This window comes from Cebus imitator, unplaced genomic scaffold, assembly GCF_001604975.1.
Source record: "Cebus imitator isolate Cc_AM_T3 unplaced genomic scaffold, Cebus_imitator-1.0 Scaffold69, whole genome shotgun sequence".
Lineage (NCBI taxonomy): Eukaryota > Metazoa > Chordata > Mammalia > Primates > Cebidae > Cebus > Cebus imitator.
In genome coordinates, this window is record NW_016107384.1 from 924,753 (window position 1) to 986,154 (window position 61,402).

General features: G+C 37.8%; 1 protein-coding gene across 1 annotated transcript; it reads left to right on the plus strand.

Moving 5' to 3' along the window:
- Positions 1 to 28,879: 28,879 nt before the first annotated feature.
- Positions 28,880 to 58,173, plus strand: HDAC2 (histone deacetylase 2). The gene is made up of 14 exons (XM_017530802.1): positions 28,880 to 29,302; positions 39,080 to 39,192; positions 40,505 to 40,622; positions 42,592 to 42,666; positions 43,114 to 43,252; positions 45,651 to 45,792; positions 49,491 to 49,583; positions 49,664 to 49,772; positions 52,607 to 52,747; positions 53,303 to 53,411; positions 54,386 to 54,516; positions 55,283 to 55,438; positions 57,049 to 57,106; positions 57,799 to 58,173. Exons 1-14 carry the CDS (start codon positions 29,251 to 29,253, stop codon positions 57,827 to 57,829), a joined length of 1,467 nt encoding a protein of 488 aa, XP_017386291.1. The 5' UTR covers positions 28,880 to 29,250; the 3' UTR covers positions 57,830 to 58,173.
- Positions 58,174 to 61,402: the final 3,229 nt, after the last annotated feature.

Sequence of the window (61,402 nt, forward strand, 5' to 3'; positions counted from 1 at the left end):
AAAAAAAAAAAGGAAAGGAAAGGAAAAAGAAAGAAAAAAAGAAGATATCAATACTATCTCCCAGCCCGCTTGGTGTCTAGGCTGCTCTGGAAGAATGAGCAGCCTGTCTTCCAGAAGCTTGAGAGGAACTGTACTCCTTGGGGAGAGGCAGGAAATGAAATTTAATGCAAGAAGTTTGAGGATGTAAGGAAATTGATTAGGTATCAGTTAGGGTAATGCTAGACAAATGCTAACGAATAAGCCCCCACATTTCAGTGGCTGCGTCACACCCAGGTTAAGAGTCCAATGCAGGTGTTCTTCATCCGCTACAGCTTTTCCCCATGGACTAGTTCAGAGATCCAAGCTCCTTCCACCTTGTGGCTCTGTCATCCCCTAAAGCTACAGAATCCTTTCTATTCAGACAGGATAAGAGAGTAGGGGAAACAATGAAGCTTTTTAAAAATCCCATCTGGGAGGTGACATAAATCTCTTTCTCATTTCATTGATGAAAACTAGTCACATGGTATCATCTGGATGCAGGAAAGGCTGGAAGATGTGGTCCCTGGCTGGGCAGCCAAATTGAACTGACATCGCTACACTGTGAAAGGGGGTGTTGAATTTTAGGGGACAGCTGGCCATCTCTACCATGCAAAATTTTGATAAGGCATAGTGGACAGGACTGAGAAGGAAACCAGTAGAAGAACACACAGAATATTATGGAAACTGGATGAGACAGTTAACTAAAAGGAATTGCATTTGTCTAGTGGCCTGACATAACAAAGATGAGATACATGATTGAAGTAATTATCTTTGAAATTTGGGGGTAAGGCAGTCTAAGAATTCAGGCATGATGAGATTAGGAGGCTTTGCTCAGTGTTCAAATGGGATATAATTAACAACTAGGCTGGGTGTGGTGGCTCATGCCTGTAATCCCAGCACTACAGAAGGCTGAGGTGCGCAGATCACTTGAAGTCAGGAGTTCAAGGTCAGCCTGGCCAACATGGCAGAACCCCATCCCTACTAAAAATACAAAAATTAGCTGGGTGTGGTAGTGCACACCTGTAGTCCTAGCTACTTGGGAGGCTGAGGGATTAGAATCCTTTTGAGACCAGGTTCCGGGACTTGGAGGAGGCTCAGCTCCCCTGCTTGGATGTGTTCTTCCAGGTTCTTGGTCCATCACTCACCCAAGAATGAGAGAGAGGACCCTGCTGGGTGTGGTGCTCTCGTAAGTAAATATTGGACCCCAAAGAGTTTTGCAGAAAGTGATTTATTTAGGCAGAGAGAGAAAAAGAAGAAAGAAATACATAGAGAGCAGCTCCCACGAGGCTGTGGAAGGGGGTCCAGTAATGGAGTCTTCCCGCATGTGGGAGAAGGGGACTTTTAACCTGGGAGTAATGCCTGCGCCATTCAATTTTTCTGTCCAATGAAAGGAGTTCCTTTAAACTTCTGCTAGAGTGATTGATCTCTGATTTCTTCCCGGGGGTGTGAAAGTTAAACAAAGACCCCTAAGATCCTGGATGGAGACGTGGGTGGAGGTATGGCGCTGGGAAGTTCTTGCCCCTGAAACTACGCCCCCTTGTGGACCTGGGAAGAGAATACATTCCCTCACTTTGAACCTGGGAAGCGGAGGTTGCAGTGTGCCAAGATCACACCACTGCACTCCAGCCTGGGCAACAGAGCAAGACACTGTCTAAAAAAAAAAAAAAAAAAAAGAACCAACTCCAGGGTCTCCAAAAATTTTTTTTCCAGGCTTTTGGAGGACAAAGTGAGATGTTTTCTAGTTGTTTATGTCCCAAAGAAATTTACTGTTTCTGTAGCTGGAACACTTGGACTTTTGCTGGTAGAACAAAAAGTAACTTTAGAGGAGAGGTGTCCACTATGTCTGCAATGAGGGAAATGCTCTATATCTTTACTGTATCTATATCAGTACAGTAGCTGCTAGCCACATGTGGCTACTGAGCACTTGAGAGGAGGGTAATGTGTCTAAGGAAATTTTAAAGAATTTACGTTTACAATTATATAACTACATGTGGCCAGTGCCTACCATTTTAGACAGCTCAACTCTAGAGGGATGTAATGGACATGTCTTGTGTCGTCTGCCCAGGCCTCCTCTTTCTCTGTAAACCTGACCCCTTCCTCTGCAAGCTTACTCCGGTGGCTCTGCACAGCCAGGCTGATAACGTTTTTCCTTTTCACCAGCATGGTTGCTTAATCCTCGGGTGATCACTATACCAACATTTTAGCCAGTCAGTCTCTTCACAGATGCTGGGGGAATAACAGAGTAGTCAATCTCCCTGCAGGTGGATTCAGAAGCTGTTGGTAGCCATGTTTTCTGCATGGGGATTCAAGAAGCAGAGGATGCCAATCTGCAGAGAGATGAACGAAGCAGGCATGAAGAGAACAATGAGATGAGAGAGAAAGCCAGCATCCTGGCTGCTGTTCTAGCCTCTGATTCTAAACTATTTCTAAAACAGGGCTGCAGCTGGCCCTCAGGGAATGATGGCATGTCCCTATAGCCCCAACTACTTGGGAGGCTAAAGTGGGAGGATCTCTTGCGCCCAGGAGTTTGAGGCTGCAGTGAGCCATGATCATACCATTGCTCTCTGGTGTGGGTGACAGAGTGAGATCCTCTCTAAAATTAAAGCAACAAAAACAAAAAAAATCATTAACTCAGTTTGGAATGTCTGACTGCCCTCTCTACTTATTAAAATCCTACCAATATTTCAAGGCCCATTTCAAAGGCCCTCTCCTCCCCTATCCTCTTTTTTCTTCTATTTTACTTTTTGACTACTTTGAGCACATGGCCTTCATTGTTTTATAATTGCTTATAGATGGTTTGTAGGTGCAATACTCCAAAACCTTCTCCAGAATTTTTTATTAATGAAGTCTAAAATGGCATTCAATTTTCCAGTAGCTACTTCACATTTTCATCTCATATTGAGTTTTGTGGCCAATTAAGACCCTCAATGTCATAATTATTGAGCAGTGAGGCCAAAGCATGCTAGGACCTCATTGGCAGCCTGATGAGGAAGTAGAGGGAGGGAGAAGAGGAGCACAGCACAGGGAACTTGGTATTAATCTGGAAGTACTAACATGGGATTGACATCCGCTAATGATCTGTGAAATATTTAACACTTTATGTAGTGGTATTCTATTCTTTTTTTTCTGAGATGAAATCTTGCTCTGTCACCCAGGCTAGAGTGCAGTGGCATGATCTCGACTTACTGCAACCTCCACCTCCCAGGTTCAAGTGATTCTCCTGCCTCAGCCTCCTGAGTAGCTGGGACTACAGGCATGCACCACTATGCCTGGCTAATTTTTGTATTTTTAGTAGAGATGGGGTTTCACTATATTGGCCAGGCTGGTCTTGAACTCCTGACCTCATGATCTGCCCACCTTGGCCTCCCAAAGTGTTGGGATTACAGACGTGAGCCACCACATCTGGCCAGTAGTGGTATTCTTTACACCTTGATTAATTTTTCATGATGTATATATTTCTAACAATGCATAATTACAGAATCACTTTTTTTTTTTTTAGTTTAAAATAACAAAGACAAACACTGGATTGATTTAAGTGAGTGGGAAACAGCAGCAGATAATTCTGGACAGCCACAACATCTGGAGTCACTTGGCTAACCATTCTATGGACCAAGGTCCATTAGAGTTGGACAAAAATCTAGCCAATAGACAATGGGGCTTGGGGAAAAGCTCCAGGCCTGGACACCTGAGAAAGGTGGTTAAAGATGGGATGGGCCCTTTGGGGCTCAGCATACAGGTAAGTTAGGAAGGAGAATCATTAGCTGCAGGGACAGACAGACTAAGACTTTTGTCTTGGGCGGGACTTGGAAGAAGTCACTTCACTTCTCTAAGCCTGTTGTCCTATCTGTAAAATTAGGAAAAAATGTCTTTTGTGGGATTGTGGTGAGATTACTTGAAGGGGAAAATATATATCTGCTCCAGAGTAGACACTGAATATATAACAGTTAAGGACTTGGTGAGCTGTATGTTTTGAGCTAGGCTGGATTTCAGGCAGAACCATGCTCAGTAGAGGAATCAGAGATCAGATAGATAGATAGATAGATAGATAGATAGATAGATAGATGAACATGTACAGATCGTGCAGGTTTATTACATAGGTATCCACATGCCATGGTGGTGGTTTGCTGCATCCATCACCCTGTCATCTACATTAGGTATTTCTCCTAATGCTATCCCTCCCCAATCCCCCCACCCCCTGCTATTCCTCCCCTAACCCCTCACACCCCAGGACCCGGTGTGTGATGTTTGCCTCCCTGTGTCCATGTGTTCTCATTGTGTAACACCCACTTATGAGTGAGAACATGTGGTGTTTGGTTTTCTGTTCTTGTGTCAGTTTACTGAGAATGATGGTTTCCATTTTCATCCATGTCCCTGCAAAGGACATGAACTCATCCTTTTTTATGGCTGTGTAGTATTCCATGGTGTATATGTGCCACATTTTCTTTATCCAGTCTATCATTGATGGGCATTTGGGTTGATTCCAAGCCTCTATTATTGTGAACAGTGCCACAGTAAACACACGTGGGCATGTGTCTTTATAATAGAACGATTCATAATCCTTTGGGTATATATCCAGTAATGGGATTGCAGGGTCAAATGGTATTTCTGCTGAAGCAGAACCCACAACCACCCCTTTTCCCAGGTGCTCTGTTCCCAGAAAGTTGAGGCTTTGTAAGTCCCTGATGGGCTGCTGTCTTTTTTTTTCTGAGATGCCCTGCGGAGCAAGAAGGGAATCTACTTGACAGGCTGCCCGCAGAGGCCTTGCTGAGCTGCAGTGCTGGGCTCCGCCCAGCTGCTGTGTAAGCTTTGGCATTGTTTACACAGACATTGTTGAAGCCCCCTACTGGAGCCTCAGCAATGACAGGCGCCCCTTCCCCCACCAAGCTGGGCCATCCCAGGTCGAGCTCAGACTGCTGTGCTGGCTGCAAGAATTTCAAGCCAGTGTATTTTAGCTTGCCGGTCTTCATGGGGGTGGGAACTGCCAAGCCAGCTCCCTTGATTCCCTGGCTTCAGCCCCCTTTTTCAGGGGAATGGGCAGTTCTGTCTTGCTGGTCTTCAAGGTGCCACTTGGCTAAAACAGTCACCCGGTTTTGTGCTGGAAATCCTGGGCGCTGGCACGGTAAGCGGCAGAGGGAATCTCCTGGTCTATGGGTTGTGTAGACCATGGGAAACGTGCAGTATCTGAGCCGGAGTGTTGGAAAAAGTCCCTAATGTCTTCCCATGACTAGGAGTGAGAGTCTGGCCCCTTGCACCTCCTGGGTGAGGCAGTGTGCCACCCTGCTTCAGGTTTTCCACCTTGGGCTGTTCGCTGTCTAACCAGTCCCAATGAGATGAACCTGGTACCTCAGTTGGAAATGTGGTGATCACTTGTCTTCTCGCTAGGAACTGCAGACGGGAGCTATTACTATTTGCCATCTTGGTAAAAGTTTTACTGTTCTTTTTTGAAAAAATTTTTTTTATTTTACTTTTTCTGGGTACATGTGTAGAATATGCAGCTTTGTTACATAGGTATACATGTGCCATGGTGATTTGCTGCACCTGTCAACCCGTCGTCTAGGTTTAGTATTTCTCCTAATGCTCTCCCTCCCTTATCCCCTAGCCCCCGACAGGGCCCAGTTTGTGATGTTCCCCTCCCTGTGTCCATGTGTTCTCATTGTTCAACACCCACTCGTAATATGAGTGAGAACATATTTGGTTTTCTGTTCCTGTGTTAGTTTGCTGAGAATTATGGCTTCCAGCTTCATCCATGTCCCTGCAAAGGACATGACCTCATGATTTTTTATAACTGCATAGTAGTCCATGGTATGTATGTGCCACATTTTCTTCACCCAGTTTAACATTGATGGGCATTTGGGTTGGTTCCAAGTCTTTGCTATTGTATATAGTGCTGCAGTAAACATACATGTGCATTTGTCTTCATAGTAGAATGATTTATAATCCTTTGGGTATATACCCAGTAATGAGATTGCTGGGTCAAATGGTATTTCTGGTTCTAGATCCTCACGGAATTGCCACACTGTCTTCCACAATAATCAAACTAATTTACAATCCCACCAACAGTGTAAAAGCATTCCTATTTCTTCACGTCCTCACCAGCATCTTTTCTTTCCTGACTTTTTAATGACCAACATTCTAACTGATGTGAGATGGTATCTCACTGTGGTTTTGATTTGCATTTCTCTAATGACTAGTGATAATGAGCTTTTTTCTATGCTTGTTGACTGCATAAATGTCTTCTTTTGAGAAGTGTCTGTTCATAAGCTTTGCCCACCTTTTTACGGGGTTGGTTTTTTTTCCTGTAAATTTAAGTTCCTCGTAGATTCTGGATATAGATCTTTGTCAGATGGATAGATTGCAAATTTTTTCTCCCATTCTGTAAGTTGCCTGTTCACTCTGAAGCTTGTATCTTTTGCTGTGAAGAAGCTCTTTGGTTTATTTAGATCTCATTTGTCAATTTTGGCTTTTGTTGCAATTGCTTTGGGTGTTTTAGTCATGAAGTCTTTGCCCATGCCTATTTCCTGAATGGTACTGCCTAGGTTTTCTTCTAGGGTTTTTATGATTTAGGTTTTATGTTTAAGTCTTTTATCCATCTTGAGTTAATTTTTGTATAAGGCATAAAAAAGGGGTCCAGTTTCTGTTTTCTATGTATGGCTAGTCAGTTTCTCCCACACCATTTATTAAATAGGGAATCCTTTCTCTATTGCTTTTGTAAGCTTTGTTGAAGATCAAATGGTTGTAGGTGTGTGGTGTAATTTCTGAGGCCTCTATTCTGTTCCAATTGTCTATATCTCTGTTTTGGTACCAGTATCATGCTGTTTTGATTACTGTAGCCTTGCAGTATAAAGTCAGGTAGCATGATGCCTGCAGCTTTATTCTTTTTGCTTAGGATTGTCTTGACTATGCAGGCTCTTTTCTGGTTCCATATGAAATTTAAAGTACTTTTTTTCTAATTCTGTGAAGAAGTCACTGGTAGCTTGATGAGAATAACATTGAATCTGTAAATTACTTTGGGAAGTATGGCCATTTTCACCATATTGATTCTTCCTATCTGTGAGCATGGAATTTTTTTCCATTTGTTTGTACTGGTCCTGTAATAGGGAATAAGTCCCATGAGATCTGATGGTTTTATAAAGGGCAATTCCCCTGCACACACTCCCTTCCCTGCCACCATGTAAGAGGTGCCTTTGCTCCTCCTTCACCTTCCACCATGATTGTGAGGACTTTCCAGCCATGTGGAACTGCAAGTCCATTAAACCTCTTTTTCTTTATAAATTACCCAGTCTCAGGTATGTCTTTATTAGCAGCGTGAGAACAGACTAATACACTGTTGAATCATAAATACTGATCCAACCAACAATTTTCAGCACTTCTGATATGTGATCACTCTGCTGCAGCTGACACCAGCTATATCTCCATGGATATAGCTTGTGTGCCTCCATTGACACCATGCTTCCACATGGCCTCCTCCTACTCTAATGCTCCCACAGTCTCCTCTCCAGCAGGAGGTTCTTCACCTCCTCTTATAAATACTGCTGTTCCTTGCAGTTCTGTTCTGGGCCTCTTGTCTTCTGATTTCACACATTCTTTCCCAGTGATCTCATCCACATACCTTTGATTGATTTTCCACTATTTGCTACTGACTCCCAGATCTTATATCCTGTTAATTACTCATAACTCAAAACCCCTCAAAGTTCTCTTGGAATCTTTGCATTGTGGTGTTATTTCTGAGGCCTCTATTCTGTTCCATTGGCCTAAATATCTGTTATGCCTTTAATCTTCGGCCTGCCACCTCCTTGTTTTTCCCGAACTAGAGCTCTGCCTCAAAAATAACAACTGCTATGGTTTGAAGTTTCTCCCTTAACCCTACTAATTCATATGTTAACCCCTAAGATGATGGTATCAGGAGGTGGGGCCATTGGGAGGTGATTAGGTTATGAGAGTGAAGCCCTCATTAATGGGATCAGTACTCTTATAAAGGGGATGCCAGAGAGCTCCCTCTCCTTTTGACTATGTGAGGACACAGAAGATGGCTGTCTATGAACTAAGAACAGGCCCTCACCAGTGTCTGGTGCCTTCATCTTGGACTGCCCAAGCCTCCAAAACTGTGAGAAAAAATGTCTGTTCTTAATAAGCTATTTAGTTTATGGTATTTTGTCATAGCAGCCCAAACGGACTAAAACAACCACTGAGCAGCTAAGTCATCACCATAATCAATGTAATCAATCCTATTATATCCCAGTGTTTTAAAAACTATTTATCATGACCCAGTACTAGTCCTAGAATTAATTTTGTGGGCCATAATCAACTTTTTAAAGAATAGAACAAATAATAAAATGGAATGGAATAGAAATAGCAGAATGCTTTCCACCCTAGTAAGTATTGTTTTAAGATTTTTTAGTGTGTGTGCATTAGGTTATAATAAAAATTGTATTTTTTAATTGTGGCTCATAGACAAAAGTTTAGTACCCACTGGATTAGACCACTGTGTCTTTCAGAGCACCCTGAATCAAATTATAAGAAAAACAATTTGGGAACTAAATTTTCCAGGCTCAGTCACAGGGTCCTGGTGCTTACTTGCTGTGTTTTCTTAGGCAAATGACTTAACCTCTTTATTTCTCAATTTTCTCATCTGGAAAATGGATTTAAAAATTGTATCTCCTCATGGACCCATAGCGAAGATTAAATGAATTAATATAGTTCTTGCCTGACATGGATGAGTGCTTTCTAAGTATCATCTACTCTGAAACAATAAAATATCTAAATACTTTATTAAAGATATTAAAGTCATGAAAGTACATGAGAGATATTGAAACATAAACATACTGTATGTAATAGGAAAATAGAAAAATTCATCAGATTGCTTTACCTAAAACAATCACACTTTGAAAGACTTTGTATTCATTCAGTGTCCTTTCTTGGCTTGGGAATCTTCTTCACCATTTTAAAGATTTTTTAATCACTTCTTTTGAGGAAATTTTGACTTAATTTTTATAGGTCTAATAAATGATTATCAGCTTTGGATTTTATTTATATCCTGTAGGCATGGAGGTTATTTACATATCATCCATGCCTCCTTCTTCCTTCTTACCCTGATATTAGTATAAAATATGCTTCCTGATATTAGTAAGAGATATGCTTCTGTTCTACACATCCCCATGCTTCTGGAAAGGGACTGTATTCCTCACCTAAGGCAATGCTTCCAGCTTTGTTTGTGAGTGACAAAAAACAAAAACAAACAAGAACAACAACAAAACAGTGCTTTTATAGCAGTATACGATAAAAGGAAGTGACCACTCTGCTTGGAGATGACTGGCCAGATGTTACAGTGGCTTTGGGGCAAGAGCAAACGGCAGCCCTAAGGCCTGAAGGGATCAATATCTCTACACGTGTAACCCATTCTCAGCATAAGGTGGAAACCTCTGGACTCTAAACCAAGAAGTGTATGTCTTTCCAACTGCCACAATTACCAGTTCAGCATGGGCTTGTGATCAAGGCTGGCCACGGAAACTGACAAGAAGAACTTAGACCCCATCATATCTTCCTCTGTCTTACTAGATGAGAAGGAGGACGACCATTGCCCTAATGGATGCCAACTTTAGGATGACACTACCTCTGTGGATGGTAGAAAAAGTCATCTAAGAAACCTGGCTCTGACAAAGCTGCAGAGCTGCATCAGCCAACCCTGAAGACTCCCCTATTCCGGATTCCCTATTAAGGAGATAATAAATGTCTTTATTGTTTAAGCCATTTTGAATTATGATTTCAGTTACATTCAGCCCAAAGCATTTTAGCTGATTCAATGGCTTGTTCTATTTTATAGATTTTTCAACACTATAATTCACAGAATTATACTGTACTATGAAATATAAAGTATTACACACAACTTTGATAATTGGTGTTATGGACCACAGAGCACAGATAATCACAAGTGTTTAAATTTGGGGTTTTAGTTTCTTCTCAGACCCCCATTAACCCTTCCTTGGAAAAGGTTACTGCTAAGTAGCGGTTTTTTGCTCCATCCACATCTCATTTAGATTCTTCAGCTTTTTGGTGGAATCAAAAAGCACTTCCCTAAGTCTGGGTAATTTCAGCATGTAAGCTGCTGGAAGCCACAATGACACCTATCTGAGTAACTGCTTTTTTTGGTAGTCCATAGGACACTCTAGCTCAGCAATTTCATATTTACTATAAAAAGATTTAAGTTCATGAAATCAATAACTGTGGGCATGTGTATTAGTCCATTTTCATACTGCTATAAGAACTGCCTGAGATTGGGTAATGTGTAAAGGAAATGTTTAGTTGATCTATAATTCAGCATGGCTGGGAAGCCTCAGGAAACTTACAACCATGGTAGAAGATGAAGAGGATGCAAGCACCTTCTTCACAAGGCAGCAGGAAGGAGAAGTGCTGAGCTAAGTGGGGAAGAGACTCGTGAGAACTCACTCTGTCACAAGAATGGCATGGGGGAACCACCCCCATGATTTGATTACCTCAACCTGGTCCCTCCCTTGACAAGTGGGGATTATAGGGATTATAATTCAAGATGAGATCTGGGTGGGGACACAAAGCCTAACCATATCAACATGTAAGCCCTTTGCCCTCAAAATGGCCCATGATCGATTGTGCTGGCTCTCATGTTGTGGCCATCTTGAATGTGTCAAAACTCTACAACTGCCACAACTAGGAAAATGCCAGGGCAAGCACCATGGGAGCTTTTTTGTATATCGGCCATTGCTCTCCCAGCTCTTCTTCAGGCTGCTACCTGGCGTCATCCTCCAAATGTACTGGCAGACATAGATGCACCCATGGAGCAGACAGCCTGGGAACTCACAAAAACCTCCCATATGGACACCATTTCAAAGCCCCCCCCCCCGCTTCATTGACAGAGAATGGGCAATGGGTTCCAGCTCCTGCTTGTGTCTCAGCAGGTGAGCGTATGCCAAAGGAGAGGAGGGGACTTAGCTTCCACAGCCCTAAACAGTGGTTGGGACAGTAACAAAGCAGCTCTGAAGATCCCAACCACACAGCTGCCCCTACATTTTCAGGCAGCTTTGGATGACAAGTGGTAGCAAACTCATATCTTTGGCTTTGCAATCGCTGTAGAGGAACTTCCTCCTTCTCTGCCACTGAAATTCATCTAGAAGATGCACATCTAGATATGAGTAGTGGTCACTTGAATTGGCTAGCTTATTCTTAAAAACTCCCTGACTGCTTTTTGTTTGTGTGCCTAATATTAGAAATATTAAGGAGCTGAAGAGCCTTAGCTGCTCTGACCCCTAAACTTCTCTTATGCATTAGGATAGCCTCCACTCCTAACTTGGCTGTTTGAATTTAGCATCCAAAGAGCACCTACCCCTGGAGAAGGATGACTGAGATGGGACAGGTTTTGGGGGTCCCTTCATGAGAACGTCTGTATTCCCATCACTTGAAGATACAGAGGCCAGTCCTCGACCGACCCAAGGCCAGTTCCAAGTTCTTGTCCCCAGGGTATGTGATGCTTCTTTGAGGAAAACTTAATATACATATTTGTTTTAACCAGGGAATGCCCTTTTGCACAGTTAATGGCAGTTTTAGCAGTTGGACTTGACGACCTTCATTTTTAAAAAGTGTTATGAAATTATTTATAAAAGTAAAGTAAGTAACCATCCATTGTCCTCAGAGATTAGTTTGAGGTCACTTAAATCTATGACAGATGCTACAGCCTAGGATTTTAAAGATTTTGGAGAGCAATAAACATCGATTAAATGTAGATTTAGACCCTTCCCTGATAAAACAAACAAACAAAACAGAAGAAAAGATTTTCAATAGAGGAAAACTTAGGTGGTAGCCCTCTTATAAAATTATTTATTATTGAAGACCTACATTTTGAGAATTATACTATCATTTACAGCACTGATTTTCTAGGCCATAATGTCCTTGGTTATTTATATGGAGCAAATAATCTGTTGAGTGAAAAGAAACAGACTATGTATATTCTTGGATGTAAATTGAGAAAACAGCACCTGTTCTGGGCAGAGCATGTGGCTGATGCCAGGGCCTTTCCTTTCTTGGCACCTTCAAGACCCCTTGATGGGACCAGCAACAGCAGCAGCAAATGGGCTGCTTCAGTGGACCGTTAGGTTTCCTGACATTGTAACTATGGCCCTTTTAGACAAAGCACCTCAGTATTCTTAAATGTTTCACTGAGGAGATCCTGAAGAGATCAAAGGATAGATGGAATGGGAGTCTCTTAGAAAGAAATATGACTTCATTTGTATCCCCCAATCTGTGAATTGAAATATTCATATTATAAGAATGTGTAATGGACATATACTCAGTACTCTTTATTTTTTGTTTAATTAAGGTGTAACTGATGTGCAACATGCTGCACTGTACACATTTAAAATATACAATTTGATGTTTTGACCTGTATATACACCTATGAAATCACCTTCGCAATCACAATAATGAATATATCCATAAATTCCAAAAATCTCCTCTTGCCTCTTTGTAATTTTTCCCTTTCTGCTCCTCCCTTTGCTCCTCCCATCTCCAAGCAACCACTGATTTACTATAACTACAGTTTGCATTTTCTAGAATTTAATATAAATGAAATTATACTGAATGTATTTATTTTTGTCAAGCTTCTTTTACTCAGCACAATTGAGACTCAGCTATGTTGCTTCATGTATCAACAGTTCATTTTTTAATGCAGACTAGTATTCTGTTGCATGGCTATATCGCAGTTTAGCCATTCACTTGTTAATAGACAGGTTGCTGGGGTTTTTTTTTCCAAGACTTTTGCTATTATAAATTAAGCCCCTATGAACATTCATGTACAAATCTTTATATGCTTGTATCCTCTTATTTCTCTTAAATAAATACTTAGGTATGGAATAGCTGGATCACAAGATAGATGTTTAACTTTAAAAAAAAATTAGAGACAAATTTTGCCCTAGCTGGCCTGAAACTCTGGGGCTCAAGCCTTAGCTGCCTAAGGCTGCCGAAAAGCTGAGACTATAGGCACATGCCACTGTGCCTGGTTGTCAAATTTTTAACTTTTAAAAGAAATGGTCAAATTGTTTTACATAGCGGTTGTGTCATTTTACATTCTCACCAGTGGTGTGTAAGAGTTCAAAAAAAAATTTTTTTTTTGCCTTTGTTAACACTTGAGGTAATTACTTGAGGTTCTAACTCTGGTCACTGTAACAGGTGTATAGTGGCATCTCATTGTGGTTTTGATGTGCACTTCTCCAGTGACTGAGGTTGAGCACATTTTAAAAAACTTGACAACTGTAAATCTTTGGTGAAGTGTCCTTTCAAATTTTTTGCCAATTTGTAGTGTACATATATTTATAATATTCTTTCATAAAAACATTTATTTTTGGCTAGCTCATACTAGATCAATATGATGAAGCAAATTACTACCTTTACCAACCTCTTATCCTCAAAGCTGCTAAATACACTTTACAAGTAGAAAATTTGCAAAGTCTCATCCCATTCAAGGAGTAGAACATAGAGTTCTATTCTATGTTTGGAACACAGAGTTCCAAAAGTTTCCACTGCCTCAGTAATCATATACATAATGGGAATTTAGATGGTCTTGGGGCAGAGAGTGGGAAAAGTCAATTGTGAGTTGTGCATAGATCCTGGAACCAGTGTGTACAAGTGTCATCCAAAGAGAACTGAAAATCAAGGAGGTTAGAAAGTTAACTGCTGGACTGGGCATGTTGGCTCATGCCTGTAATCCCAGCACTCTAGGAGGCCGAAGTGGGTGAACCATAAGGTCAGGTCAGGAGCTCAATACTAGCCTGGCCAACATGGTGAAACGGTGTCTCTACTAAAAATACAAAAAATTAGCTTGGCATGGTGGAGGATGCCTGTAATCCCAGCTACTGGAGAGGCTGAGGCTGGAGAATTGCTTGACCCTGGGAGGCAGAGGTTGCAGTTAGCGGAGATCATGCCATTGCACTCTAGTGCAAGACTCTGTCTCAAAAAAAAAAAAAAGAAAACAAAAGTCGACTGCTGTTTTTAAGTGGCTCTGGGTTAAAGGGCAACAATAGGGTCTTTTTTTATTTGCCTTTGTTCTCTTTTCTAATATGACTCACAAGAGGGTGCCACCCCTCATCTTCTGCTTCACTGCATGGTGGCAGCAAGAGACATATGAGATGACTGGGCGCCAACAAATTCACTGAATGTTAATCCCAGGGCTCTCTTGAAAATGACAATCTTAAGAGGGTTCACAGAAGCCTAAACTCAAACAGACTGGACACACCGAGTGGGAGAGGTGGTACTACTGGGAGTAAGTGGCTATGATTCAGTAGGTATGATACTGCCCAGTGTGGCCAACAGAGTATTTCAAAGATGGCTGCAATAATCCTTTCAATCCATAATGTTTTTCTGAAATGTGGCCTTGACATTGGAGTAGTGGGCTCTATGTCACCCCACCTTAAATTCAGGTGCACCTTTGTGACAGCTTCATCCAAGAAAGTGCTGTAGAGGTGAAGTTACGTGACTTCTGAGGCAAGATCATAAAAATGCCATCTTCTTCAACTTTACTGGTACATCCATTCTTAGAATCCATCTAACCACTCTGTGAGAAACAGTGAGGAACCACATGGGGAGTCTTAAAGTCTATTCCCACAAATAACTTTACACAGGGAAAAATGAAAACTACACAGTGGAGAAACCTGGTAGATACCACCTTGACCTAGTTATCAAACAAGACCAATAGATAAGGAAAATAGATTAATGTGTCTCCTGTCACGATCACTAAGGACACAACATCACTCCTGTAATATTTCCGCAGATATCATAGCTAAATGTAATACATGATCTTGGATTGGATGTGAAATTAGCAGAAAAAATAGCAGTAAAAAAACTATTGGGATAGTTTGTAGAAATTTTAATACAAACACTGAATTAGATAACAGTTTTATATAAATTTCCTAATTTTGATGACTCTATCTGATTATGTAAGGGAATGTCTTAGTTCTTAGGAAATACACACAGAAATGTTTCCAACCTACTTTTAAGTGGTTTAGAAAAAATATGTGTGTGTGAATAATTGGTGAATCTGAGGAAATGGTATACAGAAGTTTCTCATACTATTCTTGCAATTATTCTGAAAGTTTAAAATTATATCAAAATTGAAAGCTCTCCCCAACCCTCTAAAAGAAGGTAAGGACTTAAGCGTTCATGGGATAGGGCTGGTTTGGACATGGGCAATACTTACTTAACTGCTAGATGCTTCTCTGGATCCAGCAATGCTCACAGGCTGGCTGTTTTAGAAAATAACAGATGATCCTCAGGGAATGGGAATAGACTAGAGAGTGATGTCATGGGTATTTAGACAGGGGTTTAGACCAACAAGGATCTCCCTACAGCAGAGGGTGGCCAGTTTGTGCAAGCTCTTCCTTCTGTGACACCTTGTGGCAATAAAGAGGTATTGCGGACTTCAGTGCCATCTGTTCACCAGGACTGACCTCTTTTTAATTCTGTCATTTAGAGTTCTTCCACAGTTTGAGAGGAAAGATGTTTAGGAAGAGATACAATGCTTTCAGTTTGTATATGGCATGTGAAACTTCAAACTAGACAGGGGAAAAATAAGACATGTAACAGTGTTTGCGTCCTTAGTTTATAAATAATGCCAATCACACTTCCGCAGCTTTATAAGCTCCTGTACAGCAATTGTGTCAATAACCATGCAAGTACTAAGAAATAATGACAAAAGTATAATTGAACAGTTCTTTCAAATGGGAAAAGTGCAACTGCAAAGCAAAGTTACGTAATAGTGTCCTTTGCATTTTAATGTGTTCTTGAAAAGCTATGAGTAAACTGAACTTTTATAACTGCAGCCATATCTTCACTACACCTTGAGAAGAATTTAAAATAATAGTATAGAATAACATTTTGAAACGTAAAGCCAAAGAAACTTATTTATCTAAATACTCAGTCTTTGAAAAAATGTTTTGCTAAAGTGCAGTATTCATACAAAGTTAGATATTTACATAGAAGCCAGTGATAAATCACGTAAGCTTAAACGCATGTTTTATAACTGTGGACCACATACTAGGAAATTAGTTTGTATAGTTATTAAAATAATTTATTGATAAGAAGGGTGAATTTTTGTATTTTATTTTTAATTTGCATTATATGTTAATGAAAGCTGTTTTGGTTATAAATAAGAGAGATCCACACCAACTAGTTAAAGCAAAAAATGGGAATTCATTGGCCCATATAACTGGGGAGTTTAGAAGTAGTGCTACCTTTCAGGCATGGCTTGATCCTGGGGCTCCAGTGTTTTCTTTATAGCTAGCTAACTGGCTACCTCTTCTTCTATCTATCATTTATATCTCTTTGCTTCCCTCTGTATTTTTCTCAGTTCCTCTTTGTACAAACAGGCTTCTCCTTAAGGTCAGGGAAGACAGCCAAAAGTAAATAGAGTAAGCTTCTCCAGTTTGCTCTATCAGCAATGTCTGGGGAAAATATTCTGGCCCAATTTGGATCACAAGCACATGCCTGGGCTGGGAGGAGGGAGCCCATGTACATTATAACCCTACCAGGATCCTGGCCCAGGATGGGTGGCAAAGCAGGATGTTAGGAGTTATGGTTCACCTATAAGAACCATAAAGATGAAAAAAAAAAAAAAAGGTAGTAAACAGACAAAAACTATAGTTACAACTGTCCCCTATGCTTCATTAATGTACACTTTTATAATTCTAATAGACGCAAGTATAGATAACTACGTATCAAATATTGGACAAATGCATGAAGACGTATTTTAACAGATTCAAAGAAAGCACTATTTGTAAAAGCTAAAATTTTTTTTTTTTTTTTTTTTGAGACGGAGTTTCACTCGTTACCCAGGCTGGAGTGCAATGGCGCGATCTCGGCTCACCGCAACCTCCGCCTCCTGGGTTCGAGCAACTGTCCTGCCTCAGCCTCCCAAGTAGCTGGGACTACAGGCGCACGCCACCATGCCCAGCTAATTTTTGTATTTTTAGTAGATACAGGATTTCACCATGTTGACCAGGATGGTCTCGATCTCTCGTGATCCACCCGCCTCAGCCTCCCAAGGTGCTGGGATTATGGGCATGAGCCACCACACCCGGCCAAAAATGTTTTAATCTAATAGGGTTTAGTTAAATCTTAATTTATTCTCAAAATGTTTTTGCATGTATTTATACAGAGATGTATTATTGAGAAAGGAAAGGCAAATTTAATACATTATGCATTTATAAGACAGTATATAAACAGTAAGTCCCAATTTTTGTTTCACAACATATATCCTCACCTGCTTACATAGACATATGCATTCAAAAGTAAGGAAGTACGTGCAGCAAAATGATATTAAGGGCTGGGAAGAGGTGCATGATAGATTTGTTTCCTTTTTGTATTTTCTTATTTTCTATTAAATAACATATAAAACAAAACTCAAATTCTATATAACTCAAAGTTTTATGCATTCGACACTAGTTACAAATACTAATCCATTCCTGGCCAAGTGCAGTGGCTCATGCCTGTAATCCCAGCACTTTGGGAGGCCGAGGCAAGTGGATCACCTGAGGTCAGAAGTTTGGGATCAGCCTGGCCAACAAGGTAAAAACCTGTCTCTACTAAAAATACAAAAATTAACTGAGCATGGTGGCACATGCCTGTAATCCCAGCTACTTGGGAGGCTAAGGCAGGAGAATTGTTTGAATATGGGAGGCAGGGGTTGTGGTGAGGTGAGACCGCGCCACTGCACTCTAACCTGGGTGATAGCACAAGACTCCATCTCAAAAAAAAATAATAATAAATAATAAAAACAAAAAGCAAACACTAATCCATTCCAAACTATTGTGGTGCCTAGTGGCAAAATTCAGAAGTCAGGTCTCACTAATTTACCCAGTTAACATGAGCTAAATGATTCAATTTATAAGAAAACTTTGGCTAAAAACCTAAGCGGGCTACACTGACCTGCAGAAAATGTTTGGATACCAAGCATTAGTAATGTTTAGATACCAGGCACTTGTCAGTAAGTGGATCTTGGCTCATCTATATCAGAATCACTTTGAGAAGTTTGTTAAAATGCAGACACAGCCGGGCACGGTGGCTCACACCTATAATCCCAGCACTTTGAGAGGCCAAGGCAGGCAGATCACCTGAGGGTGGGAGTTTTAGATCAGCCTGACCAACACCGAGAAACTCCATCTCGGCTAAAAATACAAAATTAGCCAGGCATCGTGGCGCATGACTGTAATCCCTGCTACTTGGGAGGCTGAGGCAGGAGAATCACTTGTACCTAGGAGGTGAAGGTTGCAGTGAGCCCAGATCGTGCCATTGCATTCCAGCCTGGGTAACAAGACCAAAACTCTGTCTGAAAAAAAAAAGCAGACTCCCCGGGTCTCAGTCCAGATCTTCCAATTCAGAAATATAGAAGGTAGGTCAAGGAACTGGCATTTTCTATCCATTCCCAGGGGATTTTTATATACACCGAAGCATGAAAACTCCTGTTTCAGAAATGATAAGGTAGGAGCAGTATAAAAGGGAACTGATCAGTCTGCCAAGACAGATTTCCCTACATTCTTTATGTTATAATTGTTATTAATAGCACAGTTCTTTTGTATAACATTTTGACTATGAAACATTAATCAGAAAAGTATCAAGTTGTCATTGAACATTTGAAAAATACATATTGGTCTCAATATTTTTTTCCCAGTAAAATATACTTCAAATTTTTAGGGATTAAAATTTATAAAAATCACAAAATTCTTACTAAAGTAACTATCCTAGGATCACATCTATGTTGTTAACAAAACAGTCTTGAAAGTACATACAGTTCTTGGAAAAAAAAAAAAAAAGGAGGCAGAGGTTGCAGTGAGCCGAGATCGCACCACTGCCCTCCAGCCTGGGCAACAGAGTGAGACTCAAAAAAAAAAAAAAAAGGGAATGTAAGTAAGAAGGGAGAAAAGAAAGAAAAACTCATCAGAATTTTGCTGGGCACCAAAAAAGAACTTAGGGCAAGTACTTTTACAGTGATAAAATTCCATCAAGGGTAGTCTCTAAATGATTCAAAATATAATTTTAATATACCAAATTTCAATTTATAAATTAACTTACGAGGACTCTACAATTTTAGAGAGTACCTATATCCTAAAATTTTAAGATAATAAAATGAAAAAATAATAAAATTATCCAATTAACCTTGCTTCAACCCTTTACCTAGTCAATGTGCATTTGCAAGTATATTGTAATGGAAAGCAGTGAGGAATAAAGGAGACAATTAAATGGAAAATTTTTGTTTAATAGAGTAAAATGAGTTAAGCTAAATTCTGGTAAATCTTTATTATAAAGATACTGAATAATTTTCTACTGGAAAGAGTAAAAATCTTTCTTGCCTGCTGTAAATACTTTTTAAGTACTTGGAAATATATTAAAGGAAAACTCAGCAAAATACAAAAATTATGTGAACTTTTCAGGTATGTCCTTCTTCTTTAGTTTCTATGGTGTCCTAATAAAGAAAATTTTAAAGGTGGGAGAACTGCAGTGTACCAGATTGCAATTATGCATCACACGGCTTATTCTTAAGTGACATAGTACCAATTCTTTTACTATGCTTGCATTTGTAGAGTTCTCCAGAGAAATTCTCACTATGTATATTTGTATGTTCTCATTATATAAATATAGTGAGAGAGAAAGAGATTATTTTAAGGAATTGACTATTGTGATTATGGAGGCTGGTACATCCAAAATCTATGGGGTGGACTGGCAAGCTAGAGACCCAGGAAAGAACCAATGGTGCAGTTTCCAGTCCAAAAGCCATCTGCTGGCAATTTTCCTCTAAGTAGGAGGGGATAAATCTTTTGTTCTAGTCAAGGCTTCAACTGATTGGATGAGGCCCTCTCATATTATGAAGGACAGTCTGCTTTACTCAGTCTACAAATGTTAATCACATCCAGAAACAGCCTCATGGACACACCCAAAATAATCTTTCACCAAATATTTGGGCACCCCATGGCCCAGTTAAGTTCACACATAAAACTATCAATCACACAGAAACATCCAAAACAATGTTTGACTACATATCTAGGCATTGTGGCCCAATCAAATTGACTTATACAATTAATCATCACAATAAATTGGATCTGATATTTATCCATTTTTTTTTACTTTATTCATAAATAGTTCCTTTTCCAGTTGAAAATTTTATAATAGGAATTAAGGTTTTCAAGTTATTTTATAAAAAGAAAGATGAGTCATTCAATATAATATGACAGAGAAAACCATTAGAGTTAGTCATATCAGCCATTTGAATCAAGAGACTGGACATTTTTGGGCAGTCCAGTATCTTGGCCCTCTTATGTTTGCATCTCCCACCAAAAAGTCAGGCACCCACTCCAGTTGACTCCTGACAGAACTTTATTCTGAAGTGAATGTCATAGAGAAGGGAGGAAGTTTAGAACCTATCCTGGTGATGACAGTGGCAGCTGACTCCAGAGCCTGGCACTGGTAGTGATGTCGTTATCAATGGCAGTTTTCAGTGAACACTGTGGAAGCGTCATTGTAACCAGACTTCTCGCATGAAGATATTTGGCTGTGGTTCTGCCTGTCTTGCATCATTTGATTCCCATCAATTATCCAGCCAATCCTGTTCCTTGGGCCTTCCTAACAGTATTGTGAGCTACCTATACCTTTCTAGTACATTCCTTTCACTTATGGTAACTAGAATTGACAGCCACAAATCCTCACTAGTGGAATACTCATGCCTAGAGAGGTTCAAGAAAAGTTATTGTGACATATTTTATAAAGTAATTATAGAATATGTGGAGCGATTATGATATGTCACATAGCCTGGATTAATCTCAGAATATACAGACTTGTACACATTTATAGTCATCCCAAATCTGAAGACAAGTAAGTTTCCCTGATGCTATGGGCTAAATTGTGCCCTCCTTAAAATTCTTATGTTGAAGTATTAACCCCCAATACTTCAGAACATGACTCTCTTTGGAGATAGGGCCTTTAAGGAGAAAGTTACATTAAAATGGGGTTATTAGAGTGGGCTGTAATCCAATATAACTAGTATTTTTATAAGAAGAGGATATGAAGACACAACACCACAGAGAGAAAGATGATTACATGAGTATACAGTGAAAAAGCAGCAATCTGTAAGCCAAGGAGAGAGGCTTTAGAAAATAAAACACAAAAAAAACCTGCTGACACCTTGATATTGGACTTCTAGCCTCCAGGATTGTGGGAAAATTTCTGTTGTTTAAATCATCCATCTATCGTATTTTGTTATGGCAGCCCTAGTAAAGTAATACACCTGACTTGAAGGATCTCACAGTTTTGTAAAGGGAGATATTTATATGTGAACATATATGATAAGCTGCATAAAGGATAGTAGAGGACAAATGCAGAGATTTAGGAAAGAGAGGTTAGAAAATGCTATATAATTTAGGTATTGTTCATGTCTTATTTATAAGCAAGACCTTTTCTTGAGCCTAATATAAATACTACTTGTTTAAGCTTAAGAAAAAATGAAAATGTGTTTGGCTAATTAATCTACCATCATGAATGAAAAGGAGGTTTTTGGGAGGCTGAGGTGGGAGGATCGCTTGAGTCCAGGAGTTCAACACCAGTCTGGCCAATATAGTGATACATTGTCTCTATAAACCTTTTTTTTTTTAGTTAGCCAAGACTGGTGGTGCACACCTTTAGTCCCGGCTACTCGGGAGGCTGAGGTGGGAGGATTGCTTGAGCTGGAATGGCTGAGGCTACAATGAGCCAAGGCCACGCCACTGCGCTCCAGCCCAGGCAACAGAGTGCGCCCCTGTGTCAAAAATTAAAAAAGACAAGGAAGTTTTCATACATCATAAAAGTAAACTATCAAGCAACTAAAGGAGGGAAAAAAAAAATAAGCCTCAACATCTTATTTTTAATGTTGTGTTTGAAAGACACTTTCTAACATATTAATATACTAACAGATGTAAACATAAACATTTATTATGTCGATAGATAGAAAATAAAACCAGCATCAAACTATCCCTACAAAGCAAGATGGCCAGATTATGATGATCCTAGGCCCTCACACTGAACAACCTATGAAGAAAGATTGTTATCAGCACAACCAAGGCCAGAGTCCATAGTGAAAAGTTTAATGCCCTAGAAAATGTGAACATTTTATTTTAGTAAAGAGTTAGCAGCATCAAAGAAAACAGAGTCTCTATGATTGTGCACACCCAGGTAGAAGTTATTGCTTTATTAAGGAAGTACAGTAATTTCTTGGGACATAGCAATATAAAATTTGAGTGAAAAGGAAAACAAGGTCAATTAGAAAAGGGAGAAGGTAGGAAAAGGTCAGTTGGTATAATCTAACATGGTAATATTACTGCTGCTCAATAATATCACTTCTAGATTATCAGCATTCCCTGTTCATGTTCCTACAAAAAAGATGAATCTTTGATAGCGTATGATTCTATTCAAATGCTTTCCTTTAATAACTTTTTAATATTAACATTAGCACAAATAGGTTAACAGCATATCAATTTTTCTCTTCTAACTATCAATCTGATGGAGGTTTCCAATTAAACCTATCCAAAACTTATATAAAGTTTCCTGGGAATTTTCTGTTTTCTACCTATGATCAGAAAGAAGAATCTAGGCATCATTCTTATTTGGATGAATAAAATATCCAAATTAGAATGACTCCTAGATTCTGTGCGTTTATAGTATAAGAAAATTTTCATTGCTTACAATGCTTTGGCATTACAGCTTACCCTTGAACAAAACAGGTTTGAACCATATTGTATTCTGGTTCAACCAAAAGGAGCCTTCCACGGATATAAAACTCATGTATATGGCGGACCAACTTTTTTTATCCTCGGGTTCCGCAAGACCAACAGTGGGACTTGAGTATGAATGGATTTTGATACATGCAGCAGGTTCTAGAACCAATCTTCAGGTACACTGAGGGAGAGATGACTGCATTTTGTCATGAGCTGTAAAGCATTTAAGATTTCCCCCTTCTTGGAAGGTAATAAATTAATCTGCTGGTTTCATGGATGCTGGCAGAAGTCACAAAAATCCTGGTTAGGAGACAAAGTACTTTATTGCTTATAGCACAGAAAGCAGCATTAGCATCAGTGTATGTGTCAGTTCCTCTTGCCCCCAATGCCACAGGGAAAATGTACTGGACTTAAATGCTACCTGCATACTTAGTGGGTTGCACTGCAAAAGAGAAACCCAGATCCAAGGGTTCAAACTTCTTGAACAAGCAGCAAACAAGCCAATCTCCCTTACCCTAATAGTGAGCAGTTACACTAGAGTCATTGTACAGTCACCCTGACCCACTTAGTTGTCTGTGTGTCTAGCTACAAAATTGCTCAGTCCCAGGAGACAGATAAGACTTGCAATCTGACATACTTAGCAAGGACACTCAGGACCAAGACAGATCTTCCTCTTCTAACCATCCGCCCTTATATGTTCTTGGCAGAACTCAAAATTTCACATGAATATGTGACTCTACTGACCACTGTGATTAATCTGACACAGAGGCTTAATTCCATTTGTCTTATATAGCACTAATTAAGGTACTATCAACAATACTAAAGCAGCAGGATGGAGTATTGACTTTAATCATGACCCCCAGAGTTCCGAACACCATAAACCAACAGGTATTGAGAAAGTCAGTGGCTTTCTCCTTAAGGCTTTAATTTGACCTTTCTACTTGGTTTGTGGCATTTATCTACTGGATGATTTAGGGATGGTTCGGAATCTGACATCTGTTGCAATTCTATCATCTATAACAATTCTGGTCAGTGAGTTGAGTCGGAGCTGATTGCCTTCTAAAGCCCAAGTGGCATTATCGATCACTTCAGCTGAACTTAGGGACAATTTTTTTTTTTTGAGACAGAGTCTCACTCTGTTGCCAGGCTGGAATGCAGTGGCACAATCTTGGCATGCTGCAACCTCTGCCTCCCCGGTTCAAGAGATTTTCCTGCCTCAGCCTCCCAAGTACCTGGGACTACAGGCGCGCCCCAATATGCCTGGCTAATTTTTTGCATTTTAGTAGAGACGGTGTTTCACCATATTGGCCAGGATGGTCTCCATCTCCTGACCTTGTGATCCACCCACCTCAGCTTCCCAAAGTCCTGGGATTACAGGCGTGAGCCACCATGCCCAGCCTCAGGAACAAATTCTTATCACCTTTTCTAATTATCTGACTCCTATCATTGGGACAGCCAACCACAAAGTACATATATATGAGTCTGCTTTTCCTCTGGAAAGTTCCTCCAAGTAACTAAAGGTGGCCCTATTTCAGAGAGATACCCACAGTCATCTGAGGACTATGTAATCTATTCCGGGTTCCTTAAGCAATCAAAAGCCTTATATGACCATACCTAGGATACAAGTTACTATGATCTTGGAAGAAGAGAAATTAGTGCTTCGTTTCCACACAAGATGTGCAGTCCTGGGGGTGAAAAGATATCCCTAGAAAGTGTTGATTAATGGCCAGGCATGGTGGCTCAGGCCTGTAATCCCAGCACTTTGGGAGGCTGAGGTGGGCGGATCACCTGAGGTCAGGAGTTCGAGATCAGCCTGACCAACATGGAGAAACCCCGTCTCTACTAAATATACAAAATTAGCCAGGCGTGATGGCGCATGCCTGTAATCCCAGCTACCCTGGAGACTGAGGCAGGAGAATCGCTTGAACCTGGGAGGCAGAGGTTGCGGTAAGCCAAGATTGCTCCACTACACTCCAGCCTGGGCAACAAGAGCAAAACTCCGTCTCCAAAAAATAGTGTTGATTACAGTAGTTGGGGGCTTCCTGGTGGGATCAACATAAGTCCGAGAGCATAGGTTCAGTGCCTCCAACGTGAGAAAGTCTCCCCATCTGGAAAAAAGTTACGGCAATCAGGATGCTGTCTTTAAGCCTACTTCCTGGTATTTAGCATTCAAAGTCATTCCCCCAACCCCAATTCCTACTTATTAGCAGGTAATAAACTGGAGGACCATTCATTTTCCAGTTGTCCATACAATTTGTTCGACATGTTTACTACCAAATCCTGCGGACTTTCCTCAAAATCTGCTAGTTGGCTAACAAAGCCCTTACACTTCCTTTTTCAGACAGCTATGTCTCTGTCAGCATCCTTTCATCATCACCAAAAACTGCTAAGGAATGTAAACTCTAAAATTTTATCCTATTTGCAAGCTGACAAGCTAGCTAGCCACAGTTTCTCCGTGCTAGTATTAGGCCCAAGACTCCTGTGTTAAGGGATAATTTATTGCTCATGGCAACAGCGGTGACCAGAGAAACAGTATTAATTTTTGTGCTGCTGTTCTGAACCCCAATTCCCATATGCCAACATGAAGATGCCATATAATACTTGGACTGGCAATGAACTGCATTATAGTATAGGAACCCTAAACTTACAGAATCTGACTCTTTTATAACGGTTAGTAATCATGCTAGTTCTTTGTTCCAGAGGGAGTCATTTTCTCTATCCTGGAATGCCATTCATTACAAGAACATCACTGAAAAGATACTTTCAGACAAAGCCAGTACCTCTGTTCTCAAGATATTCAGAAACCCAGAGAATTGCCTCCCATGGGAAGCCTGTAGTTAGTAGAAATTACCAGAAACCACTAACTTCTAATTCAGATTTTGCATGAGTAGGATGATACTCAGCTACTTATAACAAAATCCCAATTACAGTGGTTTACCTAAATGTGTTTTTTTGTTTCATTTTTCTTCCTGCATGTAATCAGAGTTCAGATGTGGACTGTCCAGGTCTGAAACAGCTACAAATGAGGTCATCAAGGACCCAAGTCCCATTCTTCTGCTCCACTATTCTCGTCATGTGGCTTTCCACCCCACGGTCACAACATGCATACGCCACCTCCATCTGTATGGTTCTGGTGCTAGGTGGAGAAGAATGATGACTGGATTTTAAAGAATGTTAAAGATGTTAAGATAGGAAACAGGAAGAATTCAGATACACATGTAAGATGACCAGGAGACATTAACAAGCTGATTTTCCCAGCTGCAGTGTGGGTATAAAAATTAGAAAATTTGAGCAGGTAGGTGGGTTAGATCAAAGTGATACTGTGTTTTGAAGGTCATGGGCAAAGCATTAATCAATTAACAAGGTGACAGGAATGACTTGAAAGGTTTAATGTAACAGTAATTTAGTAGATTAAGCTATAGTTCAAAAATATATTTTTAATGTAAATGGATAATCTGAAATATTGTTACACAAATGCACAGTTCAAAAGTACTATAATCTCTCATTGTTAGAGGTTGATATTCAGATTTATGAGTTATAGCTTGTAGTATTGTGTAAAGACAGGCACTTGCTTACAAGATCAGAATTCAGCTTGAGGCTGTTTTAGTTTATGACAACACTTTAGTGTACCAATGTACTTTTCTGTCTTCTGTATCACAGTATGGAATTGCTACACAAAATTAGCACTAAGAAATCTAAATTTCCTTAGATTACAAATAAGCTTATATGAATAATTCTCTTATAGGAATCACAAATTAAACTATCTGCTGCAGTTGTCAGCAGGGTTTAGTTTTTAGCATAAGCTGAGGCCATCAGTTTCTTAACAGTTCTGTTCTTAAATAATCATTTTTAAGAGATCATTTTACTGAACAATTTTAAAGCACTAAATATCTTCAAGATTGAAAAATTAACTATCTATAGATGGAGCAGAAACTAAAGAAAACCAGTTAAAGGAAAAAGGCAATCCTTAACTATGTATGCATCTTATGAATTATCCATGCTTTCAGCTTGTTTCCTTTTACTGCATACTGTCTAAAACTCCATATTTAAAAAGGTTTGATACAGAAGAGTTTGATACAGAATGTGGTCAATGAAATTCAAACCTTGTCAATGGGTTTCAATAACTGATGTCATTTTTAGCTCTGCTAATCTAAATTTCATTATAGAGATTAGGGACAGAATTCTCTTGGCTAACTCCTATCACTGAATAAAACTCCTTCTCCAACACCAGTTTCTAAAGGTAATATAACTTGCTTCTATTGGTTTAAAATTATTAAATAAGTTTCTCTCAGCCAATCAAAAGCTACGTCCAGGCTCTTCTCACAAGTTCAGTGGTAGGTGCTGTGGATGCAAACAGTAACTTAGTAATTGTCACTGTTATTATAGTAATTGTAAAATCCCTTATTCATACAGTTCATTTTTAAAAAGCATTCCATATTAATTTTCTTATTTGAGATTCTCAATATTCATGAGAAATTACTCTCCAAATAATACTGCCCCATTTTACAGAAAAGGCAACTCAAAAAAAGTTTAAGTGACTTGCCCTAAGTCACTTAATAGAGAAACTACTATATGCAAGACAAACCTGGTCCCTTCACTTACAACACTCTGTTGATAGTGGGACATTCAGACAAGTTATGGACAACTGCAACAGGGTTAAGTGTTGAGCTACAGCATACAAGGTACATGGCATGGAGAACAGTCCTGTGGGGAGAGGGGTCAGGGAAGCCTTCCCAAAGGAAACAAAGTCTCATTTCAGACTTCAATGTGTTGGCCCTGGGGAAGAACATTCACTGCTACTAAATTATGTTAATCTGTTCTCAGAATCTTCCAAGTTGATTTTGAACTTGATAGAGCACAACTTAGAAGGTCAATTAATTTTATCTTTAGGCCAGTGTTTCACTCGCCCTAATTTCTGTACCAACTACATCAGTCACCTGGGGTCTTGTTAAAAATACAGAGGAGGGGGTGGAGGGAGGGCAGGGGCCGCCACAGACTTCCTCTTTCTAAATCTCTTGGGGGTGAGGTTGAGGAAAATTGCTGCTTTAATTATGAACACCTTCGGGATTTTGAAGTTAAACAGCAAATTTAAAGGGTACTTTTAGTAGTAACTCCAAATGGTTCCAGCATCAATACAGATTTTTTTTTTTAATGGGGGTAGAGAAGAGAGCACGCATTTGGGGCGGGGGAATCGTAAATGATAAAATTGGGATGGGTGCTATAATACAGGCTGTTAGCCTCTAGCCCTCACCTGCAAGGTGGCTGGCTTAAGGTAGGTGCGTGATAAATGCAGATTTATTGAACACAGGAACACATGTATTCATAACTTTCAAGAGTTTCAAAAGTCTTTCTTTTAGCTCTCTGCTCCAATCTTCCAGTGTCTGGCCAGTAGCATCGCTGGTGGAGTGGAACAGCTAGGGTGTGTGGAGTTTTCAGAATGAGTTCAAACCTCCGGACATATCAGTTAGCAGTAAGAGCAAGTTCCTCAATCTGCCTCCATCTCTAAAGGAGTACAATTACTACTTACCTCCTAGAGTTGTTGTGAGAGCCTTAAATGAGATTAAGTATTATAGATTATCAATGAAGTATATTTTAAATGCAAGTGCTTAGAACTGTACCTTATAAATGAGCTCCACAAATGCTTATTAAAACCCGAGGGGTATCCTCTACCATCTGTAATAGGTCCCCTTACTAGATTAGTACCTCATATCCATTACGAGCCAAAAAAAAAAAAAAAGAATAAATGAACTAACGACAAATGAGTAAACTAGGCTACCAGGCACTGGGGCTACAGGCAGCAGCCCAGCGGGCTCGTGGGCCTGGAAGAGTTGCGGGAGTGGGCTCTCCCCGCCGGGCTTGTGGCACGTGGTCGGCTTGGGCGGGAGCTTCGCGACAGTGGGGGAGGGGAGCAGCGTGGGACGCCGAGGAGGGGTCCAGACCGCCAAGGCTACGAGGCGCCGACTGCGCAGGCTCGGGACAGCCGCAACCATTGCTCGCAGACTCGAGGGGGAGAACGTCCAACGGGTAGCATGCTACCCGGATCTGCTTGTGCAGCGAAAGCTTGTCGTGTTCCTCATTTTAAGAATGTTGTATGGCACCACGTGCGCAGGCTTTTCACCCTCATAGGGCCTCTAAGCCCGAGTGTGAGGCAGCTTCCTTCTCCAGCCGTGCCTCTTCCTCCCCCGTGAAGGTCGTAGTGGATGCGCCCACCTCCCTGCGGCCTCCGGAGGTGGTTTGGCGGCCCCCTCCCCTCCCCAGCGTCGCGAGTTGGTGCCGCTGCCACCCCCTGCTCCGAGCTTTCGGCTCCTCAGCCGGGCGGTATCGAGCTTTCCCGGCGCCCCCTCCTCTCCTCCCTCGGACCTGCCTTTCCCCGCGGGACTACCGCCCCCACCTTTCCCTCAGCCCTTTCCTCTCCCGGCCGAGTCGCGGCGGCAGCAGCAGCAGGAGGAGGAGCCCGGAGGCGGCGGTGGCCGGGGAGCCCATGGCGTACAGTCAAGGAGGCGGCAAAAAAAAAGTCTGCTACTACTACGACGGTGAGCGGCCGGGTCGGTGGCAGGGTGGGCGCGCTCGGGACGCCGGGCTCCGCAGCCGCCGTTGCCAGTGGGCGCCGGGGCTGAGGGGTGGGAAGGAGGAGGGACCGACGATTGGCCGCATCTTAACCCGTTCCCGGCCCGGCGCGGTTAGCGCGAGACCCTTTTCCTCGCGCAGCCCCCGCGCCTCCTGCGGACGGGAATCGCGGGGCCGCCCACCTTGTTTCCTCTTTCCCTTCGGCCGTGCAGTTTGTAGCCCCGAAGGTAGCAGCTGCAGGGACGGCGCTGGCCTACCCTGCCTTGGTAGTGGCTGCGGCGAAGGGACGGCCCATTCTCTCCCCTCTCCCGCCCACCATTCGTGGCAGCGCAGGTTTGGGGTGCCCTGCGTCGGCTTCCTATCTCCTCGGCCCGCCTTCCCCGAGGCAAAATTTCTATCCCGGCCCTGACTACACAAAGCCCCGCGGCCGCGAGAGCTCCGCCCCTCCTGTCCCCTTCCCCCTCCTCGCCTGCTCGCCTCCCCTCGCCGGCGTTCGGTCTGGCTGAGCGTCGTCTTCCTCGGCTTCCACCCTTTCCCTGGACCTCTCCTCCTGGTGGGCTCTGGAGAGTAATTACTGAGGGTGGGGGCCCAAGTCCGGTGTGTGGCTTTATCACACCCATGTTTTGCGTGGGCTCCAGTCCTCTCCTTTGTTCGCGGGGTCTTTGAGCGCCTCTTTCTCTGGATTCAAATGGAAGGGCTTCACTTTCTCAGTAACAACAATTCGGGTTTTCCAGTTTGAGACAGGTAGCCTTCGCAGGAAATAGGAGGAGGTAGTAGGGAGATGTGGAACTGTTAAACTGCTTGTGTTGTAGATCAGACTCGATGGGTCCTGGCTTGCCTCCGAGAGAGGTGGTTACCACCCACTTCTTTGTTGCTCTTTGTTCGATCAGGAAATATACCCTGCTATGGGGATTTAGAGAGCATTGGTATCTTGCGAAGGCTGTTCCTAGGTGGTGGGAATCCTGATGTGGGAAAACTTTGAGGAGAAGTGCAGAGGTACTAAATAGTCTAATAAGGTAAATTTGAGCTCACCGTGAATTATAAAAGTTAGATAATTTAAGCATTCTCTAATTTGGAGTATGAGCAGTAAAATTAAATCTCCGAATCCTGTTTCCTGTGTTTCCTGTGTTCAATGGAGTAGTAACCTGTTTCACAGATTTCACAGTCTTGGTAAATAGTTTCTAATAGGTTGCTCTTGAGAGAAGGGATTCCAGAATTTAACAGAGAACCTATCCTAGGCTCCTTGACCTGAAAGTCCTGTCTGATTTGTATGAAGTAATACAAATTTTGGAAGCTGTTTTCTACATTTGGTGTATAAATCACAATATCTTAAGAGAGTTAAGACCCTAGAGTACCAGCTCAGAATCCACCTTTATTTTGAAAATGGCCGTAGTGTCTCTTTTTAGTTAGCAAGGATTAATCTTTCAATGACTGTTAGATAAAATAACCACCTGTATCATTTGGGGGAAAGTTTGAAATCTTACAGAATTAATCTAAATGATCTGATCTGCGATAGCTAGGACAGAATAACAGCCCTCCTTTTAAAAAATTATTTTTCAGAGGACTAGATATGTGTTACATAAATTAATTTGAAATTATGCCATCGTGGAGGGGTGGAGTTGGAAATACATTTTAATTTCAACATGATTTACATTGCATATTTTGGGTTATTCTTGCCCTTCATTCCCTGATCAAATTGGAAAGGGAATAACCCTGTGTATAAGTAAATTTGTAAAATTATGTTATTTCTAAAGTTTAGAGTTTTATTCATCAGGGCTTGGAGTAAGAGGAAAGCTTTAAAGGTTAGGGAAAGTGGTAGTCAGGTTCTTCTGGAAGCTGTCAGTTGCTGTTGGTAGTGATGGGCTCTGAGGAAGTAAGCTGCTTGCAACTTCTTGTCACCACAATGGAACCCTGGAACCAGGAGGGTACACTTGAGTTGCAGTTTGTGAACGGCTGTCTGTCTAGTCCTGGGCCTATTTATGATAACCTTTGTTGAGGGAGTGGGAGCAGGCACTGTTCCCTGGGGAAGGATGTAGGGTGGAATATTTGTCTTGTGATTGTGACTTAATATAATACTTTATTGTAGCCCATTCAACTGCTTTACCTGATGGCCAGCAACCAAGTGAATAGCTGATAGTTTGGAAATCTCTGGCAGGTTATTTTGTCTTTTGTATGTGACTCTCGCTTGTTTTTTAAGGTGGAGTTCTTAGTTGCTTATATTTCACATACTCTTGGAATTTTTGTGGGAGGGACAAAATATTTTGCAGAGATTTAAATTTCATAGGTATTATGCTAATTATTAATATGTGATAGCGTGCTGACCTCATCCAAAAACTTAAGTTTTTATTACCGGAGAACACTGTTTTGTCAGCTTATAAAAGTAGCAATAGTAGTTCTTTTTATATTTTGAGAAGAGAATGCAAGGAAAGGAGGTTCCCTACCAAAGATTTGTGTCTTTATATAACTTGGAGTGGGAATGGGTTGTATCTGTAGTAATAGGGTCTGAATTGTCTGCTAGCATAGGTTACATGGTTTTAACTTCTTAGTAAAGGAGGTAGAAGGAAGAAAGTGAGTGAAAAACTAAAGGAGGGAGTCCTGTCTTTAGTCTTCCTGGGGCTGTTAGGCACACTGAGCCTCTTGGCCACACAGAATGTCTGCCGTTGAGACTGTATGCATCTTAATGAAGGAACTTATGAAGATCTATATATTGTTGTCTGCACACTTTATATAATCTTCAGGTAACCCTTTAGGTCGCTGAAATTCTGGTCCCAAGGAAACCTGCAGACGTTGTTGGATTAGGTATCCTTAAACCTTTGAGGAAGAAAAAGTTATTACGTCTCTGACTGTAGCTATTGATCTATGCTTCCAAATTCCCAAAAACATACTTCTAAATCTTGTTCATTCTTTATACACTAGAAGATCATCAACAATCTGTAAAATGATACAGCTAATTAGGTAGTCACTAAGATCCCTTCTGGGCCTTAAAACGATGTGATTTTTCTCTGCTTAAATATAATTAGCAGCCAAGCTGTGTTAGGCTCTAGTTATAATACTCACATTCTTAATACTTTATCTAGACATGTTTATACTTTGTTTTGAATTAAACTTGAGGCCAAACATATTTAGTGCCTGTTTTATGTTGTACACAGTATAATAGAATTTATATACCTAATCTATGTAACTATACACAGATTGCTCTATGCTCTGTTTTTTCCTCTGAGAGCGATGCATGATCAGATTTGGAGACAAGTGGTCCAGAAAAACACACGAAAAGACTGTATAAAGATCAAACTATATAAACATAAAAGTTGTCAAGATTTGGCCAGGCTTGGAGGCTCATGCCTGTAATCCCATCACTTTGGGAGGCCAAGGCAGGCAAATCACCCGAGGTCAGCAATTTGAGAAGACAACATGGTGAAACCTCATCTCTACTAAAAATATGAATATTAGCTGGGAACCAGTAATCTCAGCTACTTAGGAGGCTGAGGCAGGAGAATCGCTTGAACCCAGGAGGCAGAGGTTGCAGTGAGCCAAGATAGTGCCATTGCACGCCAGTCTGGGCAACAAGAGCGAAACTCCATCTCAAAAAAAAAAAAAAAAGTTGCCAAGAATCATACGTCCCAACATACTCCTTCTTTAACAAATTATAGGAATTCTACTTGGCAGCCAGCAATTGTCAGATTTTCTTAGACTTGTATTTATGAGTGGTACCAAAGTCTTTTGCTGAATAACCTTTAATACAACTTCATGGGTTCTTAACTGTACTATAAATATTTATTATCCATGAAATAGATTGGAGGCAAATCAGTGCTAAGTTAATTATAGCAGCAGTTTATAAATACCAATAATACTAATTGTAAAATAGAACATGACTAAATAAGACTGAAATTTTCCTCTGCTTGACTTGTCTTTTCCCCAGAAATCATTTGCTTGTCATTTCTTTCAAATTTTACCTTATCAGAGAGGCTTTCTTCTGTTAATCCCTTGCTGCCTTATTTTTCTTCCTTTCGGTTGTACCATGTAACTTTTGCCTCTCTCCTCACTAGAATATAAATTCTTTAGTACAGTCTCTCTCTTTTGTTTGTGTCTGTATTTTCACCAACTACATTTAAAAACATAGCTTTTTTTAATATGAATTAGTGATGAGTAAATGATTAATTCTTTATTTTAATTTAATTTTTATTTTTTTGAGAAGGAATTTCACTTTTGTTGCCCAAGCTGGAGTTTGGTGGTATAATCCCAGCTCACTGCAACCTCTGCCTCCCACCCAACAACCCACCCCAACCCCCGTTTAAGTGATTATTCTGCCTCAGTCTCCCACATAGCTGGGATTACAGGCGCGTGCCTCCACACCCAGCCAATTTTTATGTTTTTTTAGTAGAGACCGGATTTTACAATGTTGCCAGGCTGGTCTCAAACTCCTGACCTCAGTTTATCCACCCGCCTCAGCCTCCCAAAGTGCTGGGATTACAGGCATGAGCCACCTTGCCCGGCCAATTGCTTATTCTTACAGATAGAACACTTTCATATAACCTTCTAATTCTTAGAACTACTCTGAGCTACATTTAGGTAGGATGGGTAGCATTTTGTGTATTTAGATGAAATCAGATTCATAATTCTGCTTGGTGCAGTCTACCACTTCTCCTTTTCCACTTCCACAGTGACTCTAATTTTAATGTTCAAGGAGAAGTAGGCACTCGGAATCTTTTTCTTTGCTCCTTTTCAAAGAGTTTTCTCTGCTACCAAACAAAAACCCTTAACAAAAATTTTAATTGCTTCTGTTGACAAATCCTTAACGGAAAACACTTGGGATTGGAGAAGGCATCTCTTAGGGAATGTTAATAAATTCAAACTTGGAAGAACTCTTAAGTCTAAGGATTTTTTTTGGTAATGGATAGTAAGCCTCATTCCTCTGTATTTCATTAGCAGTCTGCTTATAGATACTTGTTCATTAAGTCAGCTTTGGGTTCAGTCATATCAAATAGGCTTAAAGTTCCTACTGTGTGCCAGATAGACAAAAGATGGCTCAAGTCCTGAGAAAGAAACAAAAGACTGCAGGCATAAAGTGAGTTGGGGGACCTTTGATAGGGTAATCAGAAAAGGCAAGGCCTGAAGGAAAAGAATGGGCCAGCCTTAAAAAGAGTTTACTACCTAAGATTGCAAATAGGAAAGCCAGATAGTTATTAATAGAACTTGGTGCACTTAATGGGAAGGAAGACAAGAGGAAAATGTGGAGCCACATGTTAGGCAGTAAAAAGTGGGACTGCACAAAACTGTGTAGCAAGGGATTTGACTTTACCTTACCCAGAGGTGGAAAGCCATCGAAAGTTTTTCAAACAGAGCTCATTCATTCTCTTAAAATAATTGGTAAGTAGTTGTAGAATATAGGCTGGAAGCAAGAATTGAACACATCCTGGTCCATATAAAATGTAATGGTTGCATTTTAGATAGAAATAGACACATTTAAGAGAGGTTTGGACCTCAAACCGTAATAATTTTTGATGGAGCTGGGGTGTGGTCGTAGAGAATAAGGGATGACTCCTAAATTTCTTGATTGAGCACTTACGTGGTGTGTGATACTACTCACTAAGATTGGGAATACTAATTAAGAGCTCTATTTTGAACATCTTATATTTGAGACCCTTACTGAATTCGTGTGAAAAGACCAAGAGTTAACCTCTGAGTTTATAATCCAGATAGGAGATCCTAGACATAGAAATCTGGGATTTGTTAGTTTATAGCTGGTGAGACTAAAAAAGATACAGCATTGATAGACAACTGGTTCCAGGACTTACTCCCAAGAGAAGAGAATTAAGGGCAGAACTATTGTTCACTGATGAACCCAAACACTTAGAACAGCACCTGCTTGGCACATAGTAGGCTCTTGGTTAAATGAATGAACTGAAAACCTTTGATCTTTAAAGGCTGGTGGAGGAGTGGCCTTGAGGTAGGAGTAAAATCCAAAAAAATGGTATTATGGAAGCCAAGGCTCAGAATGTCTCAAGGAAGAGTGACCTCATTGAAATGTGCTACTGTATGTTAAAAATTGCTAGTGGGCTAAGTAGTCTGGAAGACAAAAATAATACAGGTTTTTTTTCCTTGTTTTTTCCCTGAGTCTTTGTTTATAGTCAGCTTACCTTTGGGGCTAAAGGTACTTTTCACAGTCCTGAAATCCAAAATGATCTGAAAATTGAAAAAAAATTCGGTAACTCATTTGGAATCAGAATCTTAACCTGAATCGATATGAGGCTATTTGTGATCTTTATTCTACTTACTGTGAATATTCACACTTTTTTGCTGCAAAAATGTTAATGTTTGATTATATCATGCTACTCAAACTCTTTAGGCTATTGCATAATGTATAGCAGGTATACCATGTTATCTATACAAATCTGAAAAAGTTTAAAATTTGAAACATATCTAATTTCAAGGAATATGGATAAGAGATTGTGGACCTTAGTAGACACTTATATTCTGTTAGCTTCTTGAAGGGTGAGCAATTTATAAAATTTTGCAGATAAATAATTCTTTATGGTAATTTCTTTGCATTGACAATTGAAGTTTGTTGTGTTCAAGGAACCACCTTGAGCCGAGTTTTCTGGATGTTTATTTCATTGGTAAAGCATTTTTATGTACAGGTTGAGTATCCTTTATCTGAATTCTTGGAACCAGAAGTATTTCAGATTTAGAGAGGTTTTGCAGTATTTGTAATTATTTACCAGTTAGCATCCCTAAATTCAAAAATCAAGAATCTGCCATGCTCCAGGTAGCATTTCCTTGATCATTAAGTTGATCCTCAAAAAAATTTAGATTTTGGAACATTTTGGATTTCAAATTTTCAGATTAGGGATAATCAATCTGTATTTTGATGAAAATCAGTAACATTTAAAACTCCCAAATTAATATATTATTGACAATTTAAATGATGAATAAAAATTGTAGGGTCTTAAAACTTCTTAGCCTTTTTATACTTTATGAAAAGGTGAATGCCTACAAGGTAGCCATCTAGAGAATAGTGAGATACAGAATTAAGTGGGAAAAAATTGGAGATGGTTATTTTATAACTTCTTTGTATTTTGGAAGAGCTCTTGATAAACCAAATAATTATTTGTTGGTTGGCTGTTCTGTAGACATGTATCATTTAGGTTCTTCGTGTATTTGTGGGACTGGGGTCCCTAAATTTCAACAGAGAAATTGTTGAAAGCTATGCATATTCATATAAAATTTGAGGACCTTATTAGTAAAAAGTAAATTACTCTGATATATTAGATACATAGTTTGTTGTGTTCATTTTAAGTTAACCAAGACCTTTACAATATTTATATTTCATATTATGTCTTTTTTGTCAGCCTTTACCCTGCCATTTACAGTGACTATAAGTGCCCTTTGCATTCCAGGTTATTACTAAGAACATAAGCTGTGAGCTGCCCTACCAGAGTTTGAATCTAGCTCCTCCACTTGCTGGCTATGTAACTTAGGCAGTATTACCTGACTTGCCTATTTCTCATCCTTCTTCACTATTACACAATAGGAATAATGTAATAATACCCACATAATAAGGGTGTTGACAAGATTAGAAGGTAATATATGTGAAGTACTTAGAATAGTACCTTCTAGTAAGCAGTCAATAAGTGTTAATTCTTTTTTGTTTTTTTCAAACACACTTGCTCAGAAATTACTACTGCGGTCTCCGATTATTAGGGCCCTGGGGCTTTCCACTTGATTTTTAGTGTGCCCATAACTAGAGTATTTGATGTTATGATGTGGTAGATGTTAGAGACATTCATTTGGGTAATTCTTACACAGAGGCAGATAGATGGAAGTTATTATGTAGTTTGTGTCTTTTCCATTTTAGGTCATATTGGAAATTATTATGGACAGGGTCATCGCATGAAACCTTATAGAATCTGGATTTCTAGTGAAGACTAGACTTTCATTATTTTTACTCTAATGATCTTTTTAGTAGTGATAACTAATAAATGCTTTCCCTTGTATTAATTACATGATGCTTTATAACATTAGTGGGTTTTCCATATCTAAGAATTTGATGAGACCAGGCTACTTTCAAGGAACTATATCCCTTGTATTGCCACCATGTAAGGTAGAGCTTTATGGCAGATTCTTTCTTAATAGGTAGTTTATTTTCTGCATTCATAGCCTCTTAATTATCATTACAGAGGAATGTTGCAAAGGGCCATGGCCCTGGTTTGCTAGTTTAAATTCTATATATTGTTTCTTATCCTTATTGGCACCTACGTTTGTAAGGGTAGCTTTCTCTTTAAAAGACCTTGTGTATATGAATTGTTTTCAGAAGAGAGCTGTGTTAAAAATGAAGTTAAAATTAGAGGTATGATACCAACAAAATCAAGTATTCATATTATTAGAAGCATGGATTTTGTAAAAGGTGATTATTTATCCTGTACTGTTATCAAATATGTGGGAGAGAGGACAGAAGATTTGGGGTTCTTTCTTTCCATTAAATAAACAAGAAGTGTATTTAGGGAGGACTTTGGAAGATTTAGTGGATAAATGGCATTCTTTATTCTAGCTTTTCTTATAATATATAAGCTTAATGTTGAAATTACAAGAGTTCAGACCATTAAAATAGCTTGGCTGTCCTGACCCTATGGGTGATTACTTCTAAGATCCTTCACAGATACCAAAATTCATGGATGTTCCAAGTTCTTTAAATAAAATGGTACAATATTTGCATATTAACCTATATATATCCTCCCTTACACTTGAAATCATCTCGACATTATTCATAATACCTAATACAGTGCAAATGCAGTATAAATAGTTGTTACACTGTATGATTTAGGGGAAGATGACAGAAAAAAATGACAATGACAAGAAAAAGGTCTATACATGTTTACAACAGATGCCACTGTCTGTTTTTTAAAAATATTTTCAGTCTGCGGTTCGTTGAATCCACAGATATAGAGGGTTGATTTTATTTTTTGAGAGACTTCTTGTTGTTTAGTATTATAAGAAACATTGGAGCTTTACTTTATTTTATTGAAATTTAGTTGATGAATATCTGTGATTTTGGTGTTATTTGCTGATTTTAAAATAAAACATATATATATATAAATTTAAAGATATTGTGATATAAGATGCCATTTAAAAAGACAAGCTAGGAATTACAACTTTTTAGTCATAAAGAATGAGACAGTATTTTTATTGAAAAATGTCATGCTGTGTCCTTAAGGCACAAAACCTCATTTAGGACCTAAATTTTAGTTACCAAAACTTCCCTGATGGCCTGTAATGTGGACACAGTTTGTTTTAACATGCAAAATGCCAATTATAAGGGATTTCTGGAATGCTAGCAAATCATCCAAGAAGCTGTATTTGCTGGAAAAAAATTTTAAATCATACCAATAAAACTTAAGAGAGCTTACCTTAAGCATCTGAATTTGCCAGAGAATACTGAAAGCAGGCATCACTTCAAGGAACAGAAATTTTAAAAATTAGGGGTAACTAAAAATCAGAAAAGTTTGGTTTCCTTAATCCACAAATAAATGTAGTGTGTAATGATGGAGTCATCATCTGTTAAAAGTATGCGTAGTGTCCTGGTCATCTGATACAGTTCGAAAGTTGCAAAATAAATCTAAGTTATTAAGATTTTAAATTTATTTATTAAGTGGTAAATGCCTTTTAATGATAGACATATATAAATTCAAATAGTTCATGGAGAGTCTCTTTTCTGTACTGTTTAGTTTGTGTCTTTTCTATTTTAGGCGATATTGGAAATTATTATTATGGACAGGGTCATCCCATGAAGCCTCATAGAATCCGCATGACCCATAACTTGCTGTTAAATTATGGCTTATACAGAAAAATGGAAATATATGTGAGTATTCCTTTTGGTACCTATTCAGCACTTTTTTTTTTTTTTTTTTAATTTAAGCTACTATGAAACTTTGTTATTCCACTTCCGAGGGCATTCAGCAGATGAAAAGATGTGGAAGAAAACAAACTCCTTTTTTGTTTTATTCTTAAGAAATTAATAAGAATGAGAGCTATAGCCTCTTTTTTTATTTTTCCTTTAACAATTTTAAAAAGTTTCCTCTACCCTAGGCTTTCATGTTTCTAGAGAACAACTCAGTATAGCATACTATTTTTGTTACAATAATTGTTAACTTGCCTATGCTGCTGAAAACAAACTCCTCTTTTTATTTTATTCTTAAGAGATGCATAAGAATGGGAGCTGTAGCTCTTTTTTTCCCCTTTTTCCTTTAGCCATTTAAAAAGATTCCCCCTACTTTAGGCTTTCATGTTTCTGGAGAACAACTCAGTATAGCAACAGTCAGTATAGCATATTTATATATTTTTGCCATAATTATTAATCTGCCTATGCTGCTGAAAAGAGTAGCCTTGGGGCTATTACGAAATAATTACACATAGAATTAATCCCACAGATATTTACAGGGCATATAATGAATATGGTACACTGTTAGTGGCCAAGCATAGTACAGATAACACAAGTGCAACAGCTGCCTTAATGTTGTTGTAGATAAAGATGAGGGTATGTATAAACAAATATAGACACAACAATTAGCTATTTGGGGAGAAGAGAAATATTTAAAGCAATTAATAATGTTAGGCAATATATGTGAATATGTGAATTATTTTCAGTCACATGTAGACATTTAGAGAAGAGGGGAGGTTAGATAAGACTCTCAATCTGGAAGCCGTGTGGAAGCCGTGTGTCATATATTAAATTGAGCTCTTTGGAGCAAGGCAGCTTAGGATAAAAAAAAAAGATGAGAGGTCATGAACAAAGATTTAGAGTTGAAACTCTTTTAAGGAGGTCATTGATGATATCACTGGATGTTTTATCATGGAAAAGGAGAGAAAGTAGAGTTCATGAACATACGGATTTGACTTTTTGCTGGTTGACCTATTTCATTAAAATAAGGCGCGATTAAATCATAGTTGATATGCCTGTCTAATGCTTTTAAAGGAATTTGAATTCGTTTTGGAATTGATTACTGTTCTCTAAAACACATGTATAAGTTTGGGTTAGTTTTGGAATTTATATATTTTGTTCTGGTAGATTTAGTTCTTTCGAGGAGACTGATAAGGGAATTTGTGTATTCGTTTGATAATACTGATATAACCAGTTGTATTCCCACAGTTCTAACATTTATTTCTCTTCACAGAGGCCCCATAAAGCCACTGCCGAAGAAATGACAAAATATCACAGTGATGAGTATATCAAATTTCTACGGTCAATAAGACCAGATAACATGTCAGAGTATAGTAAGCAGATGCAGAGATGTACGTTTCTAAGTAAAAAGTATTTTCACATTGAAAAATGTAAATGAGTATTTTTAGGAGCTTAGAATGATCTAAATCTGAATATTTTTCCTGTTGGTCTAATATGTAACAATTATTTACTGATTTGAAAAATCATTGTTTAACACTACTAAAGCTACTTAAGAAAAAAACAAACCTATCTGAAGTTTATTGGTTCATGAAACTGTTTGGATATTCTTCTACTCCTAATTTGCTCCCTTGATAACTTTGGGTTAATACATATTGGTAGGGAGACCTCACTCCCATACTCCCTTGCTTAAAAAAAAAAAAAAAAAAGAGATTACACTTTGATTTGCCTGAGTTTGGCATATACCTCTTGTCTTCTCTTTGTGTACTTCAGTTAACCTGGACTGTAATACCCATCTGTTTTTCTTTGTTGAGATATTAGTAAAGCTTTTGAGTCCACATAGTGTTCTCTTGTGCAGGTTAAAAGTATTTTCTTTTTAGAGATTGGTAACAAATTGGCCTGAAGGTAGAATGCAAAAGTCAACCTAAAATTATTGGAACAGTATCTTTTAAAGCTTGACACTAAAGTTCATTCTCATTGGTGTTGTATTGATTGATTAGTGGAGGTGGTAGACATCTGATATTTACAGACCTTGTCCACATTTTTACCATAGATTATCTCATTTGATTTGTCGTAGTGGTACAAGATAACTAGAACAGATACTGTTTAATTATTATTTTTTTCCAGTGAAGATTCTGACTTTGAAAAAGAGGCATGGGTAGCCCTTGGGCAAATGAAATAACAGGATTGAATTAAAACCTGCATAATAATTAGTTCTATTAATAGTTATGATCCTGGCTGGGCGAAGTGGCTCACGTCTGTAATCCCAGCACTTTAGGGGGATGAGGTGATGAGGCGAGAGGATTACCTGAGGTCAGGAGTTCGAGACCAGCCTAGCTAACATGGCGAAACCCTGTCTCTAATTAAAAAAATACAAAAAATTAGCTGGGTGTGGTGGTGTGTGCTTATAATCCCAGGTACTTAGGAGGCTGAGACAGGAGAATTGCTTGAACCCAGGCGGTGGAGGTTGCAGTGAGCTGAGATCGCGCCGTTGTACTCCAGCCTTGGCAACAGAGTGAGACCCTTGTCTCAAAAAAAANAAAAAAAAAAAAAAAAAAAAGATTATGATCTGTCTGAGCAGTAAGAAACTAAAATGTATTCTTATAGTGCTTGTGACTTAAGGGTGTACAAAAATATTAATAAATAAAATAATGACCCTTATTCTTGAAGAGGTTACAATTCGGGGCATAGGGAAAGACTAAGAAAGGGTTACATACATCTGCCATATCCCCTTCATTCTTTCTGTACTAAGAAACTGTCATGTTGTGTTGTTTGTCTGTATATGCTTTTTCCTTGTTGTCTTTAGTATCCCCTCTATATTTTGGCTCCCATGAACCTAGTTAATTCTTACTAACTTTGAAGATCAAGATTACCCATGGGCATAGGCAACCAGCTGTTACATCTTTTTGGTTTAGTAACTTACTTACATGCATTGCAAAGTTACAGATAGATAATATGTGAAGTTAAGGAGTTGTAAAGAAAGTAAATCATAAAGCAATTGAAGTTACTTTTAGATTGTTAACTTATTATTGCAATATTAAGGGGAAATGCCTAGAAAATTTAAGTCTGTGTTTTAATTAAATAAGAACTGTTTTACTTAGACAGCTGTTGATTTCTTGTTAATAGACCAGAGATATCCCACAGATAATCCTGATAAGATTTGACGGTGGTCTTTCACAGATAACACTTTAATTACCTTGGCTAAAACAATAAATATATTTTAAAGTTGTAAACATACTTTATGAAGTGTATGTTTGATAATCACATCAAGCAAAAATGTATTGGTAGGAAATAGTTTTTGTAAGAAAAGGCTTTCCTTAATTTGCAAAGTAGGTTGAAATTAATAAAATCCATCTTCCACAGTTAATGTTGGAGAAGATTGTCCAGTGTTTGATGGACTCTTTGAGTTTTGTCAGCTCTCAACTGGTGGTTCAGTTGGTAAGTGCTAATGCAATCAGATTTAAAAGTTGAACTAAATTTGGTGTATATCTTTTGGGTTATTTGTGTAAAGCAGAAGTTTTAATGATTGTGAATTTTGATAACAAAAGGAAATCAGTATGTTTTTAGTAAAGTACAATTTACTTTCCAAACCTGTGTGTTTTGTGATTGTCTTACTTTTTTAACTTATATTTTTAGAGACTTCTTTCATCCCCTTGTTGTCTAGCTACCATTGTTATTACCGCTTTCCACATATACCATTATTTAATCTTAGGTCACAGCTCTGGTAGAATAATTTTCTAAGGAGAAACTGCTATTTGTGTCATAGATGATTTCTGTTTACTTTTATGATTTTAAACTCTTGCTTAGGTGTGGCATACTCTTAGAGGGTTTTTGTTTCACTGTACTAATTTTTTGTGTTAAATGTCGATCTTGTTTCTACCTCAGCTGGGGCAGTGAAGTTAAACCGACAACAGACTGATATGGCTGTTAATTGGGCTGGAGGATTACATCATGCTAAGAAATCAGAAGCATCAGGATTTTGTTATGTTAATGATATTGTGCTTGCCATCCTTGAATTACTAAAGTAAGTTAATTTATACTTTTTTCAGTGATAAAATGTTTTCATTAAAACACGAAAAAGTCTATGGCTTTTAAAATATCAAACCATAGGTTGAAATAGTTTATGGTGAATTTTTTATGAATTTGTTTCAAAACACTGAAGAAATGCAGGAAATTTGCCCAGTTCTTCAATTATTAAGAGTGAGAAGTATGGCCAGGCACTATGGCTCAGGCCTATAATCCCAGCACTTTGGGAGTTTGAGATGGGCAGATCTCTTGAGCCCAGGAGTTTGAGACCAGGCTGGGTAACATGGCAGAACCCCATCTCTACAAAAAAAAATTAGCCAGGTGTGGTAGCATGCATCTGTAGTCTCAACTACCCAGGAGGCTTAGGTGGGAGGACCTGAGCCCAGGAAGTTGAGTCTGCAGTAAGCCATGTTTCTGCCACTACATTCTAGCCTGGGCAGCAGTGTGAGACCCTGCCTAAAAAAAAAAAAAAAAAAAAAAAAAAAAAGATTTAGAAGTGTGTACAAATGTCAAAACTCCCATTTAAATACGCTTTTTAAAAAGTAGTTTGACAATTTTGATTTTAGTTAGTTTCAACTAATAATGACAATGACCTTGGAAGTTTATATTCTAGTGTTTTGTAAGTTTGAAAATGAAGACAAAAATTTGAAACCTGTCTTAAAGGAAATTTGTTTACCTGTTAAGTTAGTCTAACTGCCTATCTTCTGTATCTGAATGAGGCTTTGTTCTCTACTGATAAATATAAAAGTTTCTCTGAAGGAGCTATTTCTCCTTATCTGTGGCTGCAGTTTGAGAAGAGAGAGATCTATAGAGGTACTTATGAATTTGGACATTTTCAATGTTATATTTTGCCATCATCAGTTATAACACAGCAAATTCTTTGTATTGTACTCAGCTTGTGTTTTTCAGATACTTAAAATTGATAATGACTCCTCAAATAAACAGTAATTTAGAAGTATCAATGTAACATCTTGTCAGCTCTTCAGGAGCAGAGGAAAACCATTTGCAGTCATTTATTTGCCTTGTTTTTTAATTGACTATTGATGTTGGTTCCATTGTCTTCATCTCTTTGAGCAAGTTCTTGCCTACTCAGCTAATAGTTTTAAACAACTTTAATTTCTCTGAACACTTTTTTTGGGTGGTGACAAGATTTAATAATTGACTTGGTGCACAGCTTTCCTTGCCTAGGTAACACATGAGCCACTCAGAAACTTTACCTTGACTGCAGCCTCATTTCTGTTTTTTAATCTTGGAAGAAATTTTGCTATTCTGTGATAGCTTTTTATATTCTTTTTTTTTTTTCTGTCTTTTTTCCCACCCTTTTTGTGGAGAACGGGGTCTTTTGTATTGCCCAGGCAGGTCTCAAACTCCTGGGCTCAAGCTGTCCTCCTGCTCTGTCTCTCTAAGAGCTGGGATTACAGGTATGAGCCTCCGCACCTGGCCTGCTCTTTATATTCTTATGAGAATATTCTTATGAGTGCTTAGTCTGGAAATATCAGTTTACATTTTATTGTTTTATTTAGCACAGCTATGGCATCATTACATAATAAACACAATGCTTTGCCATCTAATTTAATAACAAAATCTCACTTTCGCTGTACTTCAAAAGGATAACATTAGAAGTCCATTTTTCCCTTGTTTTGACATGAGTATGCATGCACTGGTAACAAATCATGAAATGGTGATTCTTATAGCTCCTAAAATGTATTTGAGTTACAACTGTGTCACTGTAATCTGTGGTGCTCCAAGGACTAGCTTCAAGTGATGAGAGTAGCCCATGTAGCCTCTGTCACAGCTACTCAATTCTGCAGTTCAAACGAAGCCACAGATAATAAACAATTGAGCATGGCCATCTTTAAGTAAAACATTTTTTATGGACACTGAAATTTGAATTTTTTATAAATGTCACAGGTCAGAAAATACTCTTGGTTTTGTTTTTAAACTATTAAAAAAAATGTAAAAACTATTCTTGTTCAAAGCTGTAAAAAAGAGGCAGTTGGCTAAATTTGGGCCATGGGCCATAGTTTGCCAATCCCTGTTTCATAATGTTGAAGATTTATTGCAGAGGTGTTTTAAAGTAGCAATCTTGAATATGGTGTAATCTTCAGTTTTAATATATTAGAAATATGTGCTATATTTTTGAAGCATGTAGAATAGAACAAATTTCACAAAGAGAGCAAATATATATTTTTTAACCTACATTGGGCCACCAGTGGATATTTAAAGGCCTAAGGCTCAAACCTCAGATATCTGAATAGTCTTTTAGGCTGAAAGTAAAAGATGATTAAGCATTCTGGAATGCAAGAGCTCAAAATTAGGCTTCCTGAATTCATGGTGCTTCTTCCCATCTTAGAACCTTTAAAGAAAAAAACAAAAACTTGTGGATTTGTTTTCAGGTATCATCAGAGAGTCTTATATATTGATATAGATATTCATCATGGTGATGGTGTTGAAGAAGCTTTTTATACAACAGATCGTGTAATGACGGTATCATTCCATAAATACGGGGAATACTTTCCTGGCACAGGAGACTTGAGGGTAAGACTAAATTCTGTCTGAATAAATATTGTGAGATGAACCTAGGAGATTAGTAATCCTACACTTGCTGTAGTATTGTTCCTGAGTTAATAATTTGAAACTTGTATGCAGAATTAAATTATTTTGTATGCAGTAACGTCTGCTAGAATTCACTGTTGCTGACTATAAGCAAAAATTTAATGAGAACTTAAGGACTTCTTTTTCTCAGCTTTCTTTGGTTGAATAATATTTTTGACTATCCACGAAGCATGAAGCCTTTCTCTTGATGTTCAATTTGAATCTTCAGAACTACCTATGTAGTTCAAAATAGCCTATGTGGCTATTGATTGTAAAGATCGGTGGAGTAAAATAGACTAGGTCTTCTTAGGTTCTGCTGTTCTCTTTTGTGATTGGTCTTGATTTTTAGTAGGTCTAATTTTAATCTTTTTTTCTTAAGCTTCTAAAATTGGTAATGTATTTAGGTAAAGAATACTATAGTGTTGCCCTGCCTGCCTGTTAAATTAAGTGTAGTTCTATTTTATTTCTGTTACCTTTTTCCATTTGATGCTCTTTTCTTTTGTAACTGAAAACCACTCGTCAAATTCTCTTTCTCTAAACTCATTGAAGGTGTTTTGTCTCACTACAGTTTTTTTGAACCTAACTACATGCATGTTGAAATTTATGCAGTAAACAGCTGTTTTTGGTTCAGCCTGGATTATATGGGAGATATATCTTACAATGGGATTGAACAAAGTTCTAAACTATTTTATTAAGGCTATTTTTCATATCTATGGTATGTCATTACAATTTAGAAACGAGAGTTTAAAGAGTTGCTTTAAAGTATTCTTGAGCTGTATGGCTTTTCTCTATTAAATCATAATGTGATAACTTTCTCAGTAAACCCTTTAAGTAAAAGAGATATCTTAGTAAAACTTTTCTGTACTTATAGATGGGTGGGAGGTCAGATGTTTGGTTTGAGTTTAAATGATTTAGCTTTTAAAATTGCGGATTTGTCATTTCATTTCCTTGCCAGTAAACACCTTCAATTTCTCTTGTTTCCCACCTGGTCTTATCTTACAGACCAGTGGTTCTCAAACAGTGGCCCCTAACTGAGGAAAGCAGACTAGCACCACCTGGGAACTTGTTAGAAACACTCATTCTTAGAGCTCAAAAACTCTGGGTGATTCTCCACCTTAAAGTTTGAGAGCCACTGCCCTAAACTGATAGAATACTTTTGTCAGCAACCATTATGTCCTAGTGGAAGTCAAGGAAAACTCTTCCCTGATTTAAGCTTAAAGAATAAGATAATATCTTTGCAGCATAATCCTAGTTTATCTTAGAAGTGGCAAATGGAAACCTCTTTTAATTTCTGACAGCAGGTGGATATCCCCATGGTCTCTTTTCAGTTATTCATAATTCTTACAGTTTGAAGTTTTTGAAAATATTAGAGAATGCATGTTTTAGAAGGATTTGAGAATGGCTTTCAACATCTGTTTTCCTCACTTAAGATTTTATAATCACTGTATAAAATGATGTTCTAAGGATAACATTTGAATATTTTAAGCATGTCCCTATAACTGAGAATTAAAATCAATCATTACATTATATGTACAGCTATATTTGGACTTTCTCTATAATTCACGTGTATCTTTGGATGTTAATTTAATCAGCGCTCCTTTTTCTGCCTGCTAATTCATTCTAAGGCTGAAAAGAAGGCTACTCTGAGCTTAGCTCATTGTTGAAACTCTGTTTGCTTTAATTCAAGTGGTCTAGTGGAAGAAATAGAAAGGTGGTATAGTAGCAGTTGCAGAATGAGACCTGGAAGAGGTAAAGCTTAGTCTAACAGGGGCAGCAGTTCTGAGTTACCAGCTAGTTAGTGGCATTTAGGATGAGAAGTGCTGACCAACTTTTCTGTGTTCTGAAATCTTAGGGTCAAAATATATTTCATCTGTATTTTAACTGCAGCAGGAGTGTAAGGGTTCACAATACTTTGGCTTTTCCACATTTGTATGACTTGTATTTAGTTAATAAATGTAACAAAAATTTAGGCTTCTTTAAGAAAAATTGGGAGAGGAGGTGTATAATTCAGCTTGCTTTTTTCTCATTGGATGTTGGGTCTTATAACTCTAATACTGCATGTAAATTTTGCTTTTGTAAAATTGGACTGAAGCTAAGATTATTCCATGAAAGGTTCAGAAATAACTTGCACAAGTGCTAGTAATCCTAAAAATTAATGGATCTTCAGACATTATAATTTAACACACATAAGACTTAGGTGCCCCGCTCCGCCCCAGCCCCCAGCCCCCAGCCCGGCACGGTGGCTCATGCCTGTAATCCCAGCACTTTGGAAGGCCAAGGCAGGTGGATTACCTGAGGTGAGGAGTTCGAGACCAGTCTGACCAATATGATGAAACCCTGTCTGTACTAAAATATATACAATAGCTGGGCATGGTGGTAGTTGCCTGGAGTCCCAGCAACTTGGGAGGCTGAGACAGGAAAATTGCTTGAATTCCAGGAGGTGGAGGTTGCAGTGAGCTGAGATCGCGCCACTGCACTCCAGCCTGGGTGACAGAGTGGGATTCCATCGCAAAAGAAAAGAATTAGGCATCTCGCAATCCTTTGGTATTGCAGTTAAAGTACTATTTTGTAGAAATGTCTGTACTATACAGTGTCTTCTAGGAATGCATATATATACACAGAAATTGATACACATGCGTACAAACAAATGCATGACAGATGCAAATAAATAAGTATATATAATACATGTATATATCACTTAAGAGTACATGTAGTTGGAACCTTTGCATCTTTTGAGAGAGATTCATGCCTGGAGTGGTACTCATTCAACAGGTAGAAACAAAATTTAGTTGAAGTCCAATTGAAGAACAAATCCGAGGCTGGACGTGGTGGCTTACTCCTGTAATTCCAGCACTTTGGGAGGCCAAGGTGGGCGGATCACCTGAGCTCGAGAGTTTGGGACCAGCCTGACTAACGTGGAGAAACCCTGTCTTTACTAAAAATACAAAATTAGCCAGGTGTGGTGCCACAAGCCTGTAATCCCGGCTTCTTGGGAGGCTGAGGCAGGAGAATCACTTGAACCTGGGAGGCAGTGATTGCAGTGAGCCGAGATCGTGCCATTGCACTCCAGCCTAGGCAACAAGAGCGAAATTCCGTCTCAAAAAAACAGACCAAATCTGGTGCTTTGGTCAGTAGCTATTAAATCTTCAAGAAAGTCTGGGTCATTCTTTCATCATAAGTCAACTCACACCAAGAGATTGTGAACTACTGGAAGGATTCTGCAGAGGATTGTCCTGCAGGGCTTTTTGGCTTAATTTATTTTCCACAAGTTTACTCGTAAAGTTGCCTCATCATCTTGTATATTCTGCTTGTAATGGGTTTTCTGGTTTAATGTAATAATGTAATTTCGTTGCCTTTAACTGCCTGTGTTAAATATCTTTTCTTCCAAAAATAATCACTATAGATTAATTGGAAATGGTTCTTGTATGCTTTACGAGCAGTCTGTTAAATACTGGAGCGTATACTTATTTGCTTTCTATTATTTTCTTTCTCAATTTGATTGTTCCTGTCTCAACTTCTAAGATGAATTCAAAATTGGATCCTTAATATTATCTTTTAATCTTTTCAAAATGTAGTAAACAAATGTCAAACTTACTTATAATAGATTATTCCCTAAAATCTATTTTAACTATGTATTTTAGGATATTGGTGCTGGAAAAGGCAAATACTATGCTGTCAATTTTCCAATGAGAGATGGTATAGATGATGAGTCATATGGGCAGATATTTAAGCCTGTAAGTATTATTATTTTCAAAATTGGAATGGAATTTCAGAATGTTATTAGAGATGCTAACATTTGTTGCCTTGTGCGTAGATCATCTCAAAGGTGATGGAGATGTATCAACCTAGTGCTGTGGTATTACAGTGTGGTGCAGACTCATTATCTGGTGATAGACTGGGTTGTTTCAATCTAACAGTCAAAGGTAAGCAATTTAAGAGTGGTATTCCCATTAAAAAAATGGTTTTTCTTCCACCCAGGAACTTCCCATAAAAGTTCTCATTGTCTTTTCTTGCCTGCTGTTTTAACATTATACTCTGTGCATTTTTCTTGTAGTTTTGTCTGTTGTATGTATGACTAGAATTATTCTTGTTTCATTGTGTCAGATTTATATGTACATTTATGTATGACTAGTTTTATAAGGTTTATTGTAGTTTCAACCCAAGGCAGCTATTTTTGAATGTTTTTGCTGTTTGAGTGTAAATAACGTGCATTCTTGGTTACTTAATTGGATTATTCATTTCTCATTGAGTAGTAAGAGAGTTTAGCCTTCCTCACCACTTTGCCCACAGTATGCTTGTACCCTTCCCATATCTCTCTTTTTACAAATCAGAATTTGATTGTGATATTTAGTGTTCACAGCAGCATCTTTAAACACTTTCCATCTTATCCAGTTTTTCTTTGCCTCTTACTTGTTCCTATGTTTCTCATTTGCTTGGTTTTTTCTCTACTTATTGCTAAACTACTGGTGTCTGAGTATCTTCATGTGTTCAGATTTGCTGAGTATTCTTTCACTTTTAGCTTCTTGAAAAACAGCCTTCTCATCTGCATGTTTTGATGACTATTTTCGGCAGACCTGGAGGGGGACACACAACTATTCTTTGCTTTTCTGTTGTATTGGATGCCCGTGGCGGCTCTGTTCTCTGTCCTTAACTTTTTCTCACGTTTTGGTGGAGCACCTTCTCATGTAGCTTGCTGATAAAAACCAAGTGGGAGATTAGGAGTGCTGTACTACATACTAAATTTTAATCATATGTTGAAATCAGCATATGATTGCAGTCTAGGCCAAAGCAAAATATCACCGTCATGGAGAATGGACTTCTAGGGTGTAAGAATAAATCTGAAATTTTACTTAATAAGATTTTAAAATTTATATGTAGGTTAGAAATGATTTTTATCATGAGTGTTTGTGTATGATTTTAGAGATTTTTTTTCTGTGTGAACTTTTAGGTAGCAAGTTGATACTTGCTTTGTATTCTCTAAGATGTGGAGAATTCTCAAATAGAACTTTCTCCAGAACTGTTGCTAGTCTAAATGGAATTGGACAACTAAATAGAGATATTAAAAGCTTTTTTGAGGTTATGATTGCTACTATACCAGCTAGTATTAAGAGTTGAATGATACTCTTCTTAAGTTGAATGATACTAAATTAATTGTCCCTTTGTAGGTCAACAGTGGTTAAACAGCAGCAGTTTCATATTGTAACTTAATGTGTTAATAACCATCTTTTGCCTCAGAATGTTTATAAACTTTCAAAAATGATCTACCTAATGTACTTTTAAAAATATGTATTAACTGTCAGTTTTCCTGTTTGACTTGAAAGTCCTTAATGTTTTTGTACTTAATAGGATTTATAATTATAAACTACAGCAGTTCACTCTTAGAAAAAAAGTTCATATTGTATTTTAGCTAATAGAGTTTCAGTTGTGTAAAGCATATAAGGATATTTGCAATTCCAAGTCTTAAAACTTCATTCTGAGTGTCTCCACTGCCAGCATTGATTCAACTTTTTCAGATCTGCTGAAGTTAGTTATTTCTTGTCCATCTCCTTGTTGCCCTCAGTTACGTTCTTGCTCTTGTGTTCTCTCCCATTCTTCATTTTTATGAATTTTGGCCTTTAAAAAGAATCCCTTTCCAGTCATTTTTGTCAAGTTTTGGACTGAAGGAAAAGTAAACATAACTTTCTTTAACTAGCTATCTTTACTTTTAAGCCTGTAAGTTAACTTTTTTGTATGTTTGTTTTGTCTTTAAAAATATTGAAATGGTTTTTATCTATTAATGAGAAACTTTTGTAGTAGCAGTACTAAAAATTGGGTGCTGTAATTATGTGAACCACATAATGCAACTATTAAAGAATGCTTAATGAAAATTCCCACAGTATACAATTACATGAAGAGAACAGATAAACTTGGTAAATTAACTCTGAATTGGAAAGAAATATAGAAAAACGATTTTTTAATAATGTTGTTTTTAGGTGGTTAGTTTTTTTGTTGTCCCTTTTTAATTTTTTTCTGAATAATCTTCAGTATGCATGAATGTCTTTTGTAATTGAAGGATTTTCTTTCAAGATTGAATTATGTGCCTAACTGGTAATATTCTGGGAAGGGAACTTACTGGTAACTTATAAATGATTATTGAATTACATGACATTTATCCAGAGAAAATACTTGCTTTTATGTTAGGTTTACTATTAATATTATATTTAAATTTTTACACATAAAAGTTGATTGAAATTTTCAAAAATAGTAATAGATATTTTTAACTCTTAAGTCAGTTATGAAAACTCATAATATCACTACCTAAAATTAATCCAGGTTTAAACTATGTTGTATAACTTTCCATAATAATTTTATAGATGTCCATAGGGAAAGAAATGATAATAAAATTTAGGTTATACATAATGATTTATTGTAATCTGATTGTTTTCACCATGTAACCCTACATGCACATCTTTCTGTGTAATAAAATAAGTGTATATTCATATTATAATCTTAATATAGTTGCGTACTTGACTTTTCCATCAGGGACACTTGCTAAAATAGCTAGTTATGTCTTAATTTTTTAATATGTGTTACTGTGTGAAACATGTTTGGAAAGGAGTTTTAGACTTGAAACTTTTTACATTTTTATTCTTTAAATATTTAGAAAACCCATTTTGGTTGAATAACATTTTCTTTGCATTTATTATCTTTTTAAAATTTATTTTTCAAACTGTTACAATATGCAGATTTTGTTGTTACCCAAATCTTCTTGTCTTAGGTCATGCTAAATGTGTTGAAGTTGTAAAAACTTTTAACTTACCGTTACTAATGCTTGGAGGAGGTGGATATACAATCCGTAATGTTGCTCGATGTTGGACATATGAGACTGCAGTTGCCCTTGATTGTGAGATTCCCAATGGTAAGCGTTCTTATTATGATGTCTTTATAGTATGAACTGTCAATACAGATTCTCCTCCACTTATGTTGCAATTAGGTCCTGGTAAACCTCATCATAAGTTGTAAGTATGATAAGTAGAAAATTGATATGATACATCTAACCTAGCACACATCATGACTTAGCACAGCCTACTTTAAATGTGCTCAGAACACTTAGGTTAACCTACAATTGGACAAAATAATCTAATATTGAGCCTGTTTTATAAAAATAAAGTGTTGACTATCTCATGTAATTTATTGAATACATGACGTTGAATATATGACATTGACGTTGTAACAAGAAAGCCAGAAAACTGTAAGTCAAGCTGTTGAAAGTCAGAGGCTGTCTGTATATAGAAATATATGGATGAACGGTTAAATTAAACACCATTCTTTATAAATAGGAGAACATTCACTTTGTGTTCACTTTTAAACAGTTTCTTTGGACATATTTCACTACCTAAATCTGGATTCTGTGCATGGATTTTTGTGAAAACTAAGCTTGTAATATGTAACTTAATTTTGTTGTTTTCATTAGAGTTGCCATATAATGATTACTTTGAGTATTTTGGACCAGACTTCAAACTGCATATTAGTCCTTCAAATATGACAAACCAGAACACGCCAGAATATATGGAAAAGATAAAGTAAGAAATCATTGGATTGTTTAGATAAACATTTTATCTTAACAAAGATTTAGGATGCTTTAGAGGGCCAAGTGTGATGTGTCCTTTAAACATTATTAGATATGTCTCTTGTCTTTTTCTGAAGGATTTGAAACATAAGTTACTGATTTTTTTTTTTTTTTTTTTTTTTTTTTTTATTTTTTTTTTTTATTTTGTTTTTTTTTTTTTTTTTTTTTTTTTTTGAATTTTTGAATTTTTTGTAAGAATGGGATATTGCTTTGTCTCGAATTCCTGGCTTCAAATGATCCTCTCACCTTGCCTCTCAAAAGTGCTGAGATTACAGGCATGAGCCACCATGTTCAACTGTTTAATTTCTTCAGTTAATGGACAGAATTTTTTTTATTAGTTGAAATGTATTTTAAAATTGCAAGGGGCACTGTAAGTTATTTTCATTGTCTGAAATATTGTTTTAAAGCTTTGTGTCCACAAGCCAAGTAGAGACATTATAGTACATAGCATGGGTTTGAGTCACCTCTGTACCACAAACAAGCTGTATGACATAAGTTCACTTGCCTTTGTGCTTATGTTTTCTCATCATTGAAATGGGGGACTAAAATAGTGCCTCCTTGGCCAGCCAAGGTGGCTCATGCTTGTAATCCTAATGCTTTGGAAGTCCAAGGCAGGAGATAGTTTTAGACAAGGAATTTATGACCAGCCTGGGCAATATTAAGACCTGGTTTGCAAAAAATTTGAAAATTAGCCGGGCATGGTGGTATATGCTTGTAGTCCTAGTGCAGAGGCTGAGGCCAGGAGTTCAAGGCCACAGTGAGCTGTTATATTCCCATTGGGCTGTAGTCTGGGCAAGAGAGAGACCTTTTAGTTTATAGGTTTAGCTAGATCAAAGATGAAATTTTTTGCTAAGTATTTTCTCTTGCATGTAAGAAAAATTGCAAAAATCTGCATTTTGTCTAATAAACTTTGCATGTGTAAATTAGGCAGCGTTTATTTGAAAATTTGCGCATGTTACCTCATGCACCTGGTGTCCAGATGCAAGCTATTCCAGAAGATGCTGTTCATGAAGACAGTGGCGATGAAGATGGAGAAGATCCAGACAAGAGAATTTCTAGTAAGATAATGCCTTGACTTCTCTGGTTTGTCAAAATGATACTTCTAATTGAAGGTTTTAGTGGCCTAAGAACTAATGAGCACACTATTATTGTCATTTTTGCCATTATCGGAGATTTAGTTTTCTGATGTGATGTCTCAAAACCTGATTTGGGTGTCAGCAGTTTCGGTTTATATGACTGGATATACATATATGATTGAAAGTTTTCAAAAAATTGCCCACTTTACTATATTTGGAACTTAATGAGAAGACATATTTATCTAAAGTATGGTGAACTAAATAAACATCTGTTTGATTTTTATAACTTCTCATTACACTTAATATGATTGTTAAGATTGTAGCATAATGGCATGTGTAATGGTATAAACTATCTAATGTGTTTGGTATTAGTATTATCTATTTGGTCTGCTTTACCTGTCAGCTCTGAAGTAAAATACTACTTTCTAAATAATGACGTTATTCCCATCCTCTATTAGAAAAACACACTTTTTTTTTTTTCAGAAATTTTTAAAAGCATTTTTAAAAGAAAAAAAATGAGATTCCCCCAAATCTTATTATGTGTTTTTGAACCATTTCTTTGTATGTGAAAGCAGAGTTTTCAGTATTAAGCAAACCATTCATTCTGTTCAAATCTTAAAATCACTAGGCACCTGTTGTCCTTTACCTTTGAATGTGGTAACTGGTTAGTGCATTTGTATGAGTGTGCTGTAATGATTATAAAGCCTGTGACTGTTTTTGTCAAAATTCGTTAAAATCTTTTGTGCAGTTCGAGCATCAGACAAGCGGATAGCTTGTGATGAAGAATTCTCAGATTCTGAGGATGAAGGAGAAGGAGGTCGAAGAAATGTGGCTGATCATAAGAAAGGCGCAAAAAAGGCTAGAATTGAAGAAGATAAGAAAGAAACAGAGGACAAAAAAGCAGGTCAGATTTGTTTCTTGGTGATTGTGTTTTAATTGTAAATTTTTAAAATTGAGCTACAGTGTAATTTTTATGAGATCCTGAGGTCAGTTTCACAAGTATCAAAGGGGGAAGTGTGCTAGGTAGATGACACTTTTTTTCTTACATATAAATGGTACTTAGTTCTTAAAAGCTTTTATATAAATGTTATTGTTTCTATTTGCTTAAACCTTATTATCTTCTTGATAACAGGTTTAAAATAGTGAAATTGCATTGTGAATATAGATTGGGTAAGAGAGAGGACAAAGTAATTAATGATGAATCTATTCGTAGTGTATGGTCAGAACTGAACTTACAAGGTAAATTTTAATTACCTAAACCTTATTTAATGGGAGAAACCACAAAGAAGAGTTACATTATCCTTAGACCAATTTTGCCATTTTGAAAAAGGTCAAACAATGGATTTTGTTCAGAAATTGAAGAAAACATTAAAAACTCTGAGGAAAGATCGGGGATTTGGGAACCTGGGTTAGGGAGAAGATAATACTTTGATACATTGCCTTACTTTAAAACGGTGTGTCAGCTTTAGGCAATTGAATTTGCTACTGGAATCTGTTACCTTTCATATGAATTCCCAGAACACTTACACATGCCTCTGCCATTTTATTTCACACATCATATTGTGGGATTTTGTCTCCCTGCTAGATTGAGCTGCTCATGGCTAGGGAACACAGCATCTTAAATATTTATATTCTCAGCACTTGATGCATTTCCTAATGCAAATAATGGTGATGAGGACACATTTAATCTGTTAATTTTGATCCTGTAGCATGTGAAAATACTGATTTAGAGATGGTGATCCAACTTTTCCTGTATCTATAAAATTGAAGTTATGTGAGTTAAGTTGGCTCTTTTTTTTTTTTTTTTTTTTNTTTTTTTTTTTTTTTTTTTTTTTACCAGAAAGTTGGGAATCTATAACATCTGACATATCTAGTTCTGTTCTTTTACTTACAGATTCACTTGTCAGTAGGCTACATACAGTTCTTTGTCTACCATTTTGTAGTTTTAACTTCCCATTGTATTACAATGATAGCTTCAGTCTGTATTTGTGTACTGATTGACATCAAATTTGAGCCATGACTGAGGTTAAGAAGGACTTAACTTTAGCTGTAGGATTTTTCTAGCTTTTTTTCTTTTCTTTCATTGTCAGTATATCTTCTTTTTTTTTTTTTTTTTTTTTTTTTTTTGGTGTTCTTATTTTTAAAATCTTAATCTTTCCTGTGCTTAAAAAATAAACCCTCTATTTGGTGATGAGGCTCTTCTGATACAGCCTTGCAATTGTTAAAATTCTTCATCCTACAGAAAAATGAAATACCACCACAGAAAGCTTTTTTTAAAAATTGTAGGTCAAAATCTAGAGTTAGGGCCACATTTTCTCTTCCCTCCCCAGTCCTGTGACTATTGAAAGCTTGTACTGCCGTTGTTTAGGAAACATCCAACACAAAGCTTACTTAGATTGAATAATAAGATTGAATGATGGCTTTTTATATTTTAAAAATATATTTTGAAATAATATGTATATATATTTTATAGTTCAAAATAGGTTTTAATCTTTTCCTAATCTTTATTTTTAGATGTTAAAGAAGAAGATAAATCCAAGGACAACAGTGGTGATAAAACAGATACCAAAGGGTAAATGATGTTTCTTATCAAATACTTTTTACATACTATAAAAATATTAAACATGTTGGGGTGTCTGTGTGTTTGTGTACACACTTTAGAAATACTAGACTGAACCTTAGAACATCATTATGTGGTGCTCCGAATTTTAGCCTGTATTGGTATATAAGACAGTATATGCTATTTTACCTCTTGGTTTATATGTATCTGTTTGACTCCTTACCTGTTGCCTTTAAAACCTACCAAAAGACTAGTATTAATCAGTATAACTAAATCCATCAGTTTGTTTTTTGTACACAGTTTATCTGAGACCATTTTTTGCTATTACCTTTTATATGTGCACTTAATGGTTTTTGTGGTGTTCTTATTTCTGTGTACATGATTTTATAGTGTTGTGAGATAGGTAAATTTAGGAAACATTGAGCTGACATTAAGCACAATTTTTAAGTAAAAACAGTTGAGGATTTTATTGTAAATATGTAAATGTTTGGCCACACAATTTTGTGCCAGCCTTTACAGGGTAACTTGGAATAGATTATAAAATCACTAGAAAGATTAAGGCATTAATTACTCCAGAAACACTTAAGACATTATCAGCTGTTACATTTCTTGACATGAGCCTAAAGGACCTGATCAACAGAGTAGGTCAGTGCATTTTAACCAAGATTGCCATTTTTAATATTTCACATTGCCTCTTTTAACAGAACCAAATCAGAACAGCTCAGCAACCCCTGAATTTGACAGTCTCACCAATTTCAGAAAATTATTAAAAAGAGAAAATATTGAAAGGAAAATGTTTTCTTTTTGAAGACTTCTGGCTTCATTTTATACTACTTTGGCATGGACTGTATTTATTTTCAAATGGCTTTTTTGTTCTTGTTTTTCTTGGCAAGTTTTATTGTGAGTTTTTCTAATTATGAAACAAAATTTCTTTTCTCCACCATGCTTTATGTGATAGTATTTAAAATTGATGTGAGTTATTATGTCAAAAAAATCTGATCTATTAAAGAAGTAATTGGCCTTTCTGAGCTGATTTTTCCATCTTTTGTAATTATCTTTATTAAAAAATTGTACTTGGATTGTCTTTTGTCTGTTTATTATTACAGTATGAAATCTTGTTTCAAAGGCTAACGACATCATTTCTGTAGACTTAAGTACACTCTAGGTGAAAGATGATTACAGCTTGAAAGATACCTATTTGCTGTTTGTTTGGGAAGAGTATTTACAGTAATTATTTATTTTTTCCATAGAAATTCTACCACCTTGCCCTTCTATAGCTTAGCCAGTTAGTATCAGTGAGGATTAATATCCCATTACAATTTATGAAATTAATAATACAGGCTCTGCAGTTGAGATATAGGAGTTCTTGGAGCTGACCCAAAGAGTCTCAAAAATTGAAATGGAAGTTCTGAATTGAAAGAAGAAACTACCAGAACTGGTGTTGACCAGACTTGCCTGTGTTATATTGTTGGTTTAAAATGAAACCTGCTATTCAGACAAAACCTGCTTCTTTTACTGCATTTACGTGGCATCCAGGTTCCATTATTATTTACATGACATCCAGGTTTCTAAGTCAAGGAAATAAATAAGTGATTTATCATTCAACAACTGCTTATTGAGTGTCTGCCCATTTTAAGACTGTGGGAGTGTAACTGATTATAATGGAAAAATGCTTTCACGGATGGCTTACATTCTAGTGCCAGGAAGCAGACAAATGGGGATAATTCCTGCTACTAAGATGTGCAAAGAAGAAAAAACATTTTAGGAACTTGCCAAAATCAGTGAAATCTCCCTTTTTGTCAAACCCAAATTGATTCGAGATTAAAGATTACAGAATGCTGGAAGACAATTCAGTCAAAAATCTTTCTCTTCAGTTTATAAAGTATTAAAAAACTATTTCTCTACAAGCTTCTGTTAAATATCAGACATTTACAATAGCATCTAGACTTTTGTAATGAACAGCTGTGCACCCACCCAGATTTAACAGATATCTTTTGCAATATTTACTTCAGTGTTTGTTCTTAAAATATGCCGAAATTGAAGCTCTCTTCGTGTACTTTGTCATTTGTAATCCTCTCTCCTAGTCTTAAGAAGTAATCACTGTTCTGAAGTTTATGAATATTTTATCCATGTTTTTGCACTTTTGCTACATATTTGCTAGCAATCTATAAACCTTTATGACATCAGGAACTAAGGAACTTAGCTTCTTCATTAGGGGGATAATGAAATGTATTTAGTGTTTGTGAAACATAGGTGGAATTACATATAGACAATTCTGTAAGTTTGCTTTTTAAAATTTTTTAATTTTTCCATAAGTTACTGGGGTATAGGTGGTGTTTGGTTACATGAGTAAGTTCTTTAGTGATTTGTGGGATTTTGGTGCACCCATCACCTGAGCAGTATACACTGCACCCTATTTGTAGCCTTTTGTCACTCACTCCCCCCTTTGTCCCCAAGTCACCAAAGTCCACTGTAGTATTCTTAGCCTTTGTGTCCTCATGGCTTAGCTACCACATATTAGTGAGATTTTCATTCCTGAGTTACTTAGGATAATAGCCTCCAATCTCATCCAGGTTGCGGTGAATGCCGTTAATTCATTCCTTTTTATGGCTGAGTAGTATTCCATTATATAATACCACAGTTTCTTTATCCATTCGTTGGTTGGTGGGCATTTGGGTTGGTTCCAAGATTTTGGAATTGCAAATTGTTCTGCTATAAACATGAATGTGCAAGTATCTTTTTTGTATGACTTTTCCTCTGGATAGATACCCATTAGTGGGATTGCTGGATCAAATTGTAATTCATTTTTTTTTTTTTTTTTTTTGTTTTTGAGACGGAGTTTCACTCATGTTACCCAGGCTGGAGTGCAATGGCGTGATCTCGGCTCACCGCAACCTCCACCTCCTGGGTTCAGGCAATTCTCCTGCCTCAGCCTCCTGAGCAGCTGGGATTACAGGCACGCACCACCATGCCCAGCTCATTTTTTGTATCTTTAGTAGAGATGGGGTTTCACCATGTTGACCAGGATGGTCTCGATCTCTTGACCTCATGATCAACCCACTTCGGCCTCCCAAAGTGCTGGGATTACAGGCTTGAGCCACCGCGACCGGCCAGTAGTTCTACTTAGAGTTCTTTATGGAATCTCCACGCTGTTTTCCATAGGGTTGTACTGGTTTACATTCTCAACAGCAGTGTAGAAGTGTTACCTGATAACCCCATCCACGCCAGCATCTACTGTTTTTTTACTTTTTGGTTATGACCATCCATTACTTGCAGGGGTGAGATGGTATTGCATCATGATTTTGATTTGCATTTCCCTGATCATTAGTGATGTTGAGCATTTTTTCATGTTTTCCATTTGTATGTGTTTTGACAATTGTCTATTCATGTCCTTATCCCACTTGTTGATTGGATTGTTTTTTTCTTGCTGATTTGAGTTTGTTGTAGATTCTGATGTTAGTCCTTTGTCAGATGTATAGATTGTGAGGATTTTCTCCCACTCTGTGGGTTGTCTGTTTACTGACCTTTCCTTTTGCCATTGAAAAGCTCTTTAGTTTAATTAAGTCCTAGCTTTTTATCTTTGTTTTTATTGCATTTGCTTTTGGGTTCCTGGTCATAAAGTCCTTGCCTAAGCCAATGTCTAGAAGGGTTTTTCCAATGTTGTCCTCTAGAATTTTTACAGTTTCAAGTCTTAGATTCAGTCCTTAATCCATCTTGATTTTTTGTTAGAGATGAGGATCCAGTTTCATTTTTCTACATGTGGCTAGCCAATTATCTCAGCGCCATTTGTGGAAAAGGGTGTTCTTTCCCCACTTTGTGTTTTTCTTTGCTTTGTCAAAGATCAATTGGTTGTTAGGCATTTGGGTTTATTTCTGTGTTCTGTATTCTGTTTCATTGGTCTTTGTGCCTATTTTTATACCAGTACCATGCTGTTTTGGTGACTACAACCTTGCAGTATAGTTTGAAATCAGGTAGTGTGATGCCTCCAGATTTGTTCTTTTTGCTTAGTCTTGCTTGGGTTATGTGGCCTCTTTTTTGTTCCATATGACTTTTAGAATTGTTTTTTCTAATTCTGTGAAGAATGATGGTGGTATTTTGATGGGGATTGAGTTGAATTTGTAGATTGCTTTGGCAATATGGTCATTGTCACATTATTGATCCTACCCATCACGAGCATGGGATGTGTTTACATTTGTTTGTGTCATCTGTGATTTCTTTCAGCAGTGTATTGTAGCTTTCCTTGTACAGGTCTTTTGCCTCCTTGGTTAGGTATATTCCTAAGTTTTTGTTTGTTTTTTTTTTTTTTTT

Excerpts from the sequence above, each read along its gene's own strand:
- HDAC2 (XM_017530802.1), top strand. The coding sequence starts at position 29,251 with ATGGCGTACAGTCAAGGAGGCGGCAAAAAAAAAGTCTGCTACTACTAC. Across the intron at positions 29,303-39,079 it reads AGTCTGCTACTACTACGACG|GCGATATTGGAAATTATTAT; the intron begins GTGAGCGGCCGG and ends TTTCTATTTTAG. Across the intron at positions 40,623-42,591 it reads TAGTAAGCAGATGCAGAGAT|TTAATGTTGGAGAAGATTGT; the intron begins GTACGTTTCTAA and ends CATCTTCCACAG.